Genomic DNA, 71108 nt, shown 5'->3' with positions numbered 1-71108 from the left:
TGTTACTAATTCACCTGTATCAAAATGGAAATCAACATAATTACTAAAATGCTCTTAGTTGGAATAAATTATTTATATTCTAATGCTTTGGCTAAATTTTATATACTAATTAATAAAAGAAATGTTAAATTCCGCCATTCAACAAGTATTAACTGAAATTTAATTATTTAGTTTTATTTAATTATTATTGTTGAACTTCACATTAAACTTGGCAGCAGTTGATGGTATCCGGTAAATGTGAAGGGCAATTTTAAAATTTTAAAAATAAGTGAAAATATATTGACAAAGAAAAATTCATTAGGAATTCAATTATGTGTTTTGATTCTGATTACAAAGAAAAATTCATTCGGAATTCAATTATGCGTTTTGATTCTGATTACCTTTATGTAAACATGCAATAAAAGTGGTAGTAATACAAGAGCAAGACAGGACTCGTGGTTTTGTTGAGCTTACGGGCAGTGTCCTTTTTTTTTTTTGTTTTTTTTTTTTTTTCAAGGAAATATAAATACTTACTTCAATATTTTTTGATGCAGAGTTAAAAAAAACAAAAAGAAAAAAAAAGGTTTTTCTCAAACAATGAGTTGGGACCTAAATTATAAGGTCCCTCTGATCTGACCATGCATGGAAACAAAATCAAGCAGCAACTTCTTCCTCCTTGGCAGCAAGCTGGTTCTGAATGTGCTGAGGAACAACGTCAAACTTAGCTAACTGCATTGTATACGATGCACGACCTTTCGTCATGCCCCTCAGCGTACTCACGTACTGAAACATCTCCGCAAGAGGAACCAGTGAATCCACCACCTGGATTAATACCGAAATGCTCTATTAGTAACCGAAACATGATTACCACTGTATAATACTTTGTCAAGATTCGAATGTAATTAGCAACACACGCTTGCTAGCCGCAATCATAAGCATCGGTCGCGTTATAAATGCTTAGACGTACCTTGAGACCACCAGGTTTGTCATTGAAGCTGTTGATCTGTCCTCTCCTCGAGTTAAGATCACCAATCACATCTCCGAGATGTTCTTCTGGTGTAACAACTTCAACTTTCATTATTGGTTCAAGCATTTTCGGGGCAGCTTTCTTTATCCCCTCCCGGAAAGCTCCTCTTGCTGCCAATTGAAATGCTAACACACTTGAGTCAACATCATGGTAAGAACCATCAACTAGTACAGCGCGTACGTCAACAACAGGAAAGCCTGCAAGCACACCGTTGCTCATACACTCCTCTAATCCTTTCATCACCCCAGGAATGTATTCTCTTGGCACTGCACCTCCCTTGATTTCACTCTTAAACTCATATCCTCCGCCAGCCTCCATTGGTTCAAACCGTACGGTGACATCTGCAAATTGACCTTGTCCACCTGATTGTTTCTTGTGCACATACCTCACTTCAGAGGTTCTCGAAATGCTTTCCCGGTAGTTTACCTGGGGTGCACCAACATTTGCTTCAACCTGCACAGATCAAGCAATCCCAGCTATGAAATCCAAATCAACTACATATCCGGAGCATTCAATTCTTTGAAAATTCTCAAAGGAATAACAATGAACACATTTCAAATGGTTTAGTACATAGGTAGGTGCACAGTCCTTTTATATGCATATACGTGTATATTTATACATAAGATACAAGCACAAACATGGGTGAGATTAATAATCCAGAAGATGACACCATGGCAATACAAGAAAACGCACAAACAAATAAAAAAACTCCGAATCTTTTATGGTGAAGGTAAGGATCATAAGTAATATGGACAATGAGAAACATGGAGTAGCGGACACAGACCTTGAATTCTCTCTTGAGCCGATCAACAATAATCTCAAGATGCAATTCTCCCATTCCTTCAATCACTGTCTGGTTGATCTCTTCATCCCGAGAGAAGTGGAAAGAAGGGTCTTCTTGAGCAAGCTTAACCAAACCAGCTCCCATCTTATCAACATCAGCTTTAGTTTTGGGTTCAATGGCAACCTTAATTACAGGATCAGGGAAGTCCATTCGTTCAAGCACAATAGGATGATCGGGGTCACTCAATGTTTCACCGGTAATGGTATCCTTCAGGCCTGCAAGTGCAACGATATCACCAGCTAAAGCTACCTTTACATCCTCCCTACTGTTTGCATGCATTTCTAGAAGTCTACCAATCCTCTCCTTCTTTCCCTTGTTTGCATTTAACACATAGGATCCAGCAGTTAGCTTTCCTGCATATATTCTCACAAATGTAAGGGATCCCACAAATGGATCACTCATGATCTTGAATGCTAGCCCAGCAAATGGTTCCTCATCACTTGCAGCCCTTTCAATCGTGATTTCAGGGTTGTCTGCATCAGTCCCCTTCATTGGTGGCACGTCAAGTGGTGAAGGCAAATAATCCACAACTGCATCAAGCAATGGTTGAACCCCCTTATTTTTAAAAGCTGAACCACATAATACTGGCACAAAACTAATTGCGATGGTTCCCTTCCTAATTAATTTCTTAATAGTTTCCTCATCAGGTTCAACTCCTTCTAGATAGCCTTCCATTGCTTGATCATCCAACTCAACTATGGTTTCTATCATCTCTGCCCGGTATTCTTGAGCCAGCTCCAGAAGATCAGATGGAATCTCCTCGTAAACAAATTTAGCACCCAACTCTTCGCCAGACCAAAGTATAGCTCTCATCTTCACAAGATCAATAACTCCTTTAAAATTATCTTCTGCACCAACTGGAATTTGAAGTACAAGTGGTTTGGCACCCAAATTTGTCACTATCATGTCTCTTGTTCGGAAAAAGTTTGCTCCAAGACGATCCATTTTATTGACAAAGCAAATCCTGGGCACTCCATATCTATCAGCTTGCCTCCACACAGTTTCAGATTGAGGTTCCACACCAGCAACACTGTCAAACAAGCATATAGCACCATCCAGCACCCTTAGAGCCCGCTCCACTTCAAGGGTGAAGTCAACGTGGCCAGGAGTGTCGATGATGTTAATCCTGTGATTGTCCCAAAATGTTGTAGTTGCAGCAGAAGTTATGGTAATGCCTCTTTCTTGTTCCTGCTCCATCCAGTCCATAGTTGCTGTTCCTTCATGCACCTCCCCTATTTTATAGTTTCTTCCAGTATAAAACAAGATTCTTTCAGTTGTAGTCGTCTTCCCTGCATCTATGTGAGCCATAATTCCTATGTTGCGATAATCTTCTAAAGCTACAGCACGCCTTCCATCTTGCACAATGAACAAACAAATAGAATAAATACATATCTGCTATATCAGCTGATAAAGAAACACTACTACAAGTATTATTAGTAAACTGAAACAAGTATAAAGAGTTTCTAGGTTTAATTACTAATCCAGTTAAAGAAATCCCGAAGAAATACATTAAAATGGAGCACCATTCAGTTATATATGAACAACACCACTTATCAACATGCCAAAAGGTAGAATTCGTATCAATACAAGTGTTCTAGACAACGACATCGATACCACAGAACATTCGATTACCTTATTCCGATAAACCAGAATTAAATTAGAGTATATTAAGGACACAGAAAGCTAAGCTACTTCTGCTGTGGTTGCAAATTCACAGTGAATGTTTGGTGAAGTTTCTATGCTCTACTCGATCCCAAGTACCCGTATACGATAACTATTGACTGCAAAAATCGATTTCTTATCCAGAATAATTTTGAACATCAAAGTCCTAAATAAAAAAAGAGGCACAATCATCCCAATTAGAAAAATCAACTATTTTTGGTTATAAATATTAAAATCGATTCATTTCAAATAAGGGCTGAACCAAAATGCACATAGATCTCACTAAATAACCAAAAATTGAACAATTTGGGAATCCACAAAACAATTCAGAGAGCAATAATTCAGCAAGGAAGCGGCAGATAAACAATAGGAACACAAAGAACAGGAGGAGAAAACTACCCTCTGCGGCCATGGCAAAAACAGAGAGGTTTCTTCGGCTCTGCTGGCGCAAATTCGAGAGCTTTGAGGAGTGGGAGCTGATACGAACATTCCCAAAGAAGTGGGAAAGCGAAGACGAAGTGAGGGAAGAAGAGGGTCGATGGCGAAGACCGAGAAAGCGAGCTGGGGAGGGAGAAATGGCCGGCCGAGTCTGAGAACCTCCATTGAAGCTAAAACTGTACACTCTCACTGACTCTGTAGCCATTGTTTCTTCTTATCCCACGAAAAGAGAGAGAGAGAGTAGCTGGAGGGGTATTGGCGCCCTATCTGATTGTGATATGACCCGTATGGTATTGTATGGTATTGTATGGATGGGATTTGGATCTCCTCCGATACCTCCTCATTGTGGGATCCAATTATCAAGTCATCATAGCCGCTCACCACATATTATACAGCTATAAATCATAATCTCATGTAGATAAAATTTAAAATTTTTGATTTGTGGCCGTAGAATGGGTGGTGGACGGCTATGGTAACTTGATCCCTTGAATCCTCACAATTAGAATCGGAAGGGAATCCAAATCCGTATGCATGGGGTAAGGGTTGTGGAAGCGTGGGGTGTTGGGGATAACGAAAAATCAAGAGGCTATTTTTCCATGCATCAATCTGGACCTTGAGAAATGTTTGTACTATTTACCTAAATTCCACATTTGAATTCTGAAATTTTGATTAAATTAGGATTATAACATGTGGTAACTGGGACGTGAGCATTATGTTTTGGGACAAGTTATTAGGTGCATATAACATACAACGTGAAAATACTGATATGGTGCATTGAATTCATTCAAATTATAACACGCGTGTTGAATAGTATCAAATAGAATTTTGACTTTAAATAGAATTGTTGACACTCTAAATCGGTCATTTACACTCCTCTAAATATAATTTTTTACATAATATAACATATTGAAAATCAAGAAGAGCCACATCTAGTAAACATAAATCTCAAACATGAGGATTCAAAAATGGAAAGACCAAGATGAGTTAAAGTATCCGCAACAAAATTTGCCTCCTTAAAAATGTGCTTCCAATCAATATGATTGAAGACTGAAACAGGTCACGAACATCATTGATGATAGAACTGACTCTCTAGGGAACCTCCCATTGCATTGGTGTAATCTCATATATCTTGGCCGTCAAGAACAAAGAAAATTTAATTTAGCTTAACCGATATTTTCATATATTTTGTTTTGACATACGATAGCATTAGTAGATTAACTTGTTAAATGTTAGAGAAAGGGATCAAACCCACACCATGCTACATAAAGCATTAACTTTTTCCATCACTGTTGTAAAACGCCATCTACATCAATAATTTCATATCTCGACATATGTTAACAATTTCATTTTTAGCATAGATTAATTGAAACAATTCTCCTCTTGAATTAAGGTCAATAAATACAATTCCCTCTCCGCTTAAAATAAAATTTCTCATGTGGCCTCTCCTTGAAAACTTCTAATCTTGAAATATGTAGTGACCATTTCGACAAAAAATATATATATATATATATACACACACACACGTTGTGACCATAATCAAATTGCTCCCAAAACAAAACCAAAAAAAAAAAAAAATGGAGAGAAAATTTTGTGTAAAAGTTTTGGTGATAAAGAATAAAAAGGGACTTCAAGCCGCCACGTATCTCAAATTTACATCCTCACAAATAATAGTCGGTTCGGGTTGTTTCAGCAAGCCCATAATCCATCTCACCCCTAAGCCCAGCCCATAAACGCACTCTTCTTCTTCTTCTTCTTCGTCGGAATCTATCCAGTAGCTACCTACTTGCTCATGTGCCTCTTCAGTTCCTTATCAGTGATGACTTAACCCATCACTCAAAAAGGTACTTTCCAATTTCCCTTTTTCTTTTTTTTTTTTAAATTTGTTTCTACAGTTTTCTTGTTTGTTGAGTTTCTGGTTTTTCTGTGTCCTTTCTGCTACAAATATTGTATATTGGTTCAATTTGAAATTTGATGATGAGAATACTAGGGTGCATTTGCTTTTATATGATAATTATTTTGTGAATTATCTGTTTATGTTTAATTTCTTACTGATAGCATGTTAATTTACTAATTCTGCTTTTATTAAGGAAAATGTGGTGCATTTGGGTGATGTATGATGAATTGGTTATCGGTTTAGTCCACTCCGAATTGGATCCTGGCTCACCCCATTTGTTCTTGTTTACTGTTTAATCTGACAATTTAGCGCCCGTTTGATGACCATTTCGTTCTTAGTTTGTTGTTTTTTTTTGTGTTAGAGATAGAAGGTAGATACATGGGAGAAATGGGGGATATAGGAGAAGGGATGAGGGATTTTGGGAGAAATGTTGAAGAAATTTATAAGGGAGGATACACGAATTGGAAACTAAAAACGAAAAGAAAACCAAAAACTATTTTAATTTGTTTTCGCTCTCAAGACTGGCCAATAGTAATGCCCTTTGTCATCCCTTCTTTATATACTTTCACATATTTAAAGCACAAGAATTGAAAACCAAAGTAAAAAAAATGAAATGGTTATCAAATGGGGCATTATTGTTTCCTTTAGCAGAACAAAGGATTTCATGTTCATGATTATATAAGTTTGTGTGTGTGTGTGCTTTGATATTCTATTGAGATGTCAGTGGATCTTTTGTTTATAAAATTACGCCAATAGGAAATGTGAAGTTTCAGTTGGCTCCTCTCTTTTTTGATATTTACAGATAAACCCCGAATGATGTCATCGCCCGCATTAGCTGCTTCATCAAGTCTTTTACCATTCAATTGTAGGGAAAAGCACTGTGCTGGGCTGTTTCCTAGTTTCTCGAGAAGATGTGGGACCAAGATAACATTATCTGCCAGTTCTCAACAGAAAGGATTTCGATTTGCGATTGCTTCCAGTGCACCTAGGTCGAATGGTAGTGTTAAGGATTTATCTGAAGCTGAAACTGCACCTCAATTGTATTCTTGGCCGGATAAGAAGAAACCAAGAATATGTATACTAGGTGGTGGATTCGGAGGTCTATATACTGCATTACGACTAGAATCCTTGGAGTGGCCTGATGACAAGAAACCTCAGGTCCTCCTTGTTGACCAGTCCGAACGCTTTGTTTTCAAGCCAATGCTGTATGAGCTTCTTACAGGAGAAGTAGACGCATGGGAGATAGCTCCTCGTTTCTCAGACTTACTGGCAAATACAAGTGTGCTGTTCCATCAAGATAAGGCCAAACTATTGTATCCCTCTGACCATTATGGACCTACACAATCCAGCCTTGGGGGAACTGTGCTACTTGAGAGTGGACTCCTTGTTGAATACGACTGGCTGGTTCTTGCTTTGGGAGCTGAATCAAAGCTTGATGTTGTACCAGGAGCAGTAGAGTTTGCATTGCCATTCTCCACCCTGGAGGATGCTCATAAGGTAGATCGTAAGTTAAAAACACTGGAGAGGAAGAACTTCCGTAAGGAATCTTTGATTCGTGTGGTTGTTGTTGGTTGTGGTTACTCTGGAGTTGAGTTAGCTGCCACTGTATCAGAGAGACTGCAGGATAGAGGTATAGTACAAGCAATTAATGTGGAAACCACAATCTGCCCGAATGCCCCACCTGGCAATAGGGAAGCGGCAATTAAAGTACTCACATCGAGAAAAGTTGAACTTCTGTTGGGTTATGTTGTCCACTGTATTCGTAGAGCTGTTGATGCAGAACATGATTCCGAGAAATATATATTGGAACTTCAACCTGCTCAAAGGGGATCGCAAAGTCAAACTGTGGAAGCAGATCTTGTATTATGGACTGTTGGGAACAAATATCTTCTTCCTAAGCTGGAACCTGAGGACAGGCCCCATGAGCTTCCCCTAAATGCTCGTGGACAAGCAGAAACAGATGAAAATCTTCGCGTTAAAGGCCATCCACGCATATTTGCTGTTGGTGACTCTTGTGCTCTAAGGGAATCAAATGGAAGGCTTCTTCCTGCCACGGCACAGGTTGCTTTTCAGCAAGCAGACTTTGCTGGTTGGAATCTGTGGGCTGCAATCAATGACCGCCCTCTTTTACCGTTTAAGTTTCAGAATTTAGGTGAAATGATAACTCTGGGAAGAAATGATGCTGCTATTTCTCCAAGTTTCATTGAGGGGCTAACTTTAGAAGGTCCTATCGGCCATACGGCGAGGAAATTAGCTTACTTGATTAGATTACCAACGGATGAGCATAGGCTTAAAGTAGGAATCAGCTGGCTCACAAAATCTGCTATAGATTCGGTTGCATCTCTGCAGAGCACCCTGACTAAGGTCCTTTCAAACTCATAAACCATTATTATGTTTTCCGACATACCATGGTTGAATAGTTGTAAAGAATTCGATTGTTGGTAAAAATCTGTTACCATTGACGTCATTTCAGGTTTTATTTATTAAAATTCTACAGTATTCATATGAATTATTAATAGAACACAGCAGTTAATTTCTATTTATTGGCATGCCCTTGTCATTGTTTGATCTAAGGCGAAGCAGTTTTAGCTGAGGCATAGGCATTGACGAGTGCCAAGGCATTGATTGTCAGATGCGCAGCTTTTGTTACGTGCCTGTGAGCAGTAGTCTCCACTTTGCCATTCAAAGGAAGATTGGCAAAGCCATCCACGCAGGTATCCTCGTTCATCAATGCGGCACTAACCCAGGTTTGGATATTACTCAACTGAAGCCTGGAGCTGGAGGCTCCATCTGCACAACCCAGTTCTTCTATCGACTGTTGGAGCATCTCGACCACGTCACCAAGCTCCTACCAATGCTGCAGATGCGTTGTGGTTCAAACTGTAGACTTTCAATGGTCTTTTCATGGTCACAGAAGTTGCTTGGGTGAGCGCAAGGGTGACATTGAGTGAGGTATGAACTAGTTCTTTTGGGTTGGTCTGGATTTTGCCCGCGTAGATTGAGAGGGAGTTGTAGCACAACCTAGGATACATTGTGACTTTGCATGATGTTTTTATGTAGTCGGTGTTTGTTTCTGTCGGAGGAAATAATCCGATGGCTGTGCTAGGGTTGAATAATTGGAGAATGGACAGAGCCACTACTGCATGCAGAAGATAACCTTCCATTTCTCTCCCTCTCCTGTTCCTTTTTGGTTTGAGTTGATAGGGGAATTTTGTAAAGAGAAGAGTACATAGAGAGAGAGAGAGAGAGAGAGAGAGAGAGAGATCCAAGCAGCACCACTGCTAAATCCACTCCCTCAGATCATAAGAATCAAACCAGGAACAGTTAGTCAATGCCATCAAGGGCCGAGAGGAGTTATTAAAGACCGATTCCACTACAAATTATTCAAGGACGGTAGCATTACATGACATTGAATTTAAATAAAACTTCATCTGCATCTAACAGTATTGAGTTGCAATAAACTTATTGTACTAATCCGTATTCAAAAATAAAAAAAATAAAAAAATAAAAAAACACACACACACACACTATATTATTATGTTTTCTTTCATGTGTAAATTCTTTTAATTGGGTTTCTTTATTGCACTATGTTTATAAAAATATATAAATAAAAATACAATTAAATATATAAATAAAAAAAGAAGAAGAAAGACCTATAAAATAATTATTGCTTGATATTCATCTGGCTATTTACTTTCCAATATTTCATACTCCCAACAAAAAAAAAAAAAAAAAAAAAAAAATTTCATAAAAAACAGAGTTGGTCTTCTTGAATATAACACTCACTCACACACAAAAACCAAAAGCAATTTCTCACATACCAAATATTGGGTTTTTTCTTTCTTTCTTGAGTACCAAGTAACCCGTTTCGGTCGTAGAATTTATTTTCTACGACCGTCATACCTTTCCTGAAAACCACACAGAATCTACGGCAACAACACTTCATTCGACGCCGAGGCGTAGCTGTTGATGAGTGCCAAAGCATTGCTAGTAAGATGTGCAACGTTCACTATGTACCGACGGACAAGACTCTCCACTCTTCCACTCATGTGATGTTCATCAAAGCCATCCATGCAGGTGTCCTCATCTGTTAATGCAGCACTAACCCATGTTTGAATGTCACTCATTTGAACCCAGAAATTTGATCCTCTAGCTACATGACCAAATTCATCGATTGATTTTTGGACCTCGTCAACAGCATCTCCAATCTCCTCCACACAGTCGAGCGCTGCTGCAGCCTCTATGGGATTCAAACCGTGGGTTTTCGACAACCTTTTCATGGTCACATATGTTTCTTGGGTTGCTGCAATGGTCACATTGAGAGCAGTTTGTGCTAGTACTTTCGGGTTGGTCTTGATTTTTCCGGCGTAGATTGAGAGCGAGTTGTAGCACAATTTCGGATAAGTTGTGACGCTGCAAGATCTTTTTATGTACTGAGTGTTGGATATGCTGGGAAGTTCATTAGCACTGTATAATTGGAGATTAAGCAGAGCTAATAGTACTACTAAAGGAATAAGATGATGGCCTTCCATTTTTTAGGAAAGGGGTCATATATAGATGGAGAGCTTGATGAGTTTGTAGAGCAAAAGGGTCATATATATATATATATAAAAGGAAGCTAAAGCTATGAGGTTTCCATTTTTTAGGAAGCAAAACAAAAGAGTTTTTAACACAATCGGTCGTTGAAAGCTGGAAACTGACTCACCCTATCAAGATAGTTTTTAAAATTGAAAATCGATTCAATGTACAATCAATGTAGTCCTTGAAAATAAATGTCGCAAATCAATGTGGTACTTATATCACAATTTTGTCAAAATTTTTGTTTTTGGTGATGTGGTACATAATTGAGTCCTACAAGTCTAATTAAATATTACCATTTGAATAAAAAATATTTAAATAATAAAAGCCAATTTTTATTTTTGTATAACTAACATGCTTATTTTTAGCTATACTTCATGAAACTCTATTTTGATCTTACTTTGCCTCATGTAATTAAGAAGTCACAATTTTACTCCCTCAAACTCAAAATTCACTTCACTTTGAATTGGGAACTCTCTTTTACTTGAAACTTATAGATAGCCTCTTAAAATGTATGTGGGACCCAACACCATATAAGACATGTCACAATAAAATTTGATTATGGATCTCTATTATGTGTTAATATTTAATAGTCATAGAGTATTAAATTTAAAAGAAATTGAAGAGTTGAAAAAAAAAATAAAAATAAAAAAATTGATTAGCATGGTGCACCCAAATTAAACTCATATAAGAGATTAATAGATCTAAGATAATGTGGAGCGATTTTTTAGTTTTATAGAGATGATTTTTCAAGTTTCAGGACAAAATGGGAACAAATTTGAGTTCCAAGAAGCAAATTGAAGTGAACTTTGAGTTTCAGAGAATAAAGCAGCGACTTTTGAGTTACAACAAGCAAATAAAGATTAAGTTCAAGTTCTTTTAAGGGTAGCTAAAAAAAAAAAAAAAAAAAGGTTCTTCTTCCCCGTGAAACAGTATTGTTCCAAAGTCAACTCATGCTAGCTAATAAAACCACGTATCATATAATTGTAATTTGTATGATTGAATGGATTCTTTTAAAGTTTATGGGGCACGCTTGTAGTTTAGAAGACGCTCTTTCTTTCGACATGGTCATAAATCAATCACTAAAAATGTGCAATTATTTGGAAGATGGATTAAATTTGGAGACCAAACATAACACCCTCCCCAAATAAGAACTAATCCATCACATCCACTAGTGCTTTCAATTCCAATCAAGATTATTAGCGTATAATAGAATCGTGCCCGTCAATAATCGCTATGGGAGGTTGCGTTGCCTTTTCAGCCATCTTTCTCTTGGAAGTTTGTTTTTAATATTTATTAATTTAGATTCATAAAATGATGGAGGGGTAACTTGTTATACATATTATATTAAAGTGTGATAGTGTAAATCGTAGATAAATTTAGTTATTAGTATTTTTTTTTCCTACTAGGATTGTATTTATTTGGAGGACCCAAGTATTCCTCTCATCTTTATTACTATAAATAAAGACACTATGGAGGGAGAATAACATATCTCATACACCCCTTACACTTTTTCCACTCTCTCTGTCTCTCTCTTGCCGCACCATCTTTCCCCCATGTCAAATAAATTGGCCACAATACGCTATCAACACACCCCTCCTCTATGCTAAAGAATCTAACGTGAAATTTTCTGCTACAAACCAGTTCATCAATATCATTACAACCAAGTTATGCCAAAACAACAATTATTATCTTGATAATTTTGCAGCCCTAATAGGTCTTTTTTTGGAACATAGCGAGTAGCGACTTGAAGCCGCGCCGTCGAGCCACCAAGCCGAGAACCCAGCCTAGGAGCCATGGGCTTCAAGCCTCAAAACCGAAACCCCGACACCATTCCTTGGCGTCTCCGTCCCCAAAACCAGGGCAGGGCTTGGCCTGCAGCCACTCCACGCCACGTGCTCACTTTCCCGACCTGCATTCATTGTAGAACACTGATTTGGCCATCGAATCTAGGGTTTTTGGGTGTGAACGTTGAGAATATCGCTTCTCCATCGAACCACGAACTGGCACCTAGGTCCCCAACCCAAAAACGCAGTCGCCTGAAGCGCAATCACCGGTCACATTCTCCGGCGACAACACCCAGCTGCGCTAGGGTGTTTTGATCTACCTACTGCCCTTTGGGCTTGGTTTTTGCATCGGCCTGCAGTAGCTCAAAGCTACATCACTCGGCCAGCATGATACAAGCTTGTAAGGCTTTGGTGTCCCTTTGCAACACGAAGCAGTGGATCCAGCCCTCATGGTTGCGCCGCATTGGATCCCATTCCATGTGGATGGTACACCCGCGCATGCGAATCACCGGATGCAGCAGCCTAGGAAGGCTGGCCTCCTGTCCGGCCGAGTTTTGGCCTTAGGCCCCACGACACCCACTTGTTAAGCACTTGTTAAGCGCTGCGTGGGCTTTGGTCCAATTTTTGAGCCACCAAGTTTTGTTGCCTATTTTTTTAGGCTTATTGGGTTTATAATTTTCGACCAACTTTAAAATTTGGCCTTAAGTTCAATAATTAATTCAATTACAATTGTAGGCCTTGCAGACCTACATGCATATATTTGTCGCATATTTTTTTGTATATATTTGTGTTTGCTTGCAGGAATCTATGAACATGAAGTTCATAAACTTTTCAAAACCTGAAGTTTTTAAAAATATGCCTTGAAAATCCGAAATTTTCTTAAAACATTAAACCCATGAAAACCCGAAGTTTTTCATGAAAATTTAAACCAATATATGTCTAACAGAAACCGAATGTTATACCCTTATGTGAATAGATTGATTTTTTCTCCATTGTACTAACCACAATCTTGTCGATTTACTTTGTGATTGGGATATGCAAAATTTGAACAAATTCGACTGTACCGCTTTAGAGGTCTTCGGAACAAACTACCTCAAATGGGTCCAAGATGTGAAGTTCCACCTCACCGTTAAGAATCTTAGATCATCCATAGAAGCTGAGACGGATAATCTGGTTGGAGAAGCTGAGAAAGCCACTACCATGATCTTCATCCGAAGATACATCCTGAAGCATAGAACAATGAGAATTGATGCTTGAACTGCTGTTCCAGATGTGGTAGGCGCGAGCAGAAGCTGTCTAACTAAGGTCAACAAAGCCAAGGTCCATCTAAAAGAGAAATCCAAAGCCCGAAGTGTTCTAACCTTACTCCCAAGGCCTTAAACTTATAGAATAAAAAACACCTAACACCATAGATGCGGACATGTGCTACTATTGTGGTTCGAAAGACCATTGGTCCTCTGTTTACCGAGCTCATCCCAAGGTTGTAGTTGAGTATCGTTCTCATCGTAAGAAGTTTGAATCAAACTTTGCTCAAGTGGATAAACTCAAGAATACAAAGATGGAGGTTTCTGACTTTCAGGAGGAAGATGTCCCGATGGAAGAATAGAATCTTAGACATGGGTCTACATATGGCCGAATTTATGAAGGAAAATTGTGAAAAACTAAGTTCATTAAGCAACATAATACATGCATTTAACTATTAAATGGTGGAAGCATGTCTTTATGCACTTTAAAACAAAACTTAAAATGAAATTCAAAGCCTAGTAGTTGTGGTGAACCAAGACTTAACTCAAATCTTAAAGAAAAGAGTTGAGAAACTTGTAACCTTTGAAGCACCTCTTTGTTTAGCAAAGGATATTCACCTATGTGAGGGCCTTCTTTCCTTTGTCTCTTTGCTCCTTGGCTCCATGACTCCTTGAATATGGATGGAAGACTAGGTTCACCAAAAGTCCCCGAAGTTAGAGACCTTTAAGTTCTGACACCCCCTGAAAATACAGTTGAAAAATTAACACTAATCAAACTAAAAATTTAAAAATGAACCGGCTCGTGACTTGATTAAAAAATTTTAGCCCTTAAATACTTTGTCATTGTCTTCTTGACTAAAGATAACGAATAAAAATTCTGAACCACGGCATGATTGAGTTCATTTTAAAAGTCCCTTGATGTAAAATATAAGTAGAAATTTGCACCTTGTTGTACCTGGTAACCTTGACTTGGAGAGAAAACACAGTAACCGTCGTTCTTCTTTTTCAGTTAACCCATTAACAACATCCGGGGTTTTTTTTTTTTTTTTGTGGATACTTCAAAGTACTCGGTATTATAAATATTTTAATCGTTAAATTTTTATTTAAAAATATAAAAATCAAAATGAACGATTAAGACATCTAAAGTATCCGATATTCTGAATACCCAAAATTATTTGCCCCAGCCGACTTCTTTATTAGAAAGTTGGTAACAGAGGAGAAAGAGATATCTGATTTGATCGATCTTTGGCAATTATAATAAGATGACAAATGACTTTTGTCACCGAATGATTTTATTTGCAAGGCTAAACTGCTGTGTAAAATAGAAAAACATTTTATTTTAAATTTATCTGAAATAACTATATAAAAGAAAGAACTAAAATTTATTTTATTATTTATATTTTCATATTTGATTTAAGTTATTTTTTATGATATGTACCACAAGGACATTAATGCTTTGAAAACCAAGAAATTATGTTTATTGCAATCCTAGTTTAGTTCGGATTCTGATTGTGTAAATTGTTGGAATCCAATAGTATTATTTAACATAAATTACACAAAATTACCTTAATTATGAGTCGAACCATAACCTCATACCTCGTAATCTAAACATTGCAATGTATACCTCAATCTTTGAATTCGTTATAATGTCAGACTCCATTAGATTTTCTATCAATTTGGATGTTAAATGATGACATAACATGAGTAGGACTCACTTCTTCGCCTACTGAAATAAAAAATTAATTAATGATTAATAAATTATTAATTTTTATTTAACAATTAAAATTAATTAAAAAAAAACTCTCTCCCTCTTTTCTCCACACGGGTTGCATTGCTACAATTGACACACTCCGACCAAAATTAGGGCATGCTGGCCGTCACGTGAGGGTGACGTAACCATGTGCCCAGTGCGGAGGCTAAGAATAATACTAAAAGTACGAATAAATAAAAATCAAACTACACACAGACTAGTTAACATACATGTGAAAGTGTAAGTGTGAGAAACAATATTTAGAGCACATAAAACCTAGTGCAGTCCAGAGGAACAAAAACTAACTAAACACACCTAGAAGGGGGTCCTACACTAGTGATAATCTATCAGATATGTCATGGATTCCTGGTAAGCCACCAAAAGAGCAATCCAAACTAGAACCTAGAGGGGCGCAAAACAAAAAGTGTGAGTTGGCAAAAACAAAGCTTTTCAAAATCATTTCATTAACAAAAGTTCTAACCCTTCGCCATAAAACCTGTATAGTTTCCTAGAAAATAGAATATACACATATATCGAAAACATGCTCAGAAATATGCCATGTCGAATGCCTCACATAAAATGTAAGTAACCCAGGTAATGTCAATCAATGCAAATAACATGTCAGCTGGAGTCACCTAACATAACATGTACGGCTGAATCTAGAGCTCAAATCCCCAACTCACTAACTATACCTGCACACGAGTCGGAACCATCTAAAGTAGTCTGTACGACAAGACTGGGTGTAAATAAATACGCTCAAGTGTTACGATCACGTGAAGACTGGGTGAATAATCACGTGTCACCTACGAGTCAGAACCACCTATAGTGGTCTGTACGACAGGACTGTGCACCTAACTTGGATCCAAGATGAGCGTGTGGTGTTGGAGGTGAACATCACGTGAAGGACTGTGCCCTACTCTAGGCGGGAGCACTAACACCAGGGGTGCAGGTTATGAGCTCTCTATGCATCTCACATAGCCACTAATTTGCAATCATAAACCATAAACTTATCTGGCACTTACCTGTGTGTCCGCAGCACCAAACATACATATATATGCAACTACTAATGCATAAATAAATAGGCAAACGCAATGCATGGCATTTAAAACATATAAACATTCCATTTCATTTTCTGGGAAAAACCACAAGTATATAGGTATATACGGAAAACCAAAAGCCCATTCACTGGTATGTGGAAGGGTCATAACCCCCTGCCTCGAGTGACTGTGCTCGTCCTCAGGATAGGTCTCACCTATATGCGAAACAACTATAAAAACGTTAATTTAAAGCACATAACCAAAACTAAGTAATAACTTCTCATACAATGCTCAAATGGGGTGTGTGAATACGCCAACGTGATCTACTCTACCTCATGAACATCCCCATATTTTTAAAATAATTTTCTGACCTCCCACGCGCCGGCACGTGCCTAGCGCACGTGTGGCAACCCTAACGGCGTTAGGGAATATTCCGTTAAAACTAACAGATTCCGTTAAAGTTAACCTGATGCCATTAAGAATATTCCATCTTCTTCTCCCGCACACCTTCGGTGTCGTCGCTATCGCCGGAAAACTGGAAAAATTTCAAACCTTCGTTTCTCACTCGTTTTTCAACCAAATTCCATGAAATTGGTACCAAAATGAAGCTTACAACAAGTAGAACAAAACCTTACCACTTTCAAGCCCTGAAATTCACGGAATCTCGCCGTAGAAACTTCTCACAATCCGGCCAAACTTGCAACTCACGATCCCGACGTCCAAAACCTTCCAACAAACCATCCCGAGCTTCCTAAGGACCTCATTAAGCTTCCTACAAGCTTCAAATTCCCTGAAAAACAACATTTCACGTGTGCATGAACAGTGACCAAAATCGAGGTTCCCTAGTTCAACGTGAAATTGAAGGATTCCTTACCTGAAATTGGTATGGTTGGACTCGTATGGTCCTCACGAACACAAAGACACAATTTTCTACCTCGATCCGCAACGTTTTCGAAGGTTTTGGTCCTGGTTCGTACGAAAAAGGAAGAAAATGGAGAGAGAGAAAGAGTCTTCGGGACAAGGAAGGTATATGGAAGGAGGTGATAGAGATGAGGATGGATGTGTGGCACAGATGCAACCAACCAAGCATTCAAAACAATCACACAAATAACAAATAACCACTAGGGGCAAAAATGTCATTTCACACCTATAGTACAAATAATCTGGGACGGGCTGTCACAACAATTGTTGGATTTTTGCAAGGAAGAAGGCCCAAAATTTTTGGCACCATTCAACACTCAAATCTCCACCATTGCTTCCACGGTCAACCCTTCTTTGGTCATGGTCTATTGAATTAATTTAGTGACCATCAATCTATTAATTCGACAAAACAAATTAACAATCAGCTGTCCACTTTTTAAATTAATGATTCAATATTTTATTTTATTTTTCAACAGTTGACATCCTTTTGTAGTTCCAAAACTACTCACATTTGGGTTCCTGAAGCAACCCCAATTTCACTACACCTGAATGCATATTGTATGTAGTGTTCTTGTAGGTACCTTTTTTTATAAACCAGAAGTTCATCTATACTCGACTACGTTGTTTCGAATTCAATGCCTTCGAAATCTAAATTTTCAAACAAAACATACACCATGAAACTCAAAAAATTTCATGTAAAATTAAACTAATACATGTATATAGAACCCGAATGTTCTACTTTACGTCTATGGATCTTAACTTTTCCATAAGACTAATCACAATCTTGTTCCCTCCATTGCAGCGCCATGTTGAACTTGAATAAACTTGACTTTACTATTCTAGAAGTCTTTGGTAAAAACTACCTAACGTGGGTTCAAAATGTGAAGCTCCATCTAACCGCCAAAAGTCTCAAGCTACCATTGAAGAGGTTAAAGATGAACAGTTAGTGAAGCTGACAAAGCAACCCTATAATCTTCATCCAAAGACATATGCATGATGCACTGCAAACTGAATACCTTGCTGAAGAGGATCCACACACTCGCTAGCTCGCTCTGGCAAAACACTTCAGTCACCAGAAAGATATCTTCTTGCATGAAGAAAGACATGACTAGCATCATTTACGCTTCCAAGATTTTAAGTCTGTGAATGAATACAAATCTGAAGTGTGTTGAATATGATCATTTCTCAAGTTCTGTAACAAAGAATTGTCCGAACAAAATCCTGGAGATTCGACCTTTCATACCACCAATATTGTCCTGCAACAACAATATCAGGCACAGAAGTTTGCCAAATTTTCGAATTTGATCTGTCTTACTTCTTGCTGAAAATTAGAACTAGCTTTTTTTTATGAAAAATTATCAAGCTAGAACTACTAGCTTGAATGTGACGCCCAAAACGCATGTGTGCGGCCACAAAAATGCAAAAGCATCATGGTCGTGATAAGGAGTTGAACCCTTACCCACAGGTTCAAGGTAGAGAAAGCAAAGGCCCACCTAATGGAGGAAATTCGGCCCCGAAGTGTGATTAACTGGCTCCTAAGGCTTCTGACTTTATAAATAAGGGAAAACTCCAGCCAATACTAATTCCATTGATCTTGATATGTGTTATCGATGTGGTTCCAAACAACATTGGTCTGGTGTTGCCGAGCTTCCCCTAATGCCATTGCTAAGTATCATTCACGTCATTAAAAGGTTGAGACAAACTTTGCACAAGTGGATAATACCTAAGATACCACCATGGAGATTTCTAACTTTCAGGAGGCATCAACCCCGAAGATTAGATGTTTTTTTTTATTAATCTCAGTTTACTACCTGAAGTTTCTTAGTTTTCAACATTTGGTACATGAAGTTTTTTTCATTCCAAAGTAATACTTGAAGTCATAATTTTGGGACACTTTCATACATTCGTTAAGGTTACTGTTAAATTAGCCGTTAACTGATGACGTAATGCTCACGTGGACATTGATTGGGCGCCATGTGTCAATATAAGCCCAAGAATTATTAAAAAATTAAAAAAAATATGGACCTCTCCTACCTTAAGAGCAGTTTCACCGTTGCTAAGGCCCCCCAGGGCTACTCACTATTTAATTCACCTAGTGAACAGTAACTGCCCTTAATGAACAGTAACTTCCTTTTGCATCTCTACCCCTACACTAAATAGTCCTGGCAATAGGCAATAAAATATTAGTATTTTCTTTTATATACAAAATAATTTTATTTGTAATTTTGGATAAGATTTTTAATCGTTCTTGTTGTGCCACGTATCATTATCCGAAAAGACAATTATTGGTGATGGATTTCAATAAGATTTTTTTCCAATGTCATTGTGCCACATGTCGTTACCTTTTCAAAATCGTTGTGGATAGATTTCCGATAAGATTTTTAACCAATCACGTCGTGCCACGTGTCACAATCTGTTTACAATTTTTGAGGATAGATTTCGATCAGATTTTTAACGAATGACGACATGCCACGTGGCATTATCTACAACCTAATCCTTTTTTAATCTTCCATATAATCCACCATCCATCCTCAGAAATCTCACACTAATTTTCTCAAGATCTCTATCATTATTCAGGGTTTCTGATTCCTTCTTACAATGTCTTATTCTTCAAGAATGATGTGGGAAATCGATCAACAAGAGGAAGAATTGTTAACCATTCAGAAGGAATGTTCAATCTCCAGGTGGGCCAAAATGAGATGGAAGATGAAGAGGAGCGTAGATGGAGAGATGACGAAGCAAGAATGACCAGAGCCTCACATTCCCCTCGAGTCATCCCAGCTGTGGCTCAGACCTGTAGACCCAGTCGTTCCGCAAACCTTGATAGAAGCAGGCAACGACGAGATACGAAACTCTTGGATGATTATTTTGTTTGTAACAGTGCATTCCCTGATACGTACTTTAGACGTTGTTATAGAATGGAATGACATTTGTTCAACAAAATCATGATTGTTGTTTGCAACCATGATTCTTACTTTGTGCAAAAGAATGATGTTTTTGGTGTAATGGGTTTCCTTCTTGAGCAAAAAATTATTGTTGTCTTGCGGATGCTTGCATATAGAGCATCTGCAAACAAGTGGATGAGATAGCGAGGATGGGGAAATCAACCATTCTTGAGTCCCTGATGAGGTTTTACGGAGCAATTGAAACTACTTACACTATAGAGTACCTCCGGAGACCTACTGAGATAGACTTGCAAAGGCTTGTGAAGAAGGGCAAGATGTGAGGTTTTCCTAGGATGATTGGAAGCATCGATTGTATGCATTGGACCTGGAAAAACTGTCCAAGTGCATGGCAAGGCGCTTATGGAAATAGAAAATGAGCAAAAAGTATTATTTTGGAGGCGGTGGTATCTTATGATACATGGATTTGGCACGCCTTTTTTGGGGTTCCGGGAGCTCAAAATGACCTCAGTGTCCTTACCCAATCCCCAGTGTTCAACGATGTCCTGCAAAGAAAGGCACCAAAAATCACGTACTAGGTCAACGAACATAAGTAAGACGGGGCATACTACCTAGCAGACGACATTTATCCTAGGTGGTCATCGTTTGTCAAAACAATGCCACTTCCACGAAGTGCAAAGGAAAAACACTTTGCAAGCTGTCAAGAGGGGTGCAGGAAGGATGTGGAACGTTGTTTTGGTATCCTTCAAACTCACTGGGCGATTGTCAGGGGTGCTGCCCGAATGTTTGATTTAGAGTCGCTTCGATCCATCATGATGACGTGCATCATTCTTTACAACATGATTGTGGAAGATGAGTACGATTATGATGTCGTTAATGAATATGAGCCAGACACGATGAACAATTCTAGAACACAAATATATTGTGCTCATGACGCCACCGAAGAACTCGTGCAACACGAGCCATTAGAAAGGGATGAACGTTACAATGAAAGGCTCATTCAACGATATACTGCACTTCAAAGGCCATATATGCACCCGACAAATTGACTTGATAGAGCACCAGTTGGAATTGAAACAAGCTGAATATACTTAAGTTCATTTAGTGTGTTTTTTTTTTTAGTGAGTTTAGTGAGTTTTTTTATTATTTGGTATGTTTATGTAATTTTATTTGGTGTGTTTATGTCTTTTGAATAAAGATTCTCTCAGTATAAATAAATTACCAAATTCAATAAATTTACTCTTACTTTTAAATAAAGTATTAAATTCAATAAATTAGAAACAATATAAAGTACTTTATTCAATAAATAATAAATTACAACCCAAAGTGATTGGAAAATTATGGGCTTCGAATACAAACAAAGTGAATGTAAAATAATGGCCTCATGAATGGCTCGTGAATGATCTTCTCCTTCACATTACGTCCGCTTTCTCCGACTTCCAAACATATTTAGAATTTGGAGACTTCCCTTCTAAAGGCGTGTTCATAATGTCACGATCTTGTTGAGCCATTCTTTCTTCTCTAACATGTTCCCTTTCTTGCCTAAGTATCTCTCTTTCTCTCTCATTAGCTTGAAATTCTCTCTCAACAGCTGCAACTTTTGCCTAGTCTCTAGCCTTATCAGCCTTAAATTTAGCCATTTCCTGTGCTAAAGTCAATTCACCTTGGCAAGCAAGTTCTTCCATATACTTTGCATAATCATTCTTGGAAGCACTTCCTTTTCTCTTTGAAGCCTTCTTACCTTGAGGCCTAATTGGATAGCGGGTCGACCCCGACGCTTGTTCAGGGGGCGTTTCCGGCACTTCTTCTGCATCATCTTCATGAACATGTGAGTCATGATCAGGTGTAGAGTGTAGAGGGGTGTTGTTCATGACAACTTCTAGACCGACAAGCATAACTTTGAATTTAGGACAGTCTTTGACAATATTCCAACATTCCCATCAGGTGAATGATTACTTTTGGTTTTTGGATTTGGCATTATACCAAGCTTGTGCTTGAAGTGTCTACATAATGCGGGAGAAAAAATCATTATAATGAAAGTAGCTAATGTAAATTTGGGTATATTACAAACAAATAAATAATATATTGTTACCTAATCCGTTAAATTTTCCCCACTTCGAAGATTACTACTAGCTTTTGCCAAGACGTCTCTCCACATACTAAACGATTGGCTAAGTATTTTCCAACAACTGGACATCGATTCTTTGGTTCTTTTCCCACTCATTTTTTGTAAGATAATTGATATGAATAAGACTCCACATTTCTCGCAACTGCATCTCATTACCCATAATCGGATCATGAGTAACTTCAACCCAGCTAGTACACAATGCAACATCTTCAATGAGCATCCAATTCATACCTGCATCATTAGCCATTTTGTTGGAAAAAAATTGTATTGAAACTTTGAGAGAAAGATAGGAATGTAGTTGAAAGTAGTTGAGAAAATATGAAATTGTGATGTAAGGTAGAAGATAATGAGATGGTATTTATAGAAAAGTAAAATCAATTTTTTTTTTTAATTTTTCAACAATTTTTTTTTTTTGGATTTTTATTAATTTTTTATATTTTTAAATTTTTATTCATATAATTAATATCTGTCGTTGGATTAAAAAAAAATTGAATTCCAACACTCCAAATTCTGCCACATGGCACAACGGTATGATTTCACAATTTTAAACTGTTTTTTCTTTTTTTTTTTTTAATTTATAAAGGTGAATAACGTGGACCGTTGATCTCAAATCCAACTGTTGAAATTAAATAAGGTTTTAAAATTTTTATTACCGTTGGAAATCCAACAGTATAAAAAAAATTACCGTTGAGATCCAACGGGCTAGGAGGCACCATGTGGCCTCCAATGGTCACTAACGAAAGACTGCATACGCGAGCCCCAGCGCCTGACGCAAAAAAGAAGCTGAACGTGGCTGACATCAGGACGACGTTAGCCTTGCATCATATCTACTTCGGCCTCACGGGCCAGCTTAGGCTGGACCTTCTTGCTCAGGCTGTTTGGGACTGTTTGATAGGCAGTCCATCGGGCTATCAGCTCTGGTGGAGCTGCTCTAACCCCCACTCCCGCCCAAACCTCCATCCCTTCTCTCCTCTGTGCCCACCCAACCCTCCATCCCTTCTTTCTTCACAGTCGCCGTCGGGGTCACCTCCCGCCAGCCCCAGCAACCCCATTATCTCCAAAGCTTCCCCAGCAAGCTGCTTTGGCACCCAGAAAACCCGATTACCTCAAAAAATAAAAAACCATATGAAATTGGAAATAAAAACGGGGTCGGTTGTTGGTTGGGGTTTATCATATCATAGTGGGTAAATAACAAAACCCAAGATGGATAATTCATTGTAATTACGAAAAACCCATATAAAATATACAATCTTGAACAATAATTCACAGAAATTCAAACCCAATTTCAAAGAAAATGATAACCCATTTCTTAAATTTCGAATCTGAGCAACAAAACCCCATCGGAGGTAGATTGAAAAAGGACCCACATGAGGAAGCCGTTCAATTGCTCGAAAGGAGTGTGAATTTGAAATTGGTTTACCCAAAGTTTTTCGACGGGGACAGGACCATGGTGCATTTCTTGGAGTTCGTCTTGTTGCCGGGCAGTCTTCTGATTGCTCTGCTGCTCCATGGCTCCGCTGATTATAGTTCTAACGACGACAGTGTCGATTGACGGAAAGACACAGAAGGAAAAGCAGGAAACGAGCAGAGAGGATAGGGAAGAAGGAGAGGGAATTGGTATTTTTAGAAGCATTTTAGGGGTGCCAAAGCAGCAGCACAGAGCTTGGTCGGGAAGCTTTAGAGGTAATCGGGTAAGGAGCATTAAAGGGATGATCCAAATATGATGCCAATCACTGGTGTGCTGTTCTTAGAACAAAGCCGAGGTTATGGAGGAATGAACTGCGGGGTGGAAAGGTAGATGATGGATCTGTGGGTTTGAAAGATAGCAGTTTGCAGATAGGGAAGGGAAGGGAGAAAATAATGGGACGAAAATTTTAAAAAGCAGTGAAGAACGTGTGGGAATCGATGATGACTGTTAGGGAAGCATTTCACCGACTCTCATAAATTCATAATGGTAGCGGGGGCAGCAATTGGGAGCAGGGTTGAAGAAGACGAGGGATATAGCAAGTCTAAGGTTTGATTTGGTGGATTTGGGATAGAGCAAGATTGAAATCAAACTCAAGAAGAAATCGTGGAAGAAGAAGGAGGCTAATGAAGCAAACTGATCTCTCACCAATGGAGAGAGGAACTCTCACGGAGGAGAGAGAGAGACTCTCACAAAAGAGAGAGGAGAACTCTCGCGGAGGAGAAAAAGACTTACAGAGGAGGGAGGAGAGAAGAAGATGGCGGGAAGTGATTAGTACACACAACACATTTTACAAGGCTTTGTATTACATTAAAAGTATAAACTACCTATAATTAGGAAAATGACTTCCGCATTCTTTTTTCCTTCTTAGCTCTCATCTTTCTTATTCGAGTCGTTGGACTGAATAATCAAAGAATAATTAAGAGACAATAACAAAATAACAGGAGGAGAAACATAAAATAAGTGTGGAAAAAATCTTTTGATACATGCTTATTCAAGAGTCCTAGGAAAAACCCCATAAACAGATGGTGATTCAAATAATGAATTGGAATCTCTTTGATAACATGAAGCGAGTAAGATTTTGGATGCATACTGTAGAAACAAGTTAGTTTAAAAATCAAGGTGAGCTACATGATGGTCTGATAGCTTCCTCCCACCACCCCATCCCCACATTTTTTGTTTTAATCTTTTGTCACAATCCCAACTTTTGTCCCAGCTTCTCCGCAACTCTATGTTCACTAGTCACATGTTTCTTCTTATTATATTAGAGAAAATCAAAAACCAATTTTTAAATTGAAGACATGTCAATCATATTGTAGATGCAAATTTCTACCTTCTTATTCTTGGATAAAATTGCACCTATAAAACAAACAACACCTTAGGTCAAGGCCAAGAGCCTCATGCACCCACGATGAATGTGGGGCTTTGGGCGAAGAACCTCCGATGTCAAAGTTAGAATTTTGAGGAAAAAATGTTTAGAGAATTTAGAGAATTTTGCAAGAGTGTAGAACTTGAGTTTTGGAGAGAATGAGATGTTTATATAAGGGTGTGGTCAGCTCCCTTTGGAGAGATGGTGACCGGCCCTTTGTGGCATTTTTGGGTGTAATTTGTAGTTAATTAGCCCATTAATAGATTAATTAGGTAATAAATCAATTAATTAGCTAATTAATATAATTTGAAAGGAATGTTTTGAGGGTTACCTTACAGAGAAGATTTGATGAGGATGGATGAAATAGATTTTGAATAAATATCTATTTTGGGCACTTTTGACTTGATTGAGGGATGATTGTCCACTGCTCGCGTGTAGGAGTTCCGGTGTTCCTTGTGGGTAATTTTGTCATTTTCACCCTAGAAACCACGTGTCGCCTTCATATTTTTCTTGATTATTTTTTGCTCCACACATATATCGATAAAATACTCATAGTTTCAGCAATCAGTTTTGCTAAATTGTCTTTTTATTAAATTTTTTTTCTCTTTTTATTAATTTTTTTTCTCTCGTTTTCTAAATGAGTAGTCAAGCAATAAAGAAAAAAAAAGACATGCATGTTATAAATAGGAAAAAGTGAAAATGAGAAATAACATTTACTAGAGATAGAAGTAGAACGGGCATAATGTATTACATTGTTTATTTTTGTAACCGTATCATAAAAATGATGCATGTAAAGAGAGTGAGGGGTATTGGTATTATTATTTTTCACTCTTGATCTTGTGTACCGTAATAAGATTACAAACGTACCTCTATATATAAGTGTTTTAATCTGACAAAACATTTCATGCATGAAGAAAAAATTTATCTCTCTAAAACTTTTCACCTAAATCTTTTAAAAGTTGCCACTAAAATTTAATTTAATTTGCTTCCTCATATAATTACATATGTTGCATTAACACTTTTTTTTTTCTCTCACTGTATAAACAATTAAACTTCAAATATAGGCGGATGAAATCATAGAAATCCAAGACAGAACGAAACTATGTCCACGTGACATCCATGGCATATTGTCTGCTCCCCGCTTGTTCTTGCAGCTCACACAAATCACTTTTATGGGGACTGGGAATGTCTTTATCCCCTGAAAAAAAATTAAAAAAATTAATTAAAAGAGTTTGAAAACTTTGAGTTTTAATGAAAATAACAAAATAGAGGGTTAAGTGAATAGAATCACGATTGACTTTTTAGTGTAAAAATATGATTTTTCGTTAAAATAAATAGTACTGGAAGTTTTTCGTTAGAATTCTCTATTAATTCCCAAATCCTGCATGTTAATAGGAAGTGGGATCTTTTCTTCTTCTAATCTATTTTTTTTTTCTCTTCTTATTTAAACGATTACCATTTAGCAACGTTAGTATCTTCTTTTGAATTTTTTACAAAGAGAAAAGACAAAAAGAGAACTGTGAAAGGAGAGAAGCGAAGGGGAGATTAAGTGCCTTCTAGGCTCTCACCATGCTTGAATTTCAAGAAGAAACTCATATGAAACCCATAATTGTTGCCTTAGTATTTTGAACTAAAAATATAATGTATGTATAAATTTTTATTACACAGTAGGGATGGACAATGGTTATGGCAGACGGGTAACCGTGGTTATTTACCCATAACAGTTTATGTTCATATCCGTGTAACCGTTTACCCGTTGAGTAATTACATAAACGGTTATACCCATACCCATAACCGTTTATAAACGGTTAACCATACCCATAACCGTGTACCCATTTAACCATAACCGTTTACCCATTTAACCATAACCATTTACCCGTTTACCCATTTTTGAACCTGTTTGTCCCTTTTTTTTCTTTTTTTTTTTATCCATTTACCTCTTTTTTCACCCATCTACATGTTTTAATGAAAATAATAAAATAAAGGGTTAAGTGAAAATAACAAAATAAGTACATTTGAGCATGCATTTCCTTATTGTAATCATTTAAGTCCTTATACAATTCTAATAATTGAAATAATAGTTTACGAATGATATTTTTCTGCTACACCCAAGCAAATCTTTAATTATAATCCATATGATTACAAAGTAAAGCTTCTAAAAACAAAAAATAGTCATTATTTTGAATACTAAATAATTCAAAGCTGCAAAATAACGTCAATTAACTTTGTCAGTTGTAACTTTATGGTAATGTTAAAAGGAACTAAAAGCTTCTTTCTTAGCTTGAACATAACCAGATTCCAAATGTACAGAATATCAATTGGTTCACAATCTTCCACATTTTTCAAATATTCCACAAGCACTTTTTTCCATCGACATTTTCTCCTCCAAATAATCAAAACCAACAAAAATTCATCTCAGGTTCTTTCAGTTCCAACTTCATGGCAGCAAAAAATTGACGTTAATTCTAATTTGACTTTTCATTTACGGTTTTTAATTTTTTTAATTTTACATATATTAAATTAAATGGGTAATTGGATACCCGTTATAACCGCGGGTAATACCCATAACCGATGGATACCCGTTATAACCGCGAGTAATACCCATAACCGTCCATTTAAATTTCACGGATAAATGGTTATACCCATAACCGTTTGTTCATCTAAACGGTTACCCATAACTGTAACCGTGAACTTTAATTGGGGGTAATCGCGGTTACCCAAACCCATGTGTATTTTGCTCATCCCTACGTGCCAGTCAAGCCGTTTTATACAAATTGCTCTCATATTTTTGTTAAGATTGCTCTCATGAACATTTTTTATTTATTTATTTATTTTTATTTTTTAACAAATGATATTATCTACATTATGAGGTGGGAGAGTAAGCTAAGTTTCATAATAGGCTAGCAATAATGTAGTTCAAATTCTTCTTTAGTAAGGATCAAACTTAAGACCTCTCATTTATAAATAAAGAGAATATCATTAGATTAAATTCCCCATCTTAGCTCAATTACTTGGTTGATTACTTGGAGCTTAGTTGGAATGTAATGACAGATCGCATAAATGTTACAACGTTTGAAGTATAGACTTATTACCATTGAAACAAGGAACACAAACTTTTGTATTGATATCTGCTTCATCTCTTTTAATGACCGAGGATCTTTTCCGAATTCTCTTTGTGAGGATCTCAGGATTCTCCAATCACATATGTTCATTGTACATCTTGTGATCAGTTTTTGTTATGTACTGTTTATATTTAACTTTAAATAAAAATATTGATAATAATTTTTAGCCGCACGATATACGATAAACGGATCCTCACAAAGAGAATCCGGAAAAGATCATCTTTCTCTTTTGACATTGCATTCGTGACGTGTAAAATCAATTTACACCAGATTTGGTCGTCTGCAAATTTAAATAATATAATCACATTGAAATCGACATTTTCCTTGGGAAGAGATTCCTGCCAGATCTCTTCTACCAAAGTCCACCAATTAATTAATTCGGATTTTTGACATTTGATCAAACAGCTAAAATTATTATAACTTTTAAAGGACTTTCATGTTTGTAGTCGTTTGATTAAATTTCAAAAGCACTAATTAATTGATTGGTGAGTTTTGATGGATTTTGATGGAAGAGATCCGGAGGGGGATCTCTTCCGTTTTCATTAACCATCTTTTTAATATTTCTTAGCCCGCAAATCGCGCCAAGCTGTCCCTGCCTCTCCATGCATCCATGCATCCGTGCATCCGTGAGCCCTCGATGAGCTTTCGTGTATAGTTTTTGTTAGCTTATCGTCTCAGTTTCTTCACAAAATAGACTAAGCTTAAGGGATGTTTTCGTGCCTAGTTGACTTCTCGTAAGTTTTTATATATAAACTAAACATGCTACGGTCAATCACACAAACTTACGAGACTAAACATCTGATCATGTCATTCTTATTTATTACAACATACATGTATGATCCATGACGTATCATTGAAATTCATATGTGTACTCTTTTTTTTTTTGTGATAAATAAGAACTACGAGAATAATCAATACCAATATAATCAAAGTTTAAAGCCAAGAAAGCGAACAGAGGAGCTACATATTCCCAGATGTGTACATTTTGATAATAAAACTTAAGAGATGATTCCACAAAATTATAGAAAGAAAATTCTAACCCAATTAACATGCAAATCACGTTGTGAACTTAATCATGATCATTTGAATGAGTGAAATGCTTTTATACTTTAGTTTGTAAAAAAATTGTGGGAAGATGTGTGTATCACGTTTCTTCCCAACCTAATTCTCTACTGTTCACCACATCGCTAACATATTGTTTTTATTTATTTAATTTAATTTTTTTTTCTTCTCATTCAGCGGAGGAGAACAACCAGTATATTATCTCAATAGTACAACAAATAATTGTCAAATATTTGACTGATATTATCAATTTATTAGATAGTTATAATGTGGTATCACTCGAAGAAAATGTCTCCATCATTGTTCCTTTATATACAAGCAGCAATGCAGCAACAAAAGCACGAGTACTGTGACATCCTACATCGTTCAGGGAAGGGATCCTTATATGTATATTCTCATCTCTACCTAACATGAGGCCTTTTGGGAGTTCACTGGCTTCGGGTTCCGTTGGAACTCCGAAGTTAAGTGAGTAGCGCGAGAGCACTCCCATGATGAGTGATCCACTGGGAAGTTCTTGTGTGAGTTCCTAGAAACAAAACCCTGAGGGTGTGCTTGGGGGCCCAAAGCGGACAATATTGTGCTACAGTGGAGTCGGGCCAGGGAAGTGGTCCCGCTTGGATCGGGATGCGACAATTTGGTATCAGAGCCTACCCCTGATCGTGGTGTGCTGACGAGGACGTCGGGCCCCTAAAGGGGGTGGATTATGACATCCCACATCGCCCAGGGGAGTGATCCTTATATGTATATTCTCATCTCTACCTAGTACGAGGCATTTTGGGAGCTCATTGGTTTCGGGTTCCGTTGGAACTCTGAAGTTAAGCGAGTAGTGCGCGAGAGCATTCCCATGATGGGTGACCCACCGAGAAGTTCTCGTGTGAGTTCCTAGAAACAAAACCGTGAGGATGTGCTGAGGGTCCAAAGCTGACAATATCGTGCTATGGTGGAGTCGGACCCAGGAAATGGTCCCGTCCGGATCGGGATGTGACAAGTACTCTCACTCAATGTAGACCAAACATGGCGTATCTATACAACTATTACGCGATAAGATAACAATGACCTAAAATCTGGAGATAATCTAAAGATTAATAGATTTTGATACTGATAGTGATAGGAAAAAGAACAAAACAGCTTTAATAAAGTTTTGGATTCAGAGTGGGTTTGTCACGCTTAAATATCAATAAAAAGGGCAAAACATGTCAGTCATATTCTGTAAGAAAGCTCCTCCTTTTACTTTTTGTTTGCTATTAACGACAAAATTAATTAAGTGGATATGCGACCAATTGCCCTATAATCAATCTCGCACGTCTCTTGTTTTCTAAGATTGTGGTATATGAATTTTAATATGACACTCGCAATTTTTTTTGATTTCATGTGTTAGTAAACTTTGTGTAAGTTAAGAAGCGAAATACTCTAAATACTTGTAGTTGCAGCAACAGAATTTGAAATCGTAATAATTACAATAAGCATTCCATGCAAGTAAATATGTCATCAACCCTAATAAGAATTTTCTTGAAGGTTTAGATCCAATAAGATTATTTTCAACTGTATCAAGATTCAAGTTTCAAAATTCTTAGTGGTCACTTGATTCAATTCTGCCAAACTTACAAGAACATGGTAATTGGAAAATGCTAATCAAGTAGATTAGACCACTTTAATCATCTTGCTTCTTTTAGTTTCACTAATTATATATATAACCAAAAGGGCAATCTGGATGGGATATGTTCTTGCATTTTGAGCTCAACAAAATTCTCACTAATGACTGATTATGATTAACCAACAGAAAAAGAAAAGACAAACCAAACATATCCCATATATTACACAAGGTAGATGTTCTTCCATTTAACATTTACACATAACCTCTACATGAAACGATTTTCACACACCCCTTTTCTCCTTCTGCACATCTCTATTGTTTCAGCCTCTTGATTTCCGTTTGATTTATTCAATCCAAACGCTAGAAATAAACAGGGATGTGCAAAGAGAAAACAAGTGTTGTGAAAATCAGTTCTTGTGTTTTGCAGCAAAGCGATTAACAAGTGCTAATGCATTGCTAGTGACGTGAGCAACATTATTGACCCTTCTCCTTATAGCATTCTTTATATTCCCATCCATAAAACGACCAGAAAATCCATCAAGGCAAGTTCCTTCGTCAGTGAGTGCAGCACTAACCCATGTCTCCACATTGCTCATGTGCCACATGAAGTCCTGCCCAAACGCTCTCCCCATATGCCCTAGTTCCCGGACCGATTGGCCGAGCCGGTCGACGCTATCCCCCATGTTTTCTATGCAGTCCTTCACAGCTCTGTACTCCCTAGGCTTGATCCCCCTAACCCTAGTCAGCTTTGCCACAAAAGACGCGGCTGACCGCACCCGGGCTAGGCTTACTGTCAAGGCAGTTTGAGCTAGTTGCCTTTCACTTTGCCTTATTGCACTTGCGTAGGCTGCAAGGCTTTGGACACAGAGGACAGGGTACTGGGTGGTTCTGCATGATGCTTTGATGAAATCTGTGGAGCTTGAGTGTCTGGCAACGGCGGCGCCGGCAAAGTATGCCGTGCCAATGGAACAAACATTGAAGAAAAGGACTAGAAAGGAAAGGAATATATCTCCGAGTCTTGCCATGTCTGTAGGGGATAGAGATGGGTAGGATTTGGATGATTGTGAGAGTTAATATAGAGAGAACTCACAAGTCTTTTTACTTTGTTGTTGATTAAATAAAAACACCGCAAGCAAACGTAGAAGTGGACTTAATCACGTTGGCCAGAAGGAATATGCTTCTCTTAGGCATTCGAGTTTAAATCTTTTTTCACATAATTTAGATGGGATGTATTATTTACATACCTCATTTTATTTCTTACACATCCATTGATAATTTCTATCCGTTGATCTTCCGTTCATTTGATCCGACGATCCAAAATTAAAAAGGTGTTAAAGAAGTAAAATAAGATGCGTGAATATCACACTCTATTAGAATAGTTCGTAGTAAAATATTTGTTTGCATACATGGAAAATAGTAGTGCTCGCATGGCCAAAAGTAGGCACTCCGGCCCAGAATGTCTCCTAACTCTACATTGACTATAACACATGTAATTTTTTCTTTATTTTTAAATTCAAATCTTCCATCCCGTAGTTTAAATTAAGTTAAAGTAACAAAAGAAAAATAAAGCGGTCACATGCCTACTTTTCCTTTATCTTCTTCTACTACTTTCCGTTTTTTTTTAATTACCTATTTAATCTCTTTATTGTTGTTTACATTTTTTCAACTTTCTTTGGTTGCAAGGATTTTAAAGATCACCAGTTTTCCTTTGTTTTAAATCTATATCTTATCCTGAATTCGAGATGAAGATCTTCTTCGAATTCTCTTTATGCAGTCAACTTTCGTTAGATATTGTTTGTATAATTTTAAATAAAAGATTTAAAATAATTTTTGACCACACACGATGAACAGATAGATATAAAGAGGTCCCTAAGATCCTCACAATGAGGATCCAAATGAGATCCAAATCCCTAAATTCGATTCCTAAAGTTGGTAAATCACACGATAATGATCATAAGAGGCTGAAATGCTTATATGAGTCTTCACAATCTCCAAAATATGAACTCAGTGACGAAGCTACTAGCTAGTCCCTTTTTTAGAGAAAATAAATCTACATCTTATCATCTACTGTGTGGAGTTAATGTAAGCCTAACCATTTTAATTAATCCCAAAGCACCTAGTTATCTACTTTATTACATTGATTTTTATAGGTTGGGGCAAAAGCAGAATCAAAGTAAGACTTGGCCAACAACATTTGTCAGTCTAGTGTTGAGTTACTGTTAATTGGCCTACCTTGAGTAATCTTCCACCCAAAAACCAAATACTTCAATAACTAATTTAAGAGCAATTTTACCTCTAAAGACTTTGTGCCAGCACCCAGCGTATTTATCCACTCAGTGAACAGTGATAGACTCCAATGAACAGTAATAGGCCAAGAGCATCTCTATCCCTAAAAAAAATAGTCTAGTCAATTTTATTAAAATATTATTATTATTTATTATAAAATAATAAAATAATAATTGTATTATAAAAAATAAAAAAAGATAAAGTCATCTTTCCACTAACCCTCTGTACTCTTCCTATAATCCCCAACCGGTTCTCTCTCTCTCTCCCTCTCTCTCTCTCTCTCTATTTTCTCTCCCTCTCTCTCTTTTCCAGCTCACTCCCGTGAGCTCTCCTTCTCATTCCTCTTCAAACCTTCAACAAATCAAACACAAAATATTATTTTTGTAATCCCTAGAGCTCAAGGAACCCAACCATGGCCTTGCATGCAGCATCGGTGCATGGTGCGAGATCCCACCATTGAAGCCGAGAGCTTGAGCTCTCAATCTCTACCCCAAGTGATGTTTCTATCACTGTATTGTGTTCTTGAGCTTTAAATCCTGTTGTGTTGCAATTTTTGTGGTTAATTTGAGGGCTTAATTCCCTGCATGTGATTCCGACAAAGGAAAACGGACAACTCCGATGAGTTCAAGGTCCAATCTCGGTGAAATCTCTTGCATTTCACTTGGGTAAGTTCTCAATCCTATTCTTATGGTTTCTAACATATAAATCGTGTTGGAAACCTTTGTGTTGATGCAAACTTGCTGTCAGTGCATTTTTTTTTCAGATTTTCCGTCGAACTCGGGCCATCATTTTCAGGCCATTTACCTTCTCCCTTCGTCACTCCATCCATCGCTGACATCACCACAACATCATATGGGCCGGTCCCAAGGTCTGTCAATTTTGGGCTGGCTTGGAGACCAGCTTGGGCTGGGTGCCAGGCAATCCCGTGGGCTGGAGAGACTTCCCTAGGTGCCGGGCCATTTTTTTGACTGTGTGCCGGCCTATCCCACCCCTGGTGGAAGTGCTCTAAGAGTACTAAGGGGGCGTTTGTTGCGCCGGACTATCTCGGACTGGATTAGCTTCAAGGACTAAGCTGGACTGGCTTAGACTAGACTAAACTGGAATAACTTAGTGAAGCGTTTGGTGCAGTATTAGACTAAGAAGCTAAATAATAACAAATTCTAATATTATATTATTTAATATATAAATTATTAATATTTTATTATGATCTTATCTTTTTCTCCATCTTTTCCTACCATTTCCGTCCCACTCTTTTCCTCTTCTCTCATCGTCCCACCCTCTCCCTCTTTTTTTCCTCTCAGACCTTTCAATTCATGTCTCTTTCTCATTCCTGGTCAAACTCCTTACTGATTCTAGTCTCTATTTCTCTATTCTCCCTTCCTCTCTAGCTATGCATTGTTCAAACGGAACCTCACGGCTCCAATTTTCCCGACGAGTTGCAGGTTTCCCGATGTGTTTTCCGACCAACCCTCGTTAAATTTGATGAAGTTAGCACCGCCAAAAAATTCATCACCATCCCTGGACCAAGATCTTACCTTTGCATGCTTGAATCTGTCATGGATTTGAAGAAGCCCAAACAGGGCGAGTGTGACATCCCACATCGCCCAGGGAAGTGATCCTTATATGTATATTTTCATCCCTACCTAGCACGAGGCCTTTTGGAAGCTCACTGGCTTCGAGTTCCGTAGGAACTCCGAAGTTAAGTGAGAGGGGGGCTAGAGCAATCTTATGATGGGTGACCCACTGGGAAGTTGCTCGTGAGTTCCCAAAAACAAAACCGTAAGGGCGTGGTCGGGGCCCAAAGCGGACAATATCGTGCTACGGTGGTGGAGCGGGCCCGAGAAGTGATCCGCCCCGGGCCAGGATGTGACAATTTGGTATCAGAGCCTAACCCTGGTTGTGGTGTGCCGACGAGGACGTCGGGCTCCTAAGGGGGGGTGGATTGTGACATCCCACATCACCCAGGGAAGTGATCCTTATATGTATATTCTCATCCCTACCTAGAACGAGGCCTTTTGGGAGCTCACTGGCTTCGAGTTCCGTAGGAACTCCGAAGTTAAGCGAGAGGGGGGCTAGAGCAATCATATGATGGGTGACCCACTGGGAAGTTGCTTGTGAGTTCCCAAAAACAAAACCGTGAGGGCGTGGTCGGGGCCCAAAGAGGACAATATCGTGCTACGGTGGTGGAGTGGGCCCGGGAAGTGATCCGCCCCGGGCGGGGATGTGACACCGAGACTTCTAGGCCATTTTCCGACCACATTCGACCACATTTTGGCCTCGATTCAGGTAAAATCGTAATCTTGTCACTCCCAGCTTCAATTTGGTATATTTTATATGAAAGTTGGTTGTGAAATGGATCTGAAAGAGAGTCGGAAAGTTAATGATTGATCTAGGTGACTGGAGATGACGAGGAGTCTGTCAGGAGTGGTCGTTGAGCATGACGAGGACAAGAAAGAGAAGATAGTCTTAACTAGTCCCATGGTTATTGGGGGGTCTCGCTAAGACCTCTTAGTGAAGGGTTTTGTCCATGCTAGTCCCCTTTAGTCTCATTAATGTTAGTCCCAGCATGGAACAAACACAGTATTGGACTAATAGCTAGTCCAGTCCAGTCCAGTCCGACTTAGTGAGGGCAAACAAACGCCCCCTAATAGTTATAGGAAATACTTCAAAAGCGGGATTGGATACTTCTAGGCGACTAGTGGATCGACTGGCTGATCACATAATCCCGCTCCTGAAGGGCAAAATGGGCTTGAACAACTATACTTTAAAGGCTTCAAGCATAAGGATAACAACGGTTCGGTTAGGGGGCAGAAACATTATATTCATCTTCATAACCACGAAAATTAACTATATCCATAACCGCAAATTAACCATCGGAGATTATCCATAACCATATTCACCTGGTAACGGATTTTCAATCGGTTATCGGTTATATCCATCATCGTCACAAAAAAAAAATAAAAAAAAAAATATATATATATATATATATATATATATATTCATCCAATTGACGCATTATAAATTTCAGTAAATACTAATTCCGTAATTAAATAGCAACATCCAATTAAAAAAACCATAACAATATATTTGAAGTTGTTCATGATAACATGCACCAATTTCTTGACAATAAGACTCTTGAATAGAGATGAATCTGATAAACCTGTAACATTTGATAATTGATATATAAAATGATTCAATGAATTAATTTAGTTGAGTATAACAATAAAAGTATTGAATTGAGGAGGTTGTTGGTATGCCCCATGCATGATGTTTGGTACATAATAAATATAGTATATGGTTTGATGCATGCATAATGAATTAGTATAGGGAGGGTTCGGTAAATTGAATAAAATTATATTATATATCAAATATATATATATATGTATTCGGATCGGATTTGGGGATGGATACGGATTGGAGACCCCTATAATCATATCCAAAACCATAACCGAATAAGGTTCACGTTTTTTCTCCATATCCATACCATACCCAAATTTTCATATCCAAATCCAATTCATTTGGACGGTTATCTATGGTTATCGGGTTTAACAGTTAGAATTGCTATATCCCTATTTAAGCATAATATTTCAATTAACTGGATTAAGTAATACAAAAATCCCTACCACCCACCTTCATCTAAAAGCACATACAGAAAGTAAGGAAAAATTATGTAATCCCAGAGCTCGTTGACAAACCCAGTTAGATAGGCACTAACTCAACACAAACATGCACCAATCAGAGACACTTAGTTCCATCCAAGCAGAATAGTGGCACGCATGCATTTGATCTGTACTCGTAATGGAGGAGTATCCTTCTCTCTCCTCGTACTTGAACGGTTACAATTCAACCACGTCAACATCTTATATCAATTTTTTTTATAGGGACAAAAGGACAAAAAACAAAGTGTGAGAGGAAGGGAGGGAAGGGGATGAGAATAGGAGGGAGGAGAATCCTACTCCCTCCGTAATAAGCCAGATAGCCACATGAAAACAACATATTCTATTTCGCGCTTAAATTTTGGCAAAACAAATTCCTGTGGCTAGATTTGTGTTGAGCATCTCTCTGATATATTACCTGGCATACATGTGATTGTAAAAAAAGCAGAAGCTCCTGTTTCTGAATTCTACTGCATTTTACTTTATGCTTGTCAATAAGTGCTTTCCAAATCAGTAACCACTTTCTCGGATCACTGCTTCTTAAGTGCTTTCAAGGAAATACACTGTTAGCTTCTCATTTCTATGAATCTATGTGCTCAGTGATATATTCATTTACAAGGAAAAGAAAAAACATGAACGGTGATAGATTGGATGATAAAATAGAATCATGTCTCTCGAACAATGTTTCGATTGATGAACAAGAAAATTAATGAATCGACTCCATAACCATTGTTTACTAGAATGCATATTAATTTACTAGAATGCGTATCAATAGACTACGACGTTGCATAAATCAGTGTCATCCTACCACATATTGACAGCTATTTGTTTCCATTCATGTGAAACAAATTTCCTGTAACTATCACTTAATACTTTTGGTGACGAAGATGAATTCTATGATTTTCTCGCAATAGTAGAAAGATGTAGGATGTCACGCTACATATATTATTGCCTGTCAAAGCATGTAGTGGTACAAAAGTGTTACTGAACCTCCATCTAAAGACTAATCCAGCACTTATTATTTGCCATCGCAGAACTAAGCTGTGATGTACTTGAGAACAGCCCCACGAACCTTTTCCATGAACTCTGCTGCTTGCTTCTGCAAGTCATAAATTAACATTGATATAGATCATTGGAGTTTTGTTCACCACGGATGCAATTACTGAATTAGATTTAAAGGTCACTTTTTGTGTGTTTTACATGTCTGTTTCAAGAACTCTTTAATTTAAGGAGTCGGTATACAAGATAAGTTGTTGGGTTACTGCTTTACTTAGATCTAAAGAAGATCATTACATCCACTGAAAATGAAGTGACCTAAATATAATTACCATCGATTCGAGTTCTACAACCAAAATCTCTTCCAGCTTTACTACTCATCTAATTCTATCTATAGGTGCTCTTTTCTTTTCTGATACAATGATATATTTACACTAAGGGGTGGAAGGAATAAATTGGTTTTGAACTCGTCATCCATGAGATCGAACCTAAGACTTCTCACTTACAAGTGAAGAGGAATACCAATAGACCGTAGTGCTAAGTGGCTCTATATGTGCTCTTTCAAATACCAACTAAAGCAAGTAACCCGAAATAGTCTGACAAAACAGAGCTTTTTCTAATTTCTGCATACTAGGTTAAGATCCAGGCAGTTTTTTTCCATCGTACGAGACTAAGCTTTGTGTTCATCAATGGGCAGTGCGGTGACAGAAGGAACTAAGTTGCACTTTTTAAGTTGAGTACACAATTAAGAGAACGTACTTCCTTGCATTTTTTACTGCGTTCATAATATCTTTAACCTAAATCACAACATCTACTTTTTAGTTTTCTGGTGATAAAAAAATCTGTTGCATAGCATGTTAAAGTTGACTACGGTATGGTTTATTCTCTGCAAAAAAAACCAGAAATACAAACAAAGGATGAAATGAATTATCTCGTGCAATATGAAAGAGGCTTTCCCAAGGCGATTTACCTGGTTACCCTTGTGCGCATTTGCTATGTTTTCATCAAGAAGAGTCAAGAAGGATCTATTCAGCTCATTGTGTTCAACCATCTCTAGTAACTGCATTGTCAAGATTTATTTAGTTGAGCAATACAAAATACTTAATTGTTAAACTAAACGCTCAATGAGTTAAAAGGGCAGCACATACAGTTGATTTTACATCCTTTGAAGACAGGACTTTGGTCAGACTTAGCTTTGCTTTAATGAGGTCGGTTTGCAGTTTGTCATATGCTTCTGTAACAGAAAATGGAGCACTTCAGTAAGCAGGCAAGAACACCAAGTCTTTATCAAAAGTGAACTCTTAACAGACCTGTCCCTTCCTGCAGGGCCTTCTGCAATGCTTCCAGCTCAATCAATCTATCTTCTATATCCTGAAAAAACCATCAGAATACCGAACGCATAGTTTCGGTGAGGAAGCTGAATGTATAGTTTCAGAAATTAACCCAAATTTATAGATTCAGGCAGGAACCTGAGTTTTTGAAACAGCAAACCGAAGCTGACCTAGCTCATATTGTAGGTGTGAGAAAAACACCTTGTCCAATCTGCATATAACATATGCAAGGGGAAAAATTGGGGAAACGAGGCTAGTTTGTGGAGAAACTTTTCAAAAAAATATTTATAATATACGTAAATAATACAGAAGAGATAAATTGGAGTGCAAGAAAGAGTAAATGGGAAGCACTAGTGCCACTTTAAGTTAATTTAACTAGGGGAAAAAAAATCAAATGTGCAAAAGTAAACAAGTAACAAAACAATAAAAAGTAAATGTTAGGCACATTGATAACTGTATTGCTCAAATGAAGTGGCTTTCTAATCGTTGTAAGTTGGCAACTAACTGGAAAGTATATCACATACAATTGAAAACCCTAAACTTCATGTGATATATCAATGTTAACAGTTCGTTCTATGAGGTCTATCCGTCTATATGAGCTCTTGGCCACCTTCGTTTCCAATTGGTATCAAAACCTGGTTTTACCACACATCTGGGCGAGAGTCCACTGATGGGGCAACTTATTGAAGGATTTTAAAAAACTTAAAAACATAGGTATTACAATAGTATAGTGAAAGCCGCCTCGAAAGGGTGGAAAGGGCTACTCAGGTCAGCGTCAGATGGGATGAGGAAACGAGGATGTCATACACGGAAGAATGGAGTGTGAGGATCCCAAAATCCCACATTGAAAAGTAGAAAATCTCCACCTCCCCCCCCCCCCCTTCTTCCTCCCCCCACTATACTATTTCATAGGCCATAGAGCCATGCATACACGCACAAAAAAGTGAGCTGCTATCAAACTTTTTATTCATTGAAGCATCTCCTCAAACAATTGGCGTGCATTCCTACTTGTTTGCTTTCTAATCAGTCTTCACACAGAAATGGGTTTAAATCACCAACCTTGGCCTCAACCTCGAAATCTCGAACTCAATCTCCCGAGCTTCAGTGTTGAGAAAGTACTCTATCAACTCCTCCGCCGTATCTGGCACAACCCGGGACTTCAAACAAACAGAAACACAAAACAATCAAACCCAAAAACTAATTATTTAACAAGTGTTACAACAAAAGACCCAGTTCGGGAAAATTCAAAACCCAATTGTCAATTTACTTCTCTAACAGTTCGACGCCGCTCTTTCTCTTCAATGACTTGGCGTTCGAATTCTTCTCGAGCATCGGCGTCTTTTTCCAACCGCCTCTTGAACTCTATCCGAGCCAAATGGCCCGTCTGCGGTGGTCCCAATACACCCTCCGGGTCCTTCCTTAGATTAAACAACAAATCAAATTCCAAAACATTTCAAAATTTGAGTAAATAAAAGAAAAATGTTATTCTTTGGATTTGCTACGAAGTTTTGGGGAAGCAGAGTTTGAGGGGTACCCATCCAATGCACGAAATTCTTGCGGTCCTCGAACGACGCGGCGTCGGCCTTTTAAGTAGAGCAGAGCTGGTGGTGGCGATGCCAATGCTTAGAGTTAGAGCAGCCATTGTTTTTGAAGCGCTCTGCTCAGCCTCTGGTTTTTGCTGTGCGTATTTGTTATCCCTTTTGGGGTGGCAGAGAAAGATAAATAGAAAGAAGTTCGGGGCGGGAAACACAACCCATGTCCGAACTCTTTCTCAAGCGACTAAAAGGTGCAAACAGCAACAATGAGCAGCCCTCTTGCGGGCCCAATTGATATTCTTGGGCTTCAATTTGAGTTTTGGGTTTGGGAGCTTTGATTTTGGGATTTGGGTCTCACTTTAGCTGCAAACCCACTCTTAACTTGGAAAACTATAAATGGACATTTTTTGTCATTCCTCCTTTATTTGCAAATTTATATATACTAAAACCCCGCCGATGACTACTCTTCATTAATACTGCCCGCCTGGTTTTGTCCCTCATTCTCTTCATGCTTTTTCAGATTTAGTGGGGTTGTACGGTGAATTGGTGATTTTGCCCCTCTCTCATTTTTCTTTCCGTGGTTGTTGTGTGGTTCCAGCATCTTCCCCTTTTCACTTTCCTCTTCCTTTCTTCTCTTTCCGTTTCTCTCATCCTAGAACGGAAGAAAGATGAAAAATCAGGGCTCTTCCATTTGCTTCCACAGATTTCTCGATCTTTCTCGAGCTTCGGATCGCTAGCCTCCGTATGAAGGTTCGTCTCTCTCTCTCTCACTTTTTTTTTTTTTTTTCAATTCGTGATCGAATTTTCTTTCCAAGAATGTTAGATATGTTGCCTTTGGGAAGAAAGTTTAAACATAGAAAAGCTTGGTTTTCAAGAAATCGTCAATCCTGCAGAAACCTTTGGTTTCCTGGTGAGTTCTCCAGCATAATTGTTTTGGTTCTCCAGCATATTTGTTTTGGGTTTGGATTTGAAGGATTTTTTTGCCTAAAAAAGCTAGGGTTTCCTGCTAAGTTTTTCAAGTCTTACATCTTGGGGGATTTGTTTTGTTTAAATATGGGGTTTTATGATTTTAGATTAACAAATGGATTGAAATTTCCTTTTTTTTATTTCACCTCCCACTCAGAACTGTTATAAATATGTACAAGTTAGAGAGATAACCTTTTTAGTGATAGGTGCAAGGCAAATGTAAAATGTCACACTGAAACTATAGCACAAGAGGATAACAAATAAAAGACAGAGGAATAGATGATGTTATTGATCTTTCTTTCTTTCAGTCTGTATGTTTTTCTCTGTATTGAAAGCATACGGAGTGCTCTATTTATAGAGCAACTCCAATACTGATGCATTAATCATATATTGAAAATTTACAGCATCATTTGAAAATATGATCTCCTGCATCCCCAAAGTCAATTTCAATCTGTATGGGAATTGAAAAACTTCTGCCAAAGTACTGTGGGCATTCACTACCCACCAGCATTTTCAACACTCCCCATTGGATGCCCACATATCAGCATCAGTTGCCTCGTTAAAACGTTGCTTGGAAAAACTCAGTGGGAAAAAATCATAGCGAAGGAAAAATAGTACAACTTTTCCTGGATTGTTGATATATTGTTAAATATGCTTATGTTGCCTCAATAAAACTTTGATAGGAAAAACCCAGTGGGAAAAATCCTAATCGAAGGAAAAATAGTGCAACTTGCATGTATCATGGATGCTCCCCTTGATATATATCTCCTCCGAATTCTGCATTCTCTAAATGTAACTGTTTGTTAAGTCAACGTAATCCGATACTTTGCATTAACTTCTGAAACGTGCATTTTGGTAGAGATTTGGTGAACAAATCTGCCAGATTTTCATTAGAACGGATTTGTCTGACTTCAATAACTTTAGCTTTCTGAAGCTCATGTGCACTGAAAAACTTGGGAGATATGTGTTTAGTCTTATCGCCTTTGATGAATCATTCCTTTATTTGGGTAACATAGGCTACATTATCTTCATGAATGGCAGTTGGATTATCTATCTTCGAAGTTAGACCACATGAATTCCGGATATGATGCATCATTGATCTTAACCAAGAACATTCACGACTTGCTTCATGTAAAGCAAGTATTTCTGAATGATGTGAAGATGTAGCAACTAATGTTTGCTTGGTTGAGTGCCATGAGATTGTTGTATCTCTATTCTTAAACACATATCCAGTTTGTGAGTGGGCTTTATGCTGATCAGAGAGAAAACCAGCATCTGCATATCCAACAAGAACCTGGTCATTTGTGGAGTTCTTTGAGTAGAAGAGACCCATGTCTGTTGTCATACGAATGTATCGCAATACATCTTTGACACATTTCCAATGACGAATTGTTGGAGCAGAGCTATACCTTGTTAACAAGTTGACTGAAAAAGCTATATCTTGTCTAGTACATTGTGCTAAATATAACAAAGGACCTACTGCACTCAGATATGGTACTTCTGGACCAAGGACCAGTTCATCATCTTCTTTTGGACGGAATGGATCTTTCTTAATGTTCAAAAAACAAACGATCATTGGCGTGCTAAGTGGATAAGCCTTGTTCATACCAAATCGCTTCAGAATTTTTTCAATATAAGCTGATTGGTGGACCAAAATTCCACTAGCACAATACTCGATCTGCAAGTTGAGACAATATTTTGTTTTCCCAAGATCTTTCTTTTCAAATTCGCTTTTCAGATATGCAGCAGTTTTATTGAGCTCTTCAGGAGTTCCAAATAAATTCATATCATCAACATATACTACCACTATAACAAATCCAGAGTTGGATTTCTTAATGAACACACAAGGGCAAATGACATTGTTAATATACCCTTCTTTGATCAAATACTCACTGAGACGATTATACCACATTCGTCCATATTGTTTCAGCCCATACAATGATTGCCTTAATTTGATTAAGAGCATACCTCGTGGTTTGTTGCTTGTTTCAGGCAACTTAAGTCCTTCTGAGACTTTCATATATATGTCAGTATCTAATTCTCCATATAGATACGTGGTGATGACATCCATAAGTCGCATGTCAAGTCTTTCTGAAACCACTAAACTTATTAAATAACGGAACGTAATTGCGTCCATTACAGGAAAGTATGTCTCCGCATAATCAATTCCAGGTCTTTGCGAAAAGCCTTGTGCAACGAGTCGTGCTTTATATCTTGCAATCTCGTTTTTTCTCATTGCGTTTCCTTGTGAATACCCATTTGTAACCCACAGGGTTTACACCAGACGGGGTTTGGACTACTGGTCCAAAAACATTCCGCCTTTCCAAGGAATTTAATTATGCCTGGATTGCATCTTTCCACTTAGGCCAATCCTGTCTCTGTTTGCATTCATCAACAGAGCGGGGCTCAATATCATCACTTAATATGATTTCAGTGGCTACTGCGAATGCGAACATATCATCAATGATTATGTCATTCTGATCCCACAATTCATTTGTACATGCATAATTTATGGAGATTTCTTTACTTTCATGTACCTCTGTTTCTTTAAGTACATGTGTCTCATCAAGGACATTTTCTTTTTCTGAAAGTACAGAATCATGAATTGTGGATGTGTCATTCATTTTTTCTTCTTGAATGATCTCATTTGGATTCAATTGTGCCCTCGTCTTTCTTTTTCGAGGGGCTGAATCTTTTGAACCTGGAGGTCTACCACGATTCAGGCGTGCACTAGATGAATCATTCACTGTCACTTTATTTTGTCCAACAGAGACATCAATTCTTGCAGGTGCATTTGCAGCTGTTATATGTGATTTTGTCACTTTCATCGCATCATTAAATGCATATGGCATTTGATTAGCAATACTTTGAAGATAAACGATCATTTTCACTTCATTTTCACATTGAATGCTTCGAGGATCAAAATGAGATAAGGTGGGAACAACCCATGTCAGCTCTTTCCGTTCTTCTGGAACAATCTTTTCTCCCCCTAACAATGAGAAGACTGTCTCATCAAAGTGATAATCAGCAAAACGAGTTATAAACATATCACCTGTCAAGGGTTCTAAATATTTAATGATGGTGAATCAAAACCCATGTAAATTCCCAGTCTACGCTGAGGTCCCATTTTAGTACGTTGCGGCGGTGCAATAGGTACATAAACAGCACAACCAAAAACTCGTAAATATGAAATGTTTGGCTGATGTCCAAACACGAGTTGTACTGATGTGTATTGATGGTTGGCTATAGGTCTTAATTGAACTAATGATGCAGCATGTAAGATGACATGTCCCTATGTAGAAACTGGCAATTTGGTTTTCATAAGCAGAGTGCAAGCTATTAACTGAAGCCGCTTGATCAATGCTTCTGCTAAACCATTTTGAGTATGGACATGAGGAACGGGGTGTTCAACATCGATGCCCAATGTCATGCAGTAATCATCAAAGGTTTGAGACGTAAATTCACCAGCGTTATCAAGTCGGATTAACTTAATGGGGTAATGTAGGAATTGTGCTCATAACTTAATTATCTGAGCAAGAAGTCTCGCAAAAGCTGCATTCCGAGTAGACAAGAGACAAACATGTGACCATCGGGTAGATGCATCAACCAAAACCATCAAATATCGGAATGGTCCACATGATGGTTGAATAGGTCCATAAATATCCTCTTGAATTTTTTGCAGAAATGATGGGGATTCAACATCAACTTTTAGTTGTGATGGTCTAATTACCAATTTCCCTTGAGAACAAGCCTTGCACGGGTTATCATTTGAGATAGCAATGTGTCTACTAATGGATATCCATTAGAGTTGGTAATGATCCTACGCATCATAGTAGATCCTAGATGACCCAGACGGTCATGCCAAAGCATGTAAACTTTTGAATCAATGAACTTCTAGTTCATGACAGTATATGATTCAACTGTCTTTATGTATGTATAATACAATCCACTCAACAAACCATGCAACTTCTCCAATATACACTTTTGGGTATCATTGGAGGTAATGCATAGATATTCCACATTTTCTGCACTTTTCATTTCAATATGGTATCCATTTAAACGTATGTCCTTGAAACTCAACAAATTTCGAGTAGATTGAGTAGCCTACAACGCATTATGTATAGACAATATTGTTCCATTTGGTAACATAATCTGAGCTTTCCCTAAACCTTCAATTACATCTGAAGGTCCTGATATTGTTGCTACCTTTACTTTTGTAAGCATCAATCTTGAGAAATACTTTTAATCTCGAAGTATTGTATGCGTTGTTGTGCAGTCTGCAAGACAAATATCTTTGCCATTTCTCATGTTTTGATAATGACCATAGTTTTTATCCATGCTCTCTAAGTAAAAGAATTATAGTTAAAAGCAAGTTATAACAAGAAATTTACATGCCACTTTTATTGAATCTAAAATGCTTTTAAACTACAAGTTCAGCATAATAAAAGTACATCAAACATCAATGATTCAATCGGACCGGTATACTTCATTTCCCCTTTCCACAATAAAGTCTGAAACATTTAGGTAGGTTGTGTTCAACTGTCCTGATAAGTTGCATATTGGATCAGGTATATCCATTGGTCTAGCCTGGTTGAGGAAATTAGTCTCGACACCCTTCTCTTTGAGGGAGGCTTGATACAGATGCACCAGATGTTTTGGGGTACGACAAGTACACGCCAAATGCCCATCACCACCACACTTATGGCAGGCTCCATTAGAGTTCCTGGGAGCATTGTTCATATGAGCTTTGCCTTTGTGACGATTCACATTTTTGAAGCTCAGGCCTAAATTATGCCTCGGAACCTGGTTGTGAAACTGAACTCCATGATTTTTGCCTTTCTTGTTCCACTAACCTCGTTTGTGGCCACGTCCTTATTTATGATTATCACCACCAGAGGATGTGGCGTTCACTTCGAGGGAAGCATCATTCACTTTTGGGAATGGTGCAGATCCAGTAAGTCGGGAATTATGGTTTTTTCATCAGGAGCTCATTGTTTTGTTCAGCTACCAGGAGCACAGATATCAGCTGGTTGTATTCAGTGTAGCCTCGTGCTTTATACTGCTGCTGGAGGAGCACGTTAGAGGCATGAAATGTGCTAAAAGTTTTTTCCAGCATATCTTCCTCAGTAATGGTATCCCCACAGAGCTTCATCTAATTCTGAACAACGCAGAATTGTACTCAGCCACTGACTTGAAATCCTGGATCCTTAGGTGAGTCCACTCATAATGAGCTCTTGGAAGAATCATCGTTGTCTGGTGATTGTATCTGTTTCTTAAGGCTTTCTAGAGAGCTAACGAATCTTCAACCGTTAAGTACTCACTCTTTAGTGCCTCATCAAGATGGCGACGAATAAAGATCATGGCCTTCACCCGATCTTAAGAGGATGAGTTGTTCTCTTCCGTGATGGTATCTCTAAGATTCCCTACTTTTAGATGGATCTTGGTATCTAGTACCCAAGTAAGGTAATTTTTCTCGGTAATGTTCAGGGCAGCATAATCAAGTTTCGCCAAGTTCGCCATTTTCTTTGCTGAAAGAAAATGAGATATGTAAGAACTTGCAATAATATGTATTCTTGGAGGAATATAGTGTTAGAACTTCTAGCTCTTACAAATTTTTCATTTTGATCTACAGGCCAAAATGATAAGCGCTCGAAACTTCTGGCTCGAGATTTTCAAGGTGAATGAAGAGGGGATTGTACCGCACCATTCTCATTGAAATAATGTAACATAGAATGGGCGATTATTCTGAACTACTCAAGTAGCAGGAAAATTTAAATATGCAGAGCAGGGTGGGCGATTATATCGTACCACCTAAAATTGCAATGAAATTAAACAGCAAGCAAATTTAAATATGCAGGGTAGGGTGGGCGATTATACCACTCTACCTAAAATTTGTAGTAAAATTAGTTCTGCAGTCTAAGATAGGCGATGATACCGCACCATCTTAGATCGCAGTAAGAATAAATTTGCAGTTCAAGATGGGCGATTATACCGCACCATCTTGGATTGCAGTAAAATTAACATAAATAAATATTGGGTTAGTAATCAATATTTACACCAAACAAGAAATCAAAGATATATGTAACTGTTAGGTTGAGAACTATAAGCAGGCATGGAGCAAACAATTCGTCGTGAGGGTATACCGCGCAGTTGAGGCAGAGGAAGAAGATGAATAGTAAAAACCTTAGAGGAAACATTTTTTATTTCTTTCGTTCGGTGAAGAGAAATGAGAGAATGATTATATTTTAGAGACTTATGCTGATAACATGTTATAAATATGTAAAAGTTAGAGAGATAACCTTTTTAGTGATAGGTGCGAGGCAGATGTAAAATGTCACATTGAAACTATAGCACAAGAAGATAGCAAATAAAAGATGGAGGAATAGATGATGTTATTGATCTTTCTTTCTTTCAGTCTGTATGTTTTTCTCTATATTGAAAGCATATGAAGTGCTCTATTTATAAAGCAACTCCAATATTGATGCATTAATCATACATTGAAAATTTACAGCATTCTTTGAAAATCTCCAGCATCCCCAAAGTCAATTTCAATCTATATGGGAATTGAAAACTTCTGCCAAAGTACTGTGGCCCACCAGCATTTTCAACAAGAACCTGATACTCGATGACCTTTATAGCAGCTTCATTATCTCTTCTTCTCCAACCATGGTTGCTGATCCACGGCGCATCAAGGTGAGTTTAATATTGGCCATATTTTTTAGCTTTGTTAGTGTATCTAATTAATTTTTTTGGATTGGTGGTTTTCAATTTAGGGATGGATATTGTGTTTAAATTTTGCTTTGTAAGTTTGGGGGTTGTGTTTAAATTTTGCCTTTCTAATTTTGTGGGTTTTTTTTTTTTTTTTGTGCTATTGGATTACCTTATTTGATTTAGATTTCAATTTAAATAAAGTAGGATGTTTTTAATGATTTGAAGAACTGAGATGCATGAACATCTCCTGATAATGTATGACCTTCTTTTGATGCTTTCCACTTCAATCAAAGCTAATTAGACAAAATCATGAATTAATTAAATGTGGTGTCTTTTTTTCTCCTCTATTTCTTTTGTTGTTAGGTGAAAGTGAGCATGGTTTATGATAACCTATTTAAAAGGATAGCTGGAGAGAGAGAGAGAGAGAGAGAGAGAGAGAGAGAGAGAGAGAGTAATAAAGTAGGTGCATATAGGGATCATGAATTAATTAAATGTGGTGTCTTCTTTTCTCCTCTATTTCTTTTGTTGTTGGGTGAAAGTGAGCATGGTTTATGATAAAATATTTAAAAGGATAGCTGGAGAGAGAGAGAGAGAGAGAGAGAGAGAGAGAGAGAGATAGAAAGAGTAATAAAGTAGGTGCATATAGGGACTCAAAAGTTAAGGTATACTGACAGAGAAAAATGCACATATTGGTATGGTAAAAATGAAAAAAAAAAATGAAAAGAAAGTGAACCCAATAGAATATAGAAAATGAAGTGTTTAGGTGAGTTGATATCAATTTTAGATATGTAATTGTTACGTAATCAATTTGAATACAACATGTGGAACACTTTGAAGTCTGGTTTTTTTTTTTTTTTCTCCTTTTCTCTTTCTGTTTATTTAATTTCGGATTGGCTGCATTATTTGTTTTTCTAGATTATATATTTTAATCTTCTCTAAAAACTTTTGTATCATCCACCATCACCTGCTTCTGCTCCTCGACTTGCTTGATTTTTAGTTTTTGAACTCTGATTTTATACATGTGTCAGCAATTGATTGCCTTCTTTTGGAAAAATGCTAATGAAAAACTGAATTTGGGTTGTATGATTAATGGTTTTTGTTCTTCATTTTACTAACATTTTGGTCCATTTTCTCCAACTCTCTCTTGCAGCAAAATCACCACCACAACCCAACAAACCCATGAGCTGAAATTTCAATTACTATGCATGGAAGGAGGTAAAGTTGTTATCTTTCTCTACAAAGTGTAGATTTTTTATTTCGGGTTTCATTTGTTTGTGTTTTGTTTTCTTTGTTGGGAATATTGGTTTTGTTGTTAGTTGTTGAATTGGAGTGTTGGGTAACTTGAATTTTGCTTTAGATTGTATTAATTACCATGCAAATTTACATTTTTTGTGTGAAATTGGAGAGAGTTTCGATTTTGAAAGTTATATTTGCAAATATAAAAAGAGATTATGTAAAACATGGAGGAACTAAATGCGTGTTTAGTTGTCATTAAACGCTACCTTTTAGCTAGTAATGTAGAGGCTATTAAAAAGAAATTTTATATCATGTTTTAGTTTTGTTTCATTTTTCATCTTTGGCCTTTGTTGTGTAAACTTGGTTGTGCCTTCTTTCTTTAGTCTTTTTTGTAACTTTTTTTTGTTCATATCTCAAATAAAATTTGTATTTGCTAGTTACAGTCTAAGTAGTATACCTACTATGCAGACTAATTTTGCGGTCAAATCTATCAAAGCAAGCTTACATTAAAAATGAGTCATAAATGACCAGTAGTTAAAATCCCTCTATTGTAGACATCTCTTCATCTCCTCATTGTCTTTCATGGCATCCGATCTACATCCCCAAAACCTAGAAAAACTCAACAAAATCAAATCCGTACCATCACCCAGTCAAATTTTCTCGCAAATTCCTCATCATTTTTCCCGTAAACAATCCTTGTCGTTCCCAGGGGCGAAACTATAAAGGTGCAAGGAGGGGTGTCTTCGCCTCCTTCAATCCTCAGGTTGATTCTCCCTTTGTTGGTTATGCTGACGCAAGTTATTCATCTAACCCGCACGGGCACGTTCTCAAACGGGCTACGTCTTTACCATTGATGACACCACAATTTCTTGGAGGTATACCAAGCAATCATTAGTTGCGACTTCTTCGAACCATGCTGAGATTCTAGTCTTGCATGAAACTATGCGTGAATGCTTTTGGCTGAAAGCAATCATGGAACATATTTGAAGTACTAACGGTCTTTCTACCGTCATTGATGTTCCTACAACGATCTTTTTAATTTTTAAAAAAAAGTGAAAAAAAAACCTGAAAATGAAATGATTGACAAACCACCCATAAATTAGTAACAAGCTAAAGAAGGAAGTTCATCCTTACTTACGAGACCAAGTAACAATATTATTAATTAGTGTAACATGGTTGATAATTCTCAATGTAAAGGGAGAAGCACTTTCAGAATCATAGAGAAAAAAGGGAAAAAAAAGGAAAAAACAACTTTCTTGACTGGTCAACTTATGGCACATGATTCAATAACCATTCGGCCAATGAGTTTTTATTTTAAGATAGTGCTATCATACACGTATTTTTACTTCTCATATATCTGTAGTAATTTTTAGCCGCGAGATTGAATGAATTGAAGAAAATTAATGACAACAAATTAATGTTGTGTGGAAGTAAAAATAAGTGTGTAAATAGCACTATTTTTTTTCTTTCTTCAAGCACTTTATATATTTTAATTATGATAGAGAGTCTCGAGGGGGTTATTTGTAAGTAATATTTTCTAAAAACCTGTAGTTTAGGGCAACACAAAACCAAGATCAAACTTTAGTCGATTTTACCTGAGCCCAAAACAAGTTCTAAAGTCTAATACCTAATCAATCAACACATTTTCTAGAAGAAAGAAATGAAAGGTCACCGAGAACACCTCCATTTATGATAGATTTTATGGACGAATTATGCATATTTTTATATTTAGGATTTACATATATCAAATCAACGCTCGTTGAAGGTCAAATTAAAATGATTTCTTATGCATGATGTACGATGAACGAACATGATTCATAGATTTCTGGGATCCTCATTCATGCTGGATATATCAAAATTTTAAACTAAATAATATGTCACCAATATAAAATAAACACGTTAATCAACGGTTTAGTAATAATCTAATCATCAATAATCACATCATTTGATTTGCAAATTTGGTTTAAAAAAAAAATTGATTTCCTTAGCATTATCGTATTTACATTCCATGAGCATTTTGACCAAGAAAACAAATGTAAAATGCTCCTTTCAAAGCATTCTACATCTCCACTTTAGATGCTTAAAGTGCTGGACTAAGATTATATTTCCTCCTATTTCTATCTCCCTTCATTCCCTCATCTCACATTCTCTATTTTATTTTTCTCTTTCTATAAAAAAAATTAATATAAGATGTTGACGTGATTTAACGGTGACCGTTCAAATTGGAGGGAAAAAAAGGAGAAGAAAAAAAAAATGAGAGAATTCTCCTCCTAAAGTGCCAGGCTCACCTCTCTAACATTCCACATTGAAAAAGTTTAGGTGATCGAGATCACTTCCCTTCTTGATCCACACGACTATCATCTCAATTTTTTTTTTCTTTTCTTTTCTCGGAGCTTTCCTTGTTTACAAAATCAACTTGACAACTGACTAGCTGACGATCGAGAAGCGAGAGGACCAACTGGCACCAATTGTCTCCGTCCTATCATAACTTCGTTGACCTAATTTTGCATCCGGACGAAATTGTGTGCGGCCGCTACAGCCTGCAACGTCAAATATTGAATTATATACGAATAAATGCTCGTTTTAACGTATTTTTAAAATAACTGAAAGTATTTTAAAAAAAAATGTTTTTAATACTAATTCTTAATAAAAATTTAAGTGGATATTAGAAAAACACTTTGAGTGTCTCCTGCACTTAAAGTATTTTTGGAACTCAAAATCAATTTAATCAAAAGCGCCTTCAGACATTTTAAAAATACATTCAAACGAGTAGTAAGTCGTTGTTGATTGATTTGTGAATGCATGGCTTCAGTTTCTAAGTGTGGAAACGATGAGGATTTTTTACTTTTCTTTTTTCAACTTTTGCGTCTAAGAATTATTGTGAGTGTCAATTGCTTGTTAATTAATTCCCTTAATTTTCAAATAACTTATTATGTTGGTGACTTGATATTTTAGTGTTATTGCAACCCTAATAATATCTGCTCTCACAATACACGTTCCATAATGTGCTAAACCCTATTAATAGCCAGGACATATAGTTTAGAGAGTGTAGAACACATTCATACGCAAGCGCCGATAAATTAAGTGTAATTGATTTATTGATTTTAGTTTATTAAATACGTAATCCTAATATCTTATTATTTTATTGTCGTGATTTCAAAATGTATTTTACATTGCATTCACATTTCATAGTCCACACTTCTCATGTGATTTTGCCTCGTAATAGCTAACATCATATTGATCAAGTTTCTCCTCGTTTTCTTTTTTGTTTTGTTTTTAGTACAAGTGATACATGAGTAGGGAAAAATCGAACATTTGATTGCAAGTGTGGGAACAGATACTCTTAATTACTCAAGTGATAAGCCTCTTGCATTGAGTCCTCCGAAAAAGAATGTGAGTGACCATTTCATCACATCTTCTGACAATAGCAATTCCACTCAAGACCAAAATGTAAATCGGCTTTCAAATCAAAGAATAAAGGGTAAATCTCAGTTTACTACTCTCAAGTTTCGTGATTTTTAACATTTGGTATATGAAGTTTTTGTCTCAGAGTTATACCTAAAATGTTAATTTTGGGACAGTCTCATATATCCATTAGTCTGGCAGTTAAATCTCCCATTAAATGATGATGTGGTGCTATGTGGACAATGATTAGACGCCACGTGTCATTAATGGAGTCCACGTGGAAATTAAAAATTCAAACAAATAATTATTTAAAGAAAAGTGTAAAAAAAAAAAAAAAGAAAAAAAAAAAAAAAAACCTCCCCAAAATCCCCACCCGTGCCCTCCTTCCCACCCCCATCACCCACCTATTCTCCGACCACCCCCCCCCCCCCAAAAAAACACTCTAAAAAATCCTCCTTATCTCTCTCTCTCTCTCTCTTTCTCCTCACCCTTGCAATCGGCAATTAAATCTTCCTTTCCGGATTCAATCTCAATCGGCTCTGGGGCTTCTGTTTCAGATTTGGAAACCAAAATTTTAAATAATTTAATCTAATCTAACTAAAAGAATTAAATTCGATTAGGTTTCAAATCTATCAAGGTGATTTGAAATTTCTAGGAAATTTCCCTGCGATGACTAACCATGGAGACCGAGATTTACACATGAAGGACGAGATCAATCGCGTTGGGGATCAATCGAACGGTAGGAATCAGAGAACTCATCGCCTTCGAACGGTCTGGGGAGCTCCGACGCTGGACCGGCGTCGAGGAGTGAGACTGGGCTCGAGGAGCGGTTGACGGGGATACTTGTTGACGAATGAGATGGAGATTTGTTGCTCCAGCAAAGCAATCGGGATGACCAAGTTTTGCAATGGCTAGAAGCGCTTGCTGGTTATGGGCGCGTGTTGTGCCAACTAAAGGCTAAAGTCGCTGTTGAAGATGAATGCCTCGAATGACGTCACAGAGGATCGATTGTTAGCTCAATTGAGCCAGGTATGATAGAAATGGTCAAACTTGATCGCTTGATATGCTGCTTATGGGCGCGTGTCGATCCAACTAGAGGCTGAAGCCGCTGTTGAAGATGAATGCCTCGAATGACGTCACAGAGGATCAATTGTTAGCTCAATTGAGCCAGATATGATAGAAATGGTCAAACTTCATTGAATTGAAGCTCTGTTTTGCCATTCATTGGTTTTTGGTGAATTAGTTAGGGATTGGGGAGAGAGAGTGGTGCGAGAGAAAGAGTGTTTGGGTGAGGAGGGGGGGGTGGAAGGGGTGAGTGATAGGGGAGGGTGGGCACGAGTGGGGATTCTGGGGAAGGAGATTTGGGGTTTTTTTTTTTATTTTTTTATTTTTTTATTTTAATAATTATTTTTTTGAATTTTTAATTTCCACATGAACCCTTTAATGACACGTGATGTCCAGTCATTGTCAACATGGGCGCCACATCATCAGTTAATGGAAGCCTTAACAGCCAGACTAACGGATGTATGAGACTGTTCCAAAATTAACACTATAGGTATGACTCTAGGACAAAAAAAACTTCATGAACCACATGTTGAAAACAACGAAATTTAAGGGTAGTAAATTAATATTTACCCAAGAATAAATCACTCCATAGCCTATTTCAATTATTACAGACCAAAAACTCGTAACTAATGCAAACAACCCACTTTTAATTACTAAGCAACTGTTACTAGGGCATGTCAATGCTTCCATCAACTCGATCATATCACGTCGTACCACAATTCTAAAATCATATAAATTGATGTTAGTTTACGAGAATTAAACATAAGATGAACTAAATTGAACTGCATATGTAGATCACTTTTACCCAGTGGTTATCATGTGTAATCTCTTTATAACCATTTGTAATTTTTATAAATTACGAAGATTACAAGCATTTGCGTTGAAAGATCTTAGCAAATCCCTTCTAGTAACACTATTTTAATAAATTACACATGGCTTGTCCATTTTTTTCGGAATTAATATTTTCCTTGTCTTTAAACCAAAAAGCTGACTAGATAACTTCAACTGTACATAAAATCCGCATAAGTCAATCGATAAAGTAGAAGAGCCACCCTCCACTACCCATTTTCTTAGAGAGAAAAAGAGACGAGAGAGAGATGGGCTGCTACAGCATTTCCATGTTGGGGGTGGCCACGGTGGTTGTGTTGTTAAGTTTATTCGGATCGGCGGCCGGTCAAACGACGCCGGGTTGTGCTCAGGACCTTCTGCCGTGCGCGGACTACCTCAACAGCACAGCTCAACCATCTGCCACCTGCTGCACCGCCATCAAGCAGACGGTGGCCACCCAGCTTCCGTGTCTCTGCAACCTCTTTTACACTCCCGGACTTCTCGAGAGTTTGGGCAGCAACGTCACTTCCGCTCTCAGAATCGCCACCGCTTGCGGCCAATCACTTGATACATCCAAATGCAAAAGTACTTTTGCTCAGTGCACTCTTTAGTTTAATTTGGATTTTTCTAAACGCACCCGTTTAAGATCTTGAGCTAACTAATATGTTTTGGTGTTTTGAATTTGCAGCTGCCGCAGTTGCTCCTACACAATCCACACCTCCAGCCACAGGTACCAAACCAAACTTATCTTTCTGTTTACTTTTATTTTGTCGGAAAATAAATTTTGATAAATTAGGTGTTATATTAATTACCCCGTCAGGATTCGAATTCACACTATCATGCAAAAACTCAACTCCTTTCTACTTGTGGTTACGTCCACTTACCTTCTCATTCTTTTTACTTGTTTGGATCAAAATTCAAAATTCAATTGGGTAGTAGCAAAGATGGGATTTATTTTTAAATGACTGATAATGGTGTTTAATTAAAATGGGGATCATAAACTGAGCACAGGCATCAACATCCAATTTGAACAACTAGTGATTTATGGATAGATTGATAGCAGAATTGGGAGTTCATAGTCAATGATAATTATGAGCACTGTCATAGTTTCAAAATCGGATTTAAATCATATTATTATGCCTAACTTATTGTTAAGCTTAACTGATTTTTAGACCTTTTAATATAAATAATATCGTTTGTATAATGCAAAGAAAAAAAATGACTATTGTTCTTTAAATCTAAACTTATTTAACGTTTTCTAACAAAATGATAAGTTTCACAAGACCACACAAGCATTAGCGTTAGAAGAGGAAAGATATTTACACAAAAACTGATCGCATTGGTAACATCTGATTAACAAATAAGGAATGCTATTCATACCATATTTTTATACTATATTTCTATATCATTTTAGATGGTATATGATGTGGATAGTCATATCATTTGAAAAATTTGCAAAACTCAAAGAAAGGAAGGACAAAGACTTATCGTATATCACAATCATTATTTAATTAACTAGTTTTTCTTAATTATTAATTTATTAAATAATAAATTAAATTTAAAAATATAATTAATACAAATGATGTGGTTGTCCACATCAAATTTTATTTAAGATGGTATAAAAATATAATATAAAAATATGATATAAATAACATTACTCTTAACAAATTTACAAGTTTGGATTTTAAAAGTTGTAGTTGGTAGGAAGTTGGTGTACCTAGGGAATAGTAGGTAAAGAAAGGGCACTTCACTTGGACATGCCATGTGTTTTTGAATATAATGTGCTAACTTCAGTCGGTGCCACCAAATCTGACTAGCCCTGTTAAAAATTCAAAAGCAATAAAAAAAATAGAAAAAGGAAATATTTCCCACGTCTTTACAGTTGGGCAGCAAATAATAATAAAACAAAGTTGAAATTTCAAGTGCTCATAAGTCAAAAGCATCAGGAGTAAGCAGTTATGTCATGCCATGTTTGTACATTTATCACTTGAATTTGTATAGAGTTATCAATTTTTTTAACTTAATTTTATCTAATTATTCTTTGAACTTTTATAATTAATTAATTTTTTTTAAAACTTTAATTTTAATTAATTATTTTCATGAATTTTTATAAATAGGCAATTTTTCACAACGCTAGCTTTTAAAAAATTTCATCTAACTTTCCAATCATTTTGATCACGCAAACAACATATGACAATTGTATAGAGATAAAAGAATAGAAAATTGGATAGATGAAAACCTTCAAAGGAAAATTGGTTATTTATAAAATTTTATGGGGTAATCAGCTAAAATTAAAGTTCAGAGAAAAAATTGGTTCATTATAAAAGTTGTGGGAATAAATCAGCTAAAATTAAAGTTTAGAGGGACCCAAATGTTTAATTTACATGAATGTTTCTTATGAATTTTTACCATTTAACCAAGTGGTAAATTTAATGTTAAATCTCCACTACGTCGTTATAATATTGCAGTTAATCTTGCAGGAACACCGGGAAATGACGATGGCGGTTCCGGCAGGGTAGAGTGGACTGGATTTTTTGCTCTTGTCTTATTGTGGGCTTCTGTCATGCTATATTAGTCCTTTTCTATCAACTTATTTGAGTAAATAATGCAAAAACATCAATCGATATTAGGGTCATGAGCTCACGGATTCGGAGATTATGTTATTTGTTTCGTGTCGCTTTACATTAATTTTGTTTAATATCATTTTACTATTTTACCTTAGATCATATTGGTCAGTGAGTATTTTCTTACTCATCTCATGTTGCACAATTTGAAGGTTTACATAATTGTTGTGGTGCTTTTCAATCTTTGTGGACTTGCCGTAAATGGGTGAGTTTTTCTGTAGTCTTCATGTGATTTGAGGAAACGACAGTACGAGAATTTGAAGATCAACTCCGAACCGAAATTTTGATATTCTAAATTTTTAGAATTCCTAAAATGTTTTCGATATTTCGGAATGGACCAGGACTGGATTTTGGGTTTGGAGCTTTTGTGCTGTGGGTTAAAATTTGGGCTTTTAGCTTGAAATTTTGTTGTCCTATTTTATATCAATTGAAATTTAGGATTTTTACTTCATACCAATTTGAAATTTCATACCAATTTTATACCAAGTCAAATTGACGTTCTAAAGTTCCAACCTACTTAATTATATACTTCTATTTCTAATATATCCTACTACCAAATAACTTAAATTCAACATTCAACATGCATGCAACCAATATATATATTCGGTTTAGGATTCATGAACCATTGAATATGTAATCCTGATTCTTGTACTGAAATGTACGAGATCGGTTCGGTATGGAGTCTCAAAATTTCGGTATTATTGGTTTGGAAATTTTTCGGTATGGGATCGGAAATTTTTTTGGTTTGGTTTGGGATTTGGGAAAAATTTCCAGTCCTAGATTCTTATATATCTTTGTTTTTTTTTTTTTGGATAAAAAAAAGCATTCATTAAAGAGAAAAGCCACATTTGTTACCAATAAAATCAAGATGGAAAGCAAGTAAAGCACTCAAAGGCAGACAACCAAAATGTGCCAAAGCATTAGTGACAAAATTGACTTTACGGAAGGCATGCCTCCACTCAACCCGCAAGAACGAAGCAGCAATAAACCGAGCCTCCTCAATAAGAGTTTTAATCTTCCAAAGAACATCCCAATTACCTATCACTGATTTGATCACCACTTTCAATCATGTTTTGGTCATTCAATTGGGCCTTCCACATAAAATATAACTAAAAATCCAAACTTTCTTAGAAAACCTTCAAACTCCCTTGAATTTACAATTTTTTATTCTCTACTGCAAATGCATTGAAATTATTGTCCAACAAAAAGAAGTGAATGTTGTTGAAGGTGCATGGACTAAAAGATATTTAATTAGGAGACTGAGTGACACAAAGAAAGATTTTTTTATGGATTTTCACAAAACTTGACAACGAGAATGACTTTTATTATATGTGTACACTATTATTATAGTATTTCGTACCAATAATACAATGTTATTAGAAGTGTTGTAAATAAGTGTCATTGATGGTATAACTGGTCCAGGACAGCACCTCTGAAATCATAAAGGTTTAGTAATTTATAGCAGATATTCAAAAACCAACCACAGTCGGAGTTAATGTCCATTGAGGTTCCCACAAAATCTAGTTCGCCGCTGGATAAAAATGTGCAACTTTATTTTAACTTGAAGTCTGAAAGAAAATAACATATAAAGCATTTCAAGATTGGAATGACAATACTGTAACAGCTCTCTGATCTCAGAAAGCCCAACCTTGGCAAACATTAATAATTAAAAGAAGGGTTATTGTACAAAATGGTCCCTAAGATTTGTATGATCAATAAAAATGGTCCATGAGAATGAAAATCAATAGAAATGGCCCCTGAGATTGTCCACCATCCATGATTTTGGTCATTCTGTTAAAAACTCTTTGGGCAATTTTTAAAGCTTTGTAACTCAATCGATTCTTAACCAAATTTGACCCATAATATATCAAAATGAAGATAAGAAAGTGTAGAACAAGATTATACCTATTTGGAAGCCCAATGATTGTCGGAGATGGCTGGAAAATAGCCTGAAAGGTGACTGGTCCGTGGTAAAACTGGAAAACTCGCCGGAAACTGGGTAATCTTTAAACGTTCATAACTTCTTCAATACTCAACGAAATCAAGTGATTCAAAAACGAAAATCATACTTCTCGACGAGACGATGAGAATGGTATCTTTCTTTACTGCTAACTTGCTGTGGTTTGTCCGGAAAACTGCTCGAAAGTGGCTAGCTCGAAAATGGTTAGCCACTTTCGAGCCATTGTCCGACCAAACCACGGCGAGATAGTATTTGAAAAAGGTACCATTCTCTTGGTTGTGTATTGAATCACTCATCAAGAAGTATTATTTTTGTTCTTGAATCACTCGATTTGGTTGAGTATTGAAGAAGTTATGAATGTTTAAAGTTTACCTAGTTTCCGAGGAGTTTTCCAGTTTTCCCGCAGACTAGTCACCTTTCAAGCTATTTTCTGGCCATCTCCGGCAACCATTGGGCTTCCAAATAGGTATAATCTTATACTACACTTTCCTATCTTCATTTTTGATACATTATGGGTCGAATTTGGTTAAGAAACGATTGAGTTACAAAGCTTTAAAAATTGCCCAAAATCGTTTTTAATGGAATGACCAAAATCATGGATGGTGGACAATCTCAGGGACCATTTCTATTGATTTTCAATCTCAGGGACCATTTCTATTGATCATGCAAATCTCAAGGACCATTTTGTATAATAACCCTTAAAAGAAAGAATAACCTAATTCATAAAAAGCCTATTTTGTATTAAGTTAGGTAGATTATGTAACACCACTGACCATCATTTGGTTCTAACTCCAGTGCCTTCTTGAAGCTTTCAACTGCAGCGTTGATGTCATTGAGTGTCATATGCGTCTGCAGCCAGTAAGATGTAGAGAAGTCAGATCATAAACGTCAACCAGAAGGCTTTATGAATTTTCTTGCCAATTAAAGATTATTACCTGGCCTTGGCGAAACAAAGCCATCACATTATCTTCCCAATCACGCCAAGTAAAGTTTGTGTCCAATCACGCAAAGCCTTCACCTATTTGTGCCAAGTGTTAAACAGAAAGAAATCATAAACACAATATGTAACAATAGTAAAAAGATTGATAGGTTAGCTCGCTTAAATCTAAAACCTATCATGATATGAGCAAATTTACTATAAGAAATAGCTCGAAACAGCTTGAGTTCGGTATCGGGCTCTGCTCTTTTTGAATGAATCAAGCATGCCATTTGAAAACCATAATAGAAAGGCAGCACCTTTACACAACAATACAAATAATTTTCATTTTCTATAGTTTAGCATTTTTTTTGTTAGATGATCAATCTACACACACACGGATATGCATATGTACGTGGATATATACAACATAGAAAATAAACATAAATAAAGATAAGGACCACCGCCAAAATTGAACGGATAACGAAATTACCTTTGACATATCACCTCTTTCCCATATCTAATGCTATGTCATAAGTCCCTAAAGTAGCAACTGCCTGAAACATGAAGAAAACCAGAACAGAATACCCCACTCAGTATTATGCAAGTTCCCAAGAGTAGTCCACCACCTTATAACCTACTGCTAAACTACAAATGCAATTCCACTTGACCATCAAATTACACATTCACCAACCAGAAATCAAAAGCCAAAATTATGGACATTCATTAAAAGATCATGTAAAAAAGAAATGGAAAAGGAGTCTGAATTCGGTTTCTTAAGAATCAAAGGGAATAAAGCAACCGACACACAGACAAATGAACATGGAGAAAATCAATCAAAATCCACTTAACCTTATTCTATCACCGAGAAAAAGAAATGACAAATATCAATGCGAAAGGTAAACATACTGGAAGGTGTCGAATCCTTCTTCACAAATCCCTCAAGCTTTCCACAGATATCATCGATGTCCTTCAAAGGAGGAGCTGAGTTGAAAAATGACTTGATTTCGGCATCTAGTGTTTCTTTTTGAACTTCCAACCCATTTGAGATTACTGATAGAGATTTTACCACCTGCACCTGCAGAAGTAGAGATCAAAACACTCAAAAATACTTGCAAGAGTACAAGTTTGTCGTAGTATAGCGGTTCAAGCAAGATCGTTCTCCACAGGGATTGAATGAATAATTTATCTTTAAAACTAACTCTTAATTAATTATTGAAAACAAAGTTTGGAAAATGTTGACTCTAGAATTTAATATAATAAAAACGAATTTTAAAATAAAACAACTAAAGAAATTAACTAGAGAACAATTTAAAGAAAGTCAATTTGTAAAACCTAGGGTTCAACCGTCACCTTAACAATCCCACGTAGTTCTTTTAATTCCTTATGAATTACATATGCATATTTTAAATGTTTGGTTTTCCTAAAGTATGCCCTACTTGGAATCTCCAACATAGAACGTATATTTAACATGCAACTCGTCTATGACGTCTAGATCGAATGTGAATATGCAAGACTCATTAAGTTTTGTGAAAACTTTTTGAAAAAGCATACAACCCTTAAGACGTGTCGTCCATCCTAAGAAGTTACACATATTAACCACAAGAAGCCATCGCCAATTTCAGGGACAGCCCTCCGCCAAAATTGCATCAAATTACTTATCTAAACATCCTAATGGTTGCGAATCATTAAGATAAATAGATAGTTTAAAGCACAATGATTAATAATTCAAAACTTGCATGCATAAATTCATAAGAAAATTAAAAAAAAACTACATATTATTGCTAAGGCTCGTGGCCTCGCCCTAGCAAACGAAACTAGTTACAAACAACCATAAAACAAAATATTATTAAGAACATAGATAGAAAACACTTTGAAAATAAACTTGAATCGTCAAGGCTCTCTAAAGCCAAAGTATTGTGTTTTCCCCCCAATGTTGCTTAGAGAACCCTAATGGCTAGCCTTATTTATACTATTACAAAATAAAACCCTAAAAAGTCTTAGAGTAAAACTAGGAAACATAATTAAATAATAAAACAGAAAATAAAATGTTTCCTATTTGAACTAGAATTCGGAGTTATCAGAAAATCACACTTTTGACTAATCAAATCAACTCTGATTTGGTCCCAAAAGGTCTCTTTTTAAAGCTGAAGACGTCCCCTACAAATTTTCAGAAGGAATCTTCCTCAAAATATGCATATTGACCTCCAAAATATCCAAAACGTCCAGAAACGTCAATATGGGAAAGCTGCGCGCTGAGCCTTAATTTTATCGCCACGGTCAAACGGCTTGGTAGAAAAATCTGGAATTTTGATACAATCATCTTGAAAGACACACCAACATCCTCCAATTGGAATCACTCCAAAATTCATCCGTTTGATCACTTTTTGCTCAAGAGGAAGTTGAATGTCTTACATTGAAAATATATAACAAAGTATCAAAATTCTAACAAAATAACTAATAAATTAATACTAAAATTAGAGTAAAATATATGGTATAATATGGACTCATCAATTACCCTATGGCGAATTCCTTATCAAAACCCACAAAAAAATCTCAATTTTCACATAAACATAACTAATACCCAATATAAGTAGGAAAATGACTAAAAGATCAGATTTTTATCATGTTACAAATCAACTGAATAAAACCCATTATTTTTTGGATCAATACTGACCACACAAAGTAAATAAATAAAAAATAAAAAAGTCGAAGGATCATGAGGTAGGTGAATATAATTTGGGGAAAGATACCCTTTAGATTCCCGAAACCCACATGCGTATGCTGAGATTTCAAACCAGAATTTCATTACAAATCATAAAAAATAAAACAATTAGTGATGAAATTCCACAATATATTTGAATTGAGAGGAAATTCAAAATTGAAATGCAGAGTACTGATCCCAAGAAGGAGAAAGCAACTGAATGGTGAGAAAGATAGAAACAAAAAACATCACACTTGGAGAAAACTTGATTTGAGTAGTTATAAATGTACAGAATCATATATGTAAGCTTACTTGTTAACATTTTCGAGTGGAAAGTTTTTCGATTTTTTCCCCATTTAGATATAACCGGAACGTGGGTCTGAAGATTTGGACCTGTCCTGCCCGTTTATTCTCAAAAAAAAATTGGACCCGTCCTGTACCCATCCCGAGCCGTGATTACCTATCTTAACCAGCGGGTTCTCTACTAGTTTGCCCACTCTTAGAGAACACGTGAGACAAACTTAAATTAAAATATTACAATTGAAACATGCACGAACCTAAGATATTACAAACTTGGGCGTTTTGTTTAGGAATTACCAATTTTACTCTAACACATTTTTAAATTTTCAAACGTTTAGAGATTAATTAAGGCGGTGACTAACTACCTAGTGCTTAGACATAGCGTAAGCAACATTAGACGGATATTTTTAGGACAATGATATTTTACAGCAAAAATGGCAAAAATGCAAACTATCCATATAATAATAGAAGCTATTAGAAGAGCCTAGTCAAGCCAAGTTTATTACAAGTCAGCCCTCGCAAACCCTAACAAAAAGCCCAACCGAAACGCAGAGAAGCAAACAAAACCTCGACAGCTCCGCTCTCACTCCTCAGAAGTTTCTCTAAAACCCTAATCTCTCTCTCTCTCTCTGAAACTTTTACAAATGGACGAGGCGAAGCTCAACCAACTCAAGCATTTCGTCGAACAGTGCAAATCCGATCCCTCCGTCCTCGCCGATCCTTCGCTCTCCTTCTTCCGCGACTACCTCGAGAGGTAACAATCCATTTCTCTTAGTATCCGATTTTTCTTTTGCAGAAACCGATTCGGTGTTTGTTTCGCTGTTGAATCGGAACGAAATTTTGAAATCGAATTCGTTTCTTCGTTTCAGTCTCGGCGCTACGCTCCCTGCCTCTGCTCAGAAGCAAGGCGATTCAAAATCGGTACTCTTCTCTCTCTTACTTTTTGATTGTTGCGTTTTATGTTCTGTGTGTATGCGTTTTGATTGAGGGATTTGCGAGCGCAGAAGAGCTATGTCGTGGAGGAGAGCGACGACGACATGGCGGACACTGAAGCCGCTCAAGTTCATGTCGAAGAAGAGGAGGATGAGATAATCGAATCTGATGTTGAGCTCGAGGGTGACACCGTGGAGCCTGACGATGAACCTCCTCAGAAGGTTGTTTATTAATTAATTTCAATTTTAGTTTCTTGCTTGTTAGTTTGTGAATAATTTTCATAATTTTCGTATGTTCATGGCTTTAATTGTTTTGCAGATGGGAGACGCATCGGTTGAGGTGACTGATGAGAACCGTGATGCTGCACAGGCAGCAAAATCTAAAGCTATGGAGGCCATTTCAGAAGGTATAGTGGATTACTAATGGTAATGTGCCTGTTCGTGTGTGATTTGAGGGCTTGTTTGAGGATTTGTTAAATTTTATGCAATGCAGGTAACTTGGAGGAAGCAGTTGAACATCTCACTGAGGCGATTTTGCTCAATCCTACATCAGCAATTATGTACGGCACCAGAGGTATGAGTTCTTATATAATTTTATTCAGTAGGGACTATTTTGTTTATTTGAATTTGAGAGTTTACTTCCTACTGGTTTATTTATTTATTTCTGAATTCTGTTTACTTGTTATTTCACAGCTAGTGTGTACATCAAAATGAAAAAACCTAGTGCTGCTATCCGGGATGCCAGTGCTGCTCTTGAGGTTGTTCACATACCTTGCTTGTTTTTATACGGTGATGAATTTTTTTTCGCCCATGTAGAATTTGTTTGTATATATATTCCTTGATGTTTATGTAGTTTACTCATTTGAGGTATTAAGTATGATTAGTCAGCAACGTTATGTACTCTACTCTGCTTATTACAACCGGATAAAAATAAAATGTTTCTTTGGGCCGGGTGTGGCTTCATGTATAGTTCTGTTTGCATCAGTTTTAACTACTTGCCAGGTGTGACGTTTTGAGAAGGTGAACTTATGTTTTTATGTAATCTTGATCTCAGATCAATCCCGACTCTGCTAAAGGCTACAAGTCTCGTGGCATAGCACGAGCAATGCTTGGTCATTGGGAAGAGGCTGCTAAGGATCTTCACTTGGCATCAAAGCTTGATTATGATGAAGAAATAGGTGCTGTACTTAAGAAGGTTCGTCTCTCAGTCTCTCTGGTTTGTCAAGTAATTGCATTTTTTGGTTGCATTTATTTATGCTGTGTCATACATAGATAAGTTTGTTCTTCTCATTCTTTTGCCTCTATTTATCCTGTATCATTCATTGTATGTATATCTTATTCTATGTATCCAAATCAACTGCTGGCGATCACTGCAAGAAAACATGGATTCTGTGAAGAATGGTTTCGTCACATATATACTGAACTTCGTCACATATAGGTATATGTGACGAATTTCCATGCGTCACTCCCATACAGCGTCGCCTATAGTTGACATGATGATTTTTTTTGTTTGTCACGTATTGGCTCTATATGTGACTTTCCTCACACATTCCCAGATCGAATTCCATACTTGAACCAAATATGTGACGCTTTGGGGGTCACTTATTCCTCGATTGTGTGATGACTATGCTTTTGTCACATACTGTGTTGGATTTCATTTTTCTTGTAATGCTTTTTCTCATTTACTTATTTTCATAATTTTTCCTGATAATTAGTCTATAATTAAAACTTTGATTCTCGTGAACCAAGAAAATGAATAAAATGAACATCACAATCACACTTTATGTATCAATAGAAGTATTTGTTACATTAGTAACATGTTCAATAAACTAAACATGCACAAAGGGAATAAATGTCGTTTTGAAACAACAAAGTAATGAAAAATAGTCCTAAAACAAACCTAAGTCTCCCATTATCTTTTAGAATAAGACTACATGAAACTTGACTGGACTATGAAGACTCTTGTGCTGTTGCTACTGGTTGTTGGAGGGCGTAAGTAACTTGGCTGACAAAAGTTTCTCATAAACCTGCAGAGATACAAGAGAAAAAAAATTGAGCATTATTACACATGCAATAGCAAACAAAGATATGTCAAAACTTAATGAAAACCCAACTTGAACAAACCATTCCTAAAAACAATAAAGACCAAAATCCTCAATTCCCAAATGATGACTAGGTAATAAAGCAAAGCAACCAAACTTAGTAAGAAACTCAAAGATTTCAACTAAATCTCAAAACAAGAATCCATTAAAACAAAAAGCTTTCAGCATGCAACTAATTTCTTCATAGGAGCAAATAATAGGGAGAGAAGTCAGCCAACAAGCTATCAACCTGTAACTGAAAATTAGTACAAAAAAAGAAAAAAAAAGAAGAAATTCATTCAGGCTAATTGTAACTTTGCCAACACAAGTTCCTCACAAACCTGCGTACAAGAGAAAAAAAAAGTATCACATAACAAAACCACCAGTAAAAAATAGTTTTATGCAGACGTAATTTAATTATATGCTTAGATTGCAAATTGTCTAATATTCAGTTTACAAACTTTACTGTGCCTTTATGAAAAGAAGTAACAACGTAGTTTTTCTTTAAGAAAACCTAATAAAACAGAGAATTGGAAACTTATTACTAGTGAACTGCATTTTGGAAATAATATTAGTATCTTATTACTATTAAATAATGAACTTTCTTGAAAGTCAATTATTGTGGGTTAACTCTACAAAATGAAAATTGTCTGTGTTCGTGTTTTAGAGTTTCCTTTTTTCACCTAATGGCAACTCCTCCAATTGTAGGTTGAACCAAATGTGCACAGGATTGAGGAACACCGTCGCAAATATGATAGGCTTCGCAAAGAAAGAGAGGACAAAAGGATTGAGCGCGAGAGACAACGTCGCCGTGCTGAAGCTCAGGTAAGGATCTTGAAGTCCATTCCAATGAAAAGATTGTCTATTTTATTTTTGGCTCATTTGGTCCATTCTTTTCAAGGCTGCATATGAGAAGGCTAAGAAGCAAGAGCAGTCATCTTCTAGTAGAAGGTCTGGAGGCTTTCCAGGAGGAATGCCTGGTATGCCCGGTGGCTTTCCAGCAGGCATGGGTGGAGGCTTTCCAGGAGGAATGCCTGGTATGCCCGGTGGCTTTCCAGCAGGCATGGGTGGAGGGTTTCCAGGAGGAATGCCTGGAGGGTTTCCAGCCGGCATGGGCGGCGGCTTTCCTGGAGGTGCATCTGGAGGTGCTCCTGGAGGTGCATCTGGAGGTGCACCTGGAGGTTTCCCCGGTAGCGCGCCAGGAGGGGTGCCTGGAAATGTTGATTTTAGCAAAATATTGAATGTAAGTATGTCGGTTCATGATTCAATTTTAATATTAAATATGTTCCTGAAATCAGTGACTGTTGGTGGTAATGATGTTTTGTTGGAATTATCATACCGTCAGACAGATTGTTTCTCTTATCTATTGTTATATTGAACATTTGGTGTGCTTTAAGAAATTAATTTACAAATTTAAATGGTCTTTGTTGCAATGTGTGTAGGACCCTGAACTGATGAATGCATTTAGTGATCCAGAAGTCATGGATGCTCTTCAAGACGGTACTGTGTCTATTCTTATTATTTTTGCTTTGCATCGATATTTTCTTCCTTATGAAAACAATTCCTTCAACCAGGTTGTTGACTTTTGATAGTGAATGCCTAGTTCTTGTGATTAAACTGGTTATGTGAATACACGGAAACTTGTAATTCAAATATTGAACTTGTATTTTTGGAGTTGAAACATAATAAAATAAACCAAACACTAAGAAGTTCAAACTTTATGGTTGAACGCTCAAACCCTTTGGTTTTTTGGACGACATATTGCGAATGGAGTACTATTCATTATTCTTCTTTTTGTATAATGTTTTGGTATTGCTAACCACACACCAATTTTTACTTCTCACACCCCTCTCAATTTTCGCTCGTTGGATCGAATGATTAGAAAGATGATCAATGGCCTAAAATTAACAAGGGTGTGTGGGAGGTAAAATTGAGTGTGTGAATGGCACTATCCTAATGTTATGTGCCTGTTTCCACAAGACATCATAATTTAGAAAAAAAATAACGTGTAGCGATATTGTCATGAAATTTTCCTTCTGTAGTTTGCTAATGTCATCGTTCGGGTTTACATGTGACAGAATGTGCAGTGATATTGTCTAGTTAGCGCTACTTGGAAAAACAGAAGTAATAGAGATTTTAGGGTTATATTCGTGTTATTTTTTTATTTTGGAAGTGTTGGATATATGTACTGGGAATTTTTAATACAGATTGTTAAGTAAGACTAGAAGGAAGTGGGCTAGTGGAGAGAAGGAAGATAAGAGTTGAAGTAGGAACCCAAATGGAAGTACAATAACCATACTCTTATTGAATCTGTCCGTAAAGTCGCTTAAAACTTTGGACTCTGATGTATATATCAAGCAACCGAAAGAATCACTTTTTGAAATACAGATAAATCATCTTTCCCCACCCTGATTTTCGTAAAATGTTATGTTGAACGTCTGGTTACTGTTGAAGCATTGTGAATTCATATCTTCTGATGTATTTAGATTGAGTGTCCGGTCTTTCATTTACTTGGTCGGTGTCCTACTTCGTTATTTACTTATAATGTCCCAAAATCTTTCTGCTAACTGATTTGTCCAAGTACCAGATTTAATTTTATAGTTTGGTTCTAGCTCTTGATGTTCTCACATGCATTAAGGTTGAAGCTAGAGATTCTACATGTTGTAGGATCAGGGGACTCAGATTTGATAGCAATGGAGTTTCCTACTTGCCTGACCGTAATTGGTTTGATTGGTTTTTGCAGTAATGAAGAACCCTGCTAATCTAGCAAAGCATCAAGCAAATCCAAAGGTGGCTCCTATTATTGCAAAGATGATGAGCAAATTTGCCGGACCGAAGTGAAAGTTTCCGAGTTGTAACGACGTTTTAGGGAGATGGAAGTTTTTAATACTTTTGGGTTGGGGATGCTAGTTGACAAATGTATGGTTGGTTTATGAGCTGGTTTCACGTGGGATAGCTTGACAAAATTCTCTGCTTCTCTTACCTTAACTTTTACGACAATGCTTATGGACCATGTTTAACCACGTGTCATTGCCTTTCGGCAATTTTATCATATATTTATCGATAAGGGTTTCAGGTTCTCTTCTCAAACCTTCTTACTGGGTCAACCGTCAATTAATTTGCCCTTATACATTCAACTTGGAGAATAGAGGCTAGTTGTTTAGTCTGCTCGGGTATTGGTATGGAGGATTGTGAGAGCATAGCACGTGTATTAATTGGCAACCTTTTTTTTTAAAATAAAAAGACAAATTTGTCCATTTTATGAATGTTAATATTTATTTATGTAAATATTTGTTTGATATCATGTTAAAACTAGGTTATGCAAAATGTGTTAAAACTGTCGTGTATTAAATGTGAAATATGTATATACGCAAGCAATAGGCGTATTGTACACATTTACAAAGTATATTTTGAGTAGTGGTGGAGGTTTTCTATGGGCCTAACTCTATTGTTAGGCTGCTTAGTACTGCAGTCTAGTGATATTTCTTCTCACTTAGGTTCGATTATCGCAAAGACGAATTTTATTGTTAGCTTATTGTGAGAATAAGCCCACCAGCTCTTTTTAGTGCAGATAATATCATTTGTTAAAAAAAAAAAAATGTTGGTTTTGGGCCTTAGGACATTTTAGGGTAATTCAAGAAATCTCTATTTGATAGTAATTCGGATTTGAATTTTTTATTTTTACTTGAATTTGGAAACCTAATCATGAAACTGAATTTGGAAACCTTTTCTGTTGAGAATTCATTGTCAAAAAACATACAAGTGGGCCGTGAAATTCTCATAAAGGTAGTGGCACAAGCTATTCCCACTTACCCAATGAACCTCTTTAAGTTTCCTACGTCACTGTGCAACGAAATGGACGCTATGATCTCCAAATTTTAGTGGGGTCAAAAAAATGGTGAGTATAGAATTCACTGGGTCTCTCGTGAGAAACTGGACCAGCCGAAGGAGGAGGGAGGCTTAGGCTTGAGGAACTTTGAGTCATTTAATGAGGCCCTCCTTGCTAAGAAGTGTTGGAGACTGATAATGGAGCCAAACTCTCTGTGGGTGTCGCTGCTTAAGGCGCGGTACTTTCCTAATTGCTCTTTCCTTGATGCAAAGAGAGGCGGAAGATCCTCTTGGGCTTGGTTAAGTCTTCTTGTTGGAAGAGATTCTAAAAAGGGGCGCTCACTGGCAAATTATGGACGGAAATCGAGTTTGTGTCTAGATAGACAAATGACTCCCGACCATTCCCAGGGGCAGACCATCACCATTAGGCATAGTGCAAGTCTCTAAAGGGCTAATGGTCAACTCGTTAATTTGCACAGAGAGTGGGGAGTGGAATATTGACTTTTTGAAACCTTTCTTGGTTGAGGAGGAGTTTGATGCAATCTGGGAGACTCAAATCGGAGATCCAACACTTAGAGATAGACTGGTATGGCTTTTTGAGAAGAATGAGATGTTTACAGTTAAATCTGGATATCATTGGGCTCATAAATGTGCTCAATCACATTGGACCTCCAACATTCATACGTCAGCTACCATTCCTGGTGCTTTGTGGAAGTGTGTTTGGCATTTGGAAGTTCCTCCAAAACTCTGATGCTTTTTGTGGAAGTCCCTGCATATGGCGCTTGCTACTATGGTAAGCTTATACCAACGACACTCTTCCTCCTCTGCGATGTGTCCTATCTGCTAGGTACGGGATAAGTCCATCGAACACTTGTTTCTCGAATGCCCGTGGGTGGAAGCAGTTTGGTTTGGGGGAAGTTTGAATCTAAAAGTGAACATAACTG

The 71108-nt window shown here is 37.0% G+C and overlaps 6 protein-coding genes, 1 long non-coding RNA gene and 2 pseudogenes across 10 annotated transcripts; 4 read left to right on the top strand and 5 right to left on the bottom strand.

Annotated features, from left to right (window-relative positions):
- Window positions 1-438: 438 nt before the first annotated feature.
- SCO1 (Translation elongation factor EFG/EF2 protein) lies at window positions 439-4557 on the bottom strand. The gene is made up of 4 exons (XM_068461449.2): window positions 3912-4557; window positions 1791-3205; window positions 947-1459; window positions 439-801 (listed from the first exon to the last, which is right to left on the bottom strand). The coding sequence occupies exons 1-4, from the start codon at window positions 4153-4155 to the stop codon at window positions 634-636; spliced, it is 2340 nt and encodes a 779-aa protein (XP_068317550.1). The 5' UTR covers window positions 4156-4557; the 3' UTR covers window positions 439-633.
- A 1099-nt stretch (window positions 4558-5656) lies between these two features.
- On the top strand, window positions 5657-8311 carry NDC1 (NAD(P)H dehydrogenase C1). The gene is made up of 2 exons (XM_068462067.1): window positions 5657-5791; window positions 6647-8311. Exon 2 carries the CDS (start codon window positions 6658-6660, stop codon window positions 8224-8226), a length of 1569 nt encoding a protein of 522 aa, XP_068318168.1. The 5' UTR covers window positions 5657-5791; window positions 6647-6657; the 3' UTR covers window positions 8227-8311.
- LOC148697384 (pectinesterase inhibitor 10 pseudogene) lies at window positions 6833-9133 on the bottom strand (annotated as a pseudogene). The gene has a single exon (XR_015961545.1). The product of XR_015961545.1 is annotated as a pectinesterase inhibitor 10 pseudogene (transcript).
- A 454-nt stretch (window positions 9134-9587) lies between these two features.
- Window positions 9588-10423, bottom strand: LOC137723522 (21 kDa protein). The gene has a single exon (XM_068462725.2). It carries the CDS (start codon window positions 10374-10376, stop codon window positions 9771-9773), a length of 606 nt encoding a protein of 201 aa, XP_068318826.1. The 5' UTR covers window positions 10377-10423; the 3' UTR covers window positions 9588-9770.
- A 20576-nt stretch (window positions 10424-30999) lies between these two features.
- LOC137723721 (21 kDa protein pseudogene) lies at window positions 31000-31916 on the bottom strand (annotated as a pseudogene). Its single transcript, XR_015961544.1, has one exon. The product of XR_015961544.1 is annotated as a 21 kDa protein pseudogene (transcript).
- Window positions 31917-37374: 5458 nt separating this feature from the next.
- Window positions 37375-40824, bottom strand: LOC137722715 (dimethylallyl, adenosine tRNA methylthiotransferase). The gene is made up of 8 exons (XM_068461784.2): window positions 40608-40824; window positions 40341-40487; window positions 40133-40230; window positions 39212-39284; window positions 39053-39113; window positions 38891-38976; window positions 38713-38802; window positions 37375-37845 (listed from the first exon to the last, which is right to left on the bottom strand). Exons 1-8 carry the CDS (start codon window positions 40713-40715, stop codon window positions 37783-37785), a joined length of 726 nt encoding a protein of 241 aa, XP_068317885.1. The 5' UTR covers window positions 40716-40824; the 3' UTR covers window positions 37375-37782.
- Window positions 40825-48113: 7289 nt separating this feature from the next.
- Window positions 48114-50169, top strand: LOC148697383 (uncharacterized). Its single transcript, XR_015961543.1, has 2 exons — window positions 48114-48267; window positions 49436-50169. It is a non-coding gene; the product is annotated as an uncharacterized LOC148697383 (long non-coding RNA).
- Window positions 50170-55015: 4846 nt separating this feature from the next.
- LOC137722652 (non-specific lipid transfer protein GPI-anchored 3) lies at window positions 55016-57540 on the top strand. The gene is made up of 3 exons (XM_068461703.2): window positions 55016-55404; window positions 55508-55549; window positions 57300-57540. Exons 1-3 carry the CDS (start codon window positions 55089-55091, stop codon window positions 57392-57394), a joined length of 453 nt encoding a protein of 150 aa, XP_068317804.1. The 5' UTR covers window positions 55016-55088; the 3' UTR covers window positions 57395-57540.
- A 6269-nt stretch (window positions 57541-63809) lies between these two features.
- HIP1 (HSP70-interacting protein 1) lies at window positions 63810-69426 on the top strand. 2 transcript variants are annotated; one of them, XM_068461377.2, is made up of 12 exons: window positions 63833-64077; window positions 64193-64244; window positions 64328-64477; window positions 64575-64662; window positions 64749-64829; window positions 64949-65013; window positions 65310-65450; window positions 67045-67161; window positions 67238-67352; window positions 67410-67579; window positions 67779-67836; window positions 69080-69426. In XM_068461377.2, exons 1-12 carry the CDS (start codon window positions 63968-63970, stop codon window positions 69175-69177), a joined length of 1245 nt encoding a protein of 414 aa, XP_068317478.1. In that variant the 5' UTR covers window positions 63833-63967; the 3' UTR covers window positions 69178-69426. The 2 variants fall into 2 exon arrangements, with proteins under 2 accessions (XP_068317475.1, XP_068317478.1); XM_068461374.2 differs by having other exon boundaries at window positions 63810-64077; window positions 67238-67579.
- Window positions 69427-71108: the final 1682 nt, after the last annotated feature.

Source organism: Pyrus communis, chromosome 4 (assembly GCF_041283825.1).
Source record: "Pyrus communis isolate YQ-2024b chromosome 4, ASM4128382v1, whole genome shotgun sequence".
NCBI lineage: Eukaryota > Viridiplantae > Streptophyta > Magnoliopsida > Rosales > Rosaceae > Pyrus > Pyrus communis.
This window is presented reverse-complemented; position numbering and strand designations above follow the sequence as displayed.

Excerpts from the sequence above, each read along its gene's own strand:
- SCO1 (XM_068461449.2), bottom strand. The coding sequence starts at position 4,155 with ATGGCTACAGAGTCAGTGAGAGTGTACAGTTTTAGCTTCAATGGAGGT. Across the intron at positions 3,206-3,911 it reads TTTTGCCATGGCCGCAGAGG|ATGGAAGGCGTGCTGTAGCT; the intron begins GTAGTTTTCTCC and ends TCATTGTGCAAG. Across the intron at positions 802-946 it reads ACAAACCTGGTGGTCTCAAG|GTGGTGGATTCACTGGTTCC; the intron begins GTACGTCTAAGC and ends GTATTAATCCAG.
- NDC1 (XM_068462067.1), top strand. The coding sequence starts at position 6,658 with ATGATGTCATCGCCCGCATTAGCTGCTTCATCAAGTCTTTTACCATTC.
- LOC137723522 (XM_068462725.2), bottom strand. The coding sequence starts at position 10,376 with ATGGAAGGCCATCATCTTATTCCTTTAGTAGTACTATTAGCTCTGCTT.
- LOC137722715 (XM_068461784.2), bottom strand. The coding sequence starts at position 40,715 with ATGGCTGCTCTAACTCTAAGCATTGGCATCGCCACCACCAGCTCTGCT. Across the intron at positions 39,285-40,132 it reads ATTTCGAGGTTGAGGCCAAG|ATTGGACAAGGTGTTTTTCT; the intron begins GTTGGTGATTTA and ends TGTTATATGCAG. Across the intron at positions 38,977-39,052 it reads GGCCCTGCAGGAAGGGACAG|AAGCATATGACAAACTGCAA; the intron begins GTCTGTTAAGAG and ends TTTCTGTTACAG.
- LOC137722652 (XM_068461703.2), top strand. The coding sequence starts at position 55,089 with ATGGGCTGCTACAGCATTTCCATGTTGGGGGTGGCCACGGTGGTTGTG. Across the intron at positions 55,405-55,507 it reads TGATACATCCAAATGCAAAA|CTGCCGCAGTTGCTCCTACA; the intron begins GTACTTTTGCTC and ends TTGAATTTGCAG. Across the intron at positions 55,550-57,299 it reads ATCCACACCTCCAGCCACAG|GAACACCGGGAAATGACGAT; the intron begins GTACCAAACCAA and ends TTAATCTTGCAG.
- HIP1 (XM_068461374.2), top strand. The coding sequence starts at position 63,968 with ATGGACGAGGCGAAGCTCAACCAACTCAAGCATTTCGTCGAACAGTGC. Across the intron at positions 64,078-64,192 it reads TTCCGCGACTACCTCGAGAG|TCTCGGCGCTACGCTCCCTG; the intron begins GTAACAATCCAT and ends TCTTCGTTTCAG. Across the intron at positions 64,830-64,948 it reads AATTATGTACGGCACCAGAG|CTAGTGTGTACATCAAAATG; the intron begins GTATGAGTTCTT and ends GTTATTTCACAG.